We start from the raw sequence: 72,089 nt of genomic DNA on the forward strand, positions 1-72,089 counted from the left end.
CTCTTAATCATCCATTCTCACTACGGATTTCACTTTCGTGAACCAACACTCCTCCTGGATTTATATACCTTTCTCTTTCCTTACCCAAGGATATCTACTTGTCAACCTTGCTACTTCAGACAAGTGTCACGGTGCTCACACCCCACTCTACACTATCCCTAGTAGAGTAACCGCCGCTCCATGTATCGCACATGCTCTGAATCTGCTCGCAAGGACTCTCGGGTCCATGCACCACCTCTTCCCAGCAAATGGGGGTCTGACACCTCTTCCTATACAACAACTCAAAGGGTGGCATACCAATGTTCGAATGATGGCTGTTGTATAGGAAAACTCAGCCAAGAGTATACACGTGTCCCAATTCCCTCCGAAATCTAATACACATGCCCAAAGCATGTCTTCGAGCGTCTGAATCGTCCGCTCGCTCTGAAGTGTCCTCAGACATCACCATGATAAACTCTAGCTTATTTCTCATATCCCACTTCGATACTAAGCACCAGGTCAGCTTCTGAATCCACAGCTGAACCTTCAAAGATCACCAATAACATGATCCAAAATATCTCACTAGCTTCCTCCCCGTGACCACTATCCCGGCCCAATGACTCACAAGTCACGAAATTCTCTTTTACTCATATGAAAAATACAATCCAACCGAGGATCGTCTCAACTTTGACCTCCAGTTTGGCCCTTGGTTCAACCACTAGGCTCCAAAACTTTATTCTAAGGCTACTCAAGCCTAAAAACCCTTGTGCTTCATACCCTGATCGGTGAGCACTCCAACCTCACACTCTCTTGCCGTCTAGTGAGTATTACGGCTCCCCGCAATAACACAACAACCTTTGACTAGTGAGTACTACGGATCCCTATATCACCACAACACCAACTGACTAGTGAGTACTATAGCTCCCCATAGTACCACGGCTCCCTATCTCTGACTTGTGAGTACTACGACTCCCTGTAGCATCACAGAACCCTCTTACTAGTGAATATTATGGCTCCCTGTAGCTTCACCCCATACTCTCATTCTCATCCCAACAACACACTACGTCCACTAACTCATGATCCGTAGACTATAAAAGATAGCTACACACACTTGCCCCACATATGCATCATAGACTCGAGTGGCAACCATTATAACAAAAATACTTACCTCTGCGGAGATCCCCTTTCTTAAATAATCTCTCTTGATGTTATTACCCGAAGGGCTCCCACTAGAACCAAAAATACATAATTCACCACTGGTTGTCTCAAACTTAAGATTCTAAATAACTCCAAGATCAGGACATTATTCAAGGTCACCACGGAACACCATTACAGGACATCACGATGTCCTGCCTCAACCACTGATCTCCTACTCCCAGCACCATCCAGATACAACAATTCATTCCCTATGATCTCCATAAATAATTCTCGTTTTTACCCAATGCACAACTTCAGTGTATCCAAACACTCAATTGGAATACAAAGAAAGCCCTAACGCTTTAGAACACGCTAGTGATCCTCCGAGACCCTTTTCCCCAACTGCTCAATTCAAGCAAGAATACACATTCCCGACAAGGGATTCACTGCTTGATAATCTTCTATCCAGAAGTTCTCAACCGTCCATACCATCATTACGAGTCATCCCTTTGAAACAGCCCTGGCCACCACCAGATTACTGATCATTTACCAATTGCCGAGGAGACACCCATCCTTTCTCAGGCACATACCACATGCATTATCTCGCTCTGATCCTTTCCTTGATCATCAATGACCCTGGCCTCTTGAATTCGAGCCACAGATTTCTGTATCTAACCCCTAACCTCTCTTTCACAAATCTCTGGTTCCCTCAAAAACATACCCGATTCTCCCCCACTTAGGGTTCGAACAATCACCAATTGAAGCACACACCATCCCACAGCCTACTTCCACTAGCAATATCGCACCTGCCCTTGGAAGGTGCTATGCAACGCCCGATAATCTCCTTTAAAGAGATCAAGAAACCTCGAATACCCTGAATCTCAGAAGAAATCCTTAGGAACTTCTCATCACGACTGACTCTAGTCGTTCAAAGTCTCATACCATCCCAATACCGAACATCTCAACTGTCCAGTAATATCACCGAATCTTAGACTGAAACAATAATCATCATACTCCTTTACCTGGACTTCTCAACCCAAGTTCCAACACCTGAATCATCACAAGAACAGGGACTCCACTCCCATACTCAATATCCATCATAGATAGAAGAGTCGCCACCCTGATATACTCGTCTGGATTACCCACTGATACCGCTACCACACGCCCTACTATACTCAAATAGGGTGCAACATTGTGCTTGACCACCTCAGTCCCAACAGACTACCTGCTCATGATATATCTTTACCTCGCGGCAGACATGCTACCTGATACTCTGGTGGAAAATCGTCATAAATACCAATCCACAGGGTTTTACTCCTAAACCTCAAAACCAAAATCTCACGCTTCTCCTGTTTCCCACAGAAACATAAAATAGCACCCATCAGGTCATAGAGGGTGACATCTCCTCCATTGACTGATTCCTCACTCAGGCCGCAATCCTCCATAAAAGCCTTCTTTACAAATCCCTGAGTCTTGCAACTACATCTGACATCTTACCAATAACACTCTGAAATGCTCCCGACCTCCCTCTCAAAGGATGCCTCTTCGGACTCAATCATGGCCCTTAGGCCTAAAACCCCTTCGCATCCAAACTCCACCAATCAATCCTGATCGGACAACCGGAGAATCACAAGCATCAATTGCTAAGAACCATGGTACTCAGCCCCTGACATCTCTTCTTAATCTGCTACAATGTATGGTACTCGAACCATGACATCACTCCTCAATCTACTACAATGTATGGTACTCGAACCATGACATCACCCCTCAATCTGCAACGATGTATGGTACTCGAACCATGACATCACTCCTCAATCTGCTACGATCTATGGTACTCGAACCATGACATCACTCCTCAATCTACTACTTAGAACCTTCAGAATACTCCCTGTATCGAGTATGGTGTTGGGTTTTGAGCAATCTAACACTTCCTAAGTGTGCATGCAACCCTAATAAACCTTGGATCTATGTTTGTCTAAATACATGCAAAATAATAATTTTCCAAGGTTTATAACCTATCTAACATGGCATGGGGAACATTTCAACATAAAAGAGTTAGAAGAGATTACATACCTTTTGGTGAGTTTGGTTCTAAGGAGTTTGAGGGCTAAGCACCAATAGTGTGAATGCCTCAAATGGAATCACAAACACCACAAACTCTTGGAAAACTTTGAGAGAGTATACACACTCTTGTATTTTCGGCCACACACATGCACACACACACTAGATCACTAGTTTTCTCTTAGGCTTCATTTCATGCTCCATAAGCATGCTTATATAGTGTGCATGGTTAGGGTGAAACCCTAATAACCCATGTCTTTTCCTTTTCCAAGGATCCATGGGTTAAAAGCTCCATGGATCATCCATGGACTTCCACATAAGCCTAGCCCATTAACAAATGAGTATTAGCCCACACTATATAAAAAAAATAGCCCATAATTTAATTAGTATTCCTTTTAATCTCTAAATTAATTCATAATTAATTTAAGACTAAAACTAATTAAATAACGTAACTTCATATTAATATATTATAACTCATAATATATTAATAAACATATGTATATAACTCTCATAAAATTATCCATAATAGTTTGGATGAGATGCAACCCAAATGGACCATGCCGGTCGGGTCAAGTATATACCAAATAAGTTATGGACTTAGACACCTTATCCAATAGACTCCCACTTGGATAAGTCTAATAACTATATTTGCCTATAACTTCAGGAACCAACCAACAATCGTAGCTCTCGAAAACTCCCTCGAACAATGAAGACTCTGTCGAACTATGAAGCGCCATTTTAGATAAGTGATCACATAATCCTCTGTTCTCATGATATCAGCCGGACAAACACATGGAACTATGTCTTGCTTATTGTCTAGCAGTTGTTTCTCGATTTTCCGATTTGTTTGACGAAGAACTTCACTGAACACATCGGTTTAGTTCTGACCAGGCCTGGTACATGGGTCAACACAAAATCACCGAGGGGCCCAGATATTGCTTCTATTTCTAGAAGGAACAGATAAACTTCGACTGATATGCTTGTTCTACTACTTATTGAATTGTACACAAAGGCACGTTTTATAACATCAAGTTACTGATGCGTTTACGTGCAATCAATGCACAACCAACTCATAGGTAACAACTCATATCTCTAGGTTTAAAGATTTATATGATGTTATCGTCTCACGATCACTCGAGATAAATTCCATGAAGTGATACAAGTGAGCGTGGGTTTATACCAATACTCATAACTTATGAGTACTCATGAATGTTGCAGCAACCATTGCCATGTCTAAACACCTTTAAGGCATCTACAAACCCAATTCATGACAATCTTGATTCATACCTACTTCCGACGTATGATCGATTGTGGAGGTTTGAATAAATTAATTATTCTGGAAGTCAAAACATGCAAAACTGAAACAATAATAAATAATTGACAATGATAGTAACACTTTACTCATAAATAAATCACAAATTTTATTCATCATCAAACGTCGATTACATTTTACAAGTTTCAGGAAAGCTATCTAATCTGTAAAACTAATATCGTCCCTCAGCCCGATGCATCTCGCATGTTGAAAATGCTTAACCCTCGTCAGTCCCTTCGTAAGGGGATCTGCAGGATTCTCATCTGACGATATCCTCCTTGTCACAAGGAGTCCTTCTTCAATCTTGTGTCTTATGAAGTGATATTTTCTGTCAATGTGTCGGGATCTGCCATGATCTCTTGGTTCCTTGGCTAAGATAACCGCAGCATTGTTTTCACAGAAAATCTCTATAGGTTCCTTAATAGCTGGTACAACTCCAAGGTCTCCGATGAAGTTCTTTAGCCATATCGCCTCCTTCGCTGCTTCACTCGCTGCTATATACTCTGATTCACAAGTCGAATCAGCCACCGTCTCCTGCTTGGAACTCTTCCAAGAAATTGCCCCTCCATTTAAGGTAAAGATCCAGCCCGACTGAGAGCGGAAATTATCCCTATCAGTCTGAAAACCAGCATCACTATACCCTAATATTCTCAAGTCATCACTGCCACCAAGGGTAAGGATCCAATCCTTAGTCCTCCGCAGGTACTTGAGAATGTTCTTGACCGCGGTCCAATGAGCCTTGCCAGGGTTCCCCTGATACCTGCTGACCATGCTCAAAGCAAATGCCACATCAGGACGGGTACAAGTCATAGCATACATGATCGAGCCAACTGCGGAAGCATATGGTAATTGGCTCATCTCAGCTATCTCTGCCTCTGTACTCGGACTCTGAGTCTTACTCAGTTTGGTATTGCTTTGGATCGGTAAATCTCCTTTCTTGGAATTCTTCATGTTGAACCTTTTCAACACCTTATCCAAGTAGATACTCTGACTAAGTCCAATTAGTCTTCTACTCCTTTCTCTTAATATCCTTATCCCTAGGATATAGGTAGCCTCCCCTAGGTCCTTCATAGCAAAGCACTTCCCAAGCCAGGACTTAACCTCCTGCAAGGTTGGGATGTCATTTCCTATGAGTATTATGTCATCCACATACAGTACCAAGAAGCTAACTATACTCCCACTAGCTCTGACATACACGCAAGACTCATCTTCGCTTCTCAAGAAGCCAAACTCTTTTACCTTCTCATCAAAACAAAGATTCCAGCTACGAGATGCTTGTTTTAATCCATAAATGGATTTCTCAAGCTTGCATACTCTATTAGGGTACTCTGCATTGACAAAACCCTCTGGCTGATTCATGTACACATCCTCAACCAACTTTCCATTAAGGAAAGCGGTTTTGACATCCATTTGCCATATTTCATAATCATGAAATGCTGCAATGGCTAACATAACCCTAATAGACTTAATCTTGGCCACCGGCGAGAAGGTTTCATCATAATCAACACCTTGAGTTTGAGTAAAACCCTTCGCAACCAGTCGAGCCTTATAAGTATGCACTTTTCCTTCCATGTTTGTCTTCTTTTTGAAGATCCATTTGCACCCGACTGTTTTACGGCCTGGTACATTGTCAACCAAGTTCCAAACTTGATTGTCATACATGGATTGTATCTCGCTGTCCATAGCCTCCTTCCATTTAGCAGACTCCGGGCCTGCCATGGCTTCCTTAACACTGCTAGGTTCATCCAAATTTACTAGTGTACTATCACTAATAAACGTATCACCTTCCGTAGTAATATGAAAACCATAATAAAACGAAGGTGTGTTCCTAACCCGTGTGGAACGTCTCGGAGGTACAGACTCGTCAGCTGGATCAACATGAGTTTCTTCCTCAGGTTGATTGCTAGTGTCTGAGGATTTAAAGTCATTGTTCTACCCGTTCGGCTAACGACCCTCCACCGATCAAGCAAGCGGTGGGTGAGAGTATACACCCATTAAGTCGCCATTTTATAGGCAACAACCTTATACCCACCTTATAGACCGGCTTCGTGAATGAGGCCTACTAACGGTAAAACGACTTATTCTTATACATATATATAATAATTAACCATTAATGTTATAAATAGTATAAGGGTTGAATTTTAACTATTAAAACTCTAAGGTTTGGAATTAAAGTTTATTAAAGTGTGTGAAACTTTACAAATTCCAAAACTTGAGGGCAATTTTTGTAACTTTGCAAAACTCTTCATTTCATAACTTATGAATTAAAGGTTCATAAAAATGAAGACTCTTCATTTTCATGTAACTTATGTGTTTTAAGTGTGTGTTAAATGAAAGTGACCTTTGGTAATCCATAACTTGAGGACAAATTATGGACTCCATTAAAACACATAAATGATAAAGAATTAATTCTAAACAATTCAGCAAATAATTCCTATCATTTTCTAAATTCATAAGAACATGAACATGATCATCAAAAATTCAAGAATTATATGAACACATAAAATCATGGAATTTTGATATATGCTATCATAAATGGATTAGAACAACCATTACACCAACTAAAATAAGTTTTATAACACCAAAACAATTTAGGGTAATGTTTCTAGTCCATTTCCAGCAGCAAAAGTCGAGATTCTGCATTCTTTCGATCCTACTCGTCGAGTGCACGAACTGACTCGTCGAGTAGGTTGAAGTTTGCCTTGGACTCGGCGAGTCCCCCCAATGGACTCGGCGAGTCCACCATGCAGACAGCAACGATTTCGACTTTTTTCACTATTTTGCATCAAGTATCAAACAAGCAAGCCTAGGCTCTGATACCACTGTTGGGTTTTGAGCAATCTAACACTTCCTAAGTGTGCATGCAACCCTAATAAACCTTGGATCTATGTTTGTCTAAATACATGCAAAATAATAATTTTCCAAGGTTTATAACCTATCTAACATGGCATGGGGAACATTTCAACATAAAAGAGTTAGAAGAGATTACATACCTTTTGGTGAGTTTGGTTCTAAGGAGTTTGAGGGCCAAGCACCAATAGTGTGAATGCCTCAAATGGAATCACAAACACCACAAACTCTTGGAAAACTTTGAGAGAGTATACACACTCTTGTATTTTCGGCCACACACATGCACACACACACTAGATCACTAGTTTTCTCTTAGGCTTCATTTCATGCTCCATAAGCATGCTTATATAGTGTGCATGGTTAGGGTGAAACCCTAATAACCCATGTCTTTTCCTTTTCCAAGGATCCATGGGTTAAAAGCTCCATGGATCATCCATGGACTTCCACATAAGCCTAGCCCATTAACAAATGAGTATTAGCCCACACTATATAAAACAAATAGCCCATAATTTAATTAGTATTCCTTTTAATCCTAAATTAATTCATAATTAATTTAAGACTAAAACTAATTAAATAATGTAACTTCATATTAATATATTATAACTCATAATATATTAATAAACATATGTGTATAACTCTCATAAAATTATCCATAATAGTTTGGATGAGATGCAACCCAAATGGACCATGCCGGTCGGGTCAAGTATATACCAAATAAGTTATGGACTTAGACACCTTATCCAACATATGGGTCCTATGCTTTTGGTAGTATGGGCCCATACTACCTGCCACATCTACCCATACTTTCCACACAGACCATTCCAGAGCTCCTAAATAGCTGCTCAACCTTCTCGTTCACTAATTCCGCCACACATACTCTCTCCTCAGCGAAATGCTCTACTCCGCCAGCTAAGATCACCCTTTACTTCCTGAATATCGTCATATTCACTTGGTAGCTAACTCCTATCATCGAGAGTTCCACAAAGCATGAAGCAAGCAGCATTCGGGCATCGAAGAATACATAGGGCTCACTCTGGATGATAACTCCGCTTGCTCTGCTCATTCTCAAGGTACCACCGAACTCTGCAACTCTGCCCCTCGTGGGTTCTAACTATTCTTCGATAAACACCACAATACTCATCTAGGCGTCTCTCCTAGATTACTCCTCTACTCAAATCCGCTAAAAGGATTCCAATTGAATACTCTCACTCATACTCAAAAGCACATCACATATAACAACAACTCCTAGGCTATGGCATCACAAATCAGGCCACTCTAGTCCTAAGATATGAAATATCTAGCCTATCTCTAGCATGCATAATATCTTATAAAATGTATCATAAATATCTCATAACACAAAAGTAAGGATATTTTGGAAAATCATTGTTCGGGCTCTGGCTGATTGTACACACTACTCTTTCTCGCTTTCTCTTTGAATTCATATTCATCTTTTAGAAAATATTTTCTTGAAAACTTTTCTTACTTCCTTAGTTTGAGTCCATTTTTACTCAAAGGTGCATCCAAATCCCTCAAACAAAGGCTTTGATACCAACTTGTAACGCCGTAATTTTTCAAACAAATTTTTTGAAAATTAAAATAGTTTATCTCTTTAACACTTTTCATAAAAATCCCATTTGTTTAAGATGCAATACATAACACTTTTGTTCAATCAATTAATAAACCAGGATCCTCAAAACAAACGCTTCCCCTGGTGTGTACAATCGAGCTGGTGCCGTCCCGCGAATCTGAGAAACCTGAAACACATAACACAAAACACTGTAAGCACGAAGTTGAGTGAGTTCCACGAATACCACTCTAACACATATTAGCCACTCAAGGCTATAACTCTGTGGGCCCTTGGGCCCTAACTTTGTGTGTCTCAGTGGGACCCTCCAGTCCCAACTCTCTATGGACCCTCTGGTCCTAGCTCTGTGGACCTTCCGGTCCTAACTCTGATAACTCAGAATCATGCATATCACATATCACAATAAATCTCAGAAAAATAAATAGCATACATTTATACTAGCACATACCTATAAACCTAACTCTGTTGACCCTCTGGTCCTAGCTCTATGGACCTTCCGATCCTAACTCTGATATACACACAGCATAAATCACATAGAAATAATGCAGTGCAACACATCACATAACTAGCATACAATAACTTTGTCACATAACTCTAGTTAGCACTTAAGGTAAAGTATAGTGAGAAGACTCACCTGCTACTGCCGACTGAAGAACAAGATCACGCTGCTCCGACCACCGACACGAACTCCACCACTGAATCACCGAACCAATAAACACCAATAACAACCAAAATACCTCTGGAAGTCAACTGGTCAAAGCCAACCCTCCTGACTGACTCTACTCGCCGAGTCAACCCGCTGACTCGTCAAGTCCCCATGCTCTGAAACTCCCATAACACGACTCACCTCGCCGAGTCGTCCCAAGACTCGCCGAGTCCCACAACTCTGAGTCAAACCGTACTCAACTCACTGAGTCATCCCTTGACTCACCGATTCTCAGCTTAACCAGAAAAGGTTAGGACCTCAAGACTAGACTCACTGAGTCCAAGGCTATCTTCAACCAACTCACCAAGTTGCTCTTCCAACTCGCCAAGTTTCTGTCTATCTTCATGCAACTTGCCGAGTGCACCCATGTGACCCACCGAGTACCACTAGCTCTTAACCCATACAGAGGCTTTCCAAGCCATGCATGCTACTCTTATACAAGCCATCCATCACGTAAAGTGGCAAAATTTATGTGAATCCAAGGAGATCTAAGCATAATACACTCTTGGGCTAGGGTTTGGGGCTAAAAGACTTCATCAACAGCTCTTGAATAAGGACTTTATGCTCTTTTGGATCATCAATACTCTAGATCTGAGGTAGCAACCTCAGATCTAACCTCCAAACTCAAGATAGAACTAGATATACACCCAAAAATCCCACAAATGATAGATCTAGATGGATAACAGCTCAAGCAACGGATCATGTCACACCCCGAAAACCAGAGGCGGAAACGTCTCCGGGGTTGACTACCACGTTGTGTATCAAATCCAATGTACATAGTATTCACAATAAACAAACATTACATTACATATATATGAAAGTTTACATGTGTTTCAAAAGTAAAGTTATACAAATATACATATGCATCATATTAACAAAAGTTGAGACGAGTCTTCTACGCACTCCGTCTTCGCCAAAAGAGATCACCGGGTACCTGTCTAACTTGGACCTGAGAATACAAGCGGTTTGAAAATCAGCATAAAGCTGGTGAGTTCATAAGCGGTTTTGTTTTGTGAAAATGTATCGGTTTCCTTTGGTTTCCGAAAAGATTTGTTATCCAAGAAAATCCCATATTTTCTTATGTGAAGTTGGTTAAGTTATCGTTTGTTACCAATTCGGTTATGTATTGTATTTACCCCAGGAAAATCACATATTTTCCTAATTGTAAGATCAATGGTATATCACAAAGTATAGTTTAGCACACAAAACTATATAATGAAAATCTTGGGATCACTATCCTGAAAGACATATAAGTTAGTTTGAGATATTCGAAAGTACGGTTCAAGATCATGGGACTATCCTCCCGAACTAACACGAGATAAGTTAATGTATGTATGTAAATATAAATTTGAAACCATAGGATTACTATCCTGAATAAGATACAACTTTCAGAAACCATGGGATCACTATCCCGTATAAGACATAGATTTAGAAACTATGGGATCACTATCCCGTATAAGATATAGATTTAGAAAACCTTGGGATTTCTATCCCGAATAGTTCATAGATTTAGAAACCATGGGATCACTATCCCGTATATAGATTTAGAAAAAAAAAACCATGGGATCACTATCCCGTATAAGACATAGATAAAGATCATGGGGAAAGACATCCCGTACATATAGTAGACGTAAAACCATGGGATCACTATCCCGAACTAGATACCAAATAGTTTAGTTAATACCATGGGATCACTATCCCGAAAGAGATATAAGAATAAACCATGGGATCATTATCCCGTATAGGACATAGATATAGAGTAGTTTGATAATACCATGGGATCACTATCCCGAAAGAGACATAGAAACAATACCATGGGATCACAATCCCGAAAGAGACATAGAATATAGATACAAAACCATGGGATCACTATCCTGAACGAAATAAAGATCCTGAACCCGAACTGTGAATAAGCTGGTATTAATACATATTGTGAGTCGGGTAACCATACTGATACGACAACGTGACCTCCTTAACGTTTGTCAAACGTCGAACGATATCCTGAAATTTGTCACCCTAGGCGTGCCCGCCTAACTGTAGCTAGCAGTTAAGGTGTGGGATTGTCAGTCCCGAATAGATCTATTCACAAATTCCGCGCTCTCCCTCCAGGAGACTCTGGTTACACTTCCGGAGAGGATTTACTGATCATCCATAAAGGGTAGTGAGTATCTCACAAGCTAGTACTAAACTATTCACAGGGTTCTTGTAAGATATTGATATACGGAAAGTTATGAAACATAGTACAGTAAAGTATAGAAACATACATGAAATCATCGGATAACACATTCAAATGATACGGAGATAAACTGAACAGACATAGTTTATCTAATAATTTAGTATAGATATCAGTATACGATAGAAAGAACAGTAAAGACCCCCAAATTATTCCCATAATAATTTGATTAGTTTGATTGTTTCTTAACTAAAATCCATTTAGTTGAAATCGAGTAGTCATTCCTTATGCTCAGCATAATACATAAGGAGTAAAAGAGTTTATAGATTTGTCAAATATTGTTTGAAACACATCAATGTTGTGATTGGAAAACAGTTATAGTTTGCTTGTATTCCCCCCCTGAAAACATTGAAAACAGTGAAAAAGCCGTAGGGGTATGAACTCACCGAACGAGGTACGAGACGGTTTGGATGCTAAGAGTTGAGCCGGGACTTGTAAACGCACGAGGTTCCTAATTATGAAGTAAAGATACACATTTGTATCTAATTAGGACTTAGATTGATTGTCGGATAGGGACAATTGCTTCAGGTCGCGATAACACTCCGATACAAGTGTTTGGTGGGACCCGGGTGGCGTTTAGGGACATGAATGGCACAAGGGACTTAGGAAATGAGTTGGTACATCAAAGGAACACTCCCCTTAAGGGAGTTTACGTCCAAAACACCCTTCCCCATGAGTTTATGGCCGTAAACTCATGATGGGTGTTTTATGGTGCCTTTTGGACTTCCAATACTTAGAGGATGATTTCTAGACTTGGTTTAAGGACTTGGAATGATTCAAAACATCAATTTGACCCCCTTTATGGGAGTTTATGGCCTAGCATATCTCCATGGCCGTAAACCCTTGTTTGTCCAAGAAAATGATGTTTAATGATGCTAGAACAAATCACATGTGATTGGTAAAATTAATCCAAGGCTTAACATGAGTTTGCATGTGATTTTTGAGGTGTTTGTGGAGTTTACGGCCAATGAAACCCCCTTCATGGCCGTAAACTCTAGTGTGTGGTGTTCCAAGGTGTTTCAAGGTCTAGAACATGCATGAATGGACTTCTAAAATTCATCTAAGGGCCTTAGGGGTGTGTAGTTTGCATTTTAACACCAAAAATCTTGGAGTTTACGGCCCAAGAACATGTCTTGGCCGTAAACTCTTAGAAACCCCATAAATGTTGTGTTTTTGGCCCTCAAAGTATTTTTGGTTGGTCCCTTGATTTATTCTAAGGCTTTTGGTGGTGTTGGATGGCTTTCTAACACCTTAGAATGAGATTTATGCCAACTTTTGTGGAGTTTACAGCCCAAGAACTCTCCTTGGCCGTAAACTCATCTAAGTCCCCCATAAACTATGTTTCAAGTGTCCAAATGCAAGAATCAAAGTCCCATAATTCATATCTAAGCTATAGGGGTGATTTGGAAGGGTTTAAGGGCTTAAAAACCCTCATTATATGAGTTTACGGCCCAAGAATGATCCTTGGCCGTAAACTCTTCCAAACATCACAAATTTAAAGTTTTACATGTTTAGAATCCATATTTTAAAGTCCCATAGCCATATCCAAGGTCCAAACTAGTCAAGGAAGGGTTTAAAGGCTCAAAACCCATCATTTTGGGTGTTCACGGCCTAAGCTCCTTCTTAGGCCGTAAACTCATGCATGTTGTCCAATTTCATGATTAAGTGGCTAATTTGGAAGCTAAACATGCTATGGATTAAGGCTAGGGAGGTACCTTAAGGATTTAAAGCCTTATAATTGAGTTTTTGGACACTAAATCTTTGGATTTTGGAGAGAGGTTAGAGAGAGAGTAGTGAGAGAAGGAAAAAGCTTCAAATGAAAGCTGAAACATGTTTATATAGTCCCCAAAATTTGTACGCGGTGGAATTCTACCCGATACCGACGCTAATCGCGGCTTTTGGTCGCACCCGATTGAGTTTCCGTCACCCGACGGGAACATTTTAAAAACTCGTGAAATAATCGTTTTGGGCGAATAACATAAGTTCCTGAGTGTTTTAGACACTCATTAGGATAAAATAAACATATAATTTATACAAATAAATTCCAAAGAGAAATCGGAACGAATCCGATATCGACGACTTTTCCGGGTAGAACGGGTTTTGGCGACGAACAAATTTCGGGTTGTTACATTATCCCCCCGTTAGAGGGAATTTCGTCCCGAAATTCAAGGAACAGGATATAGATCATGAGTTTGAACTGAAACTCGAATAGATTCGATATTTTGAGATCATCACTTTCTTCAAGTGGAATCGGGTCTCTACGAAGATTTTGAAACATACGATATGGAATTTATCTTTAGACGTTCGAATGGAATCCCCGGAAACACTTCGGGACAGACATTTAGTAGAAAGAGCTACTAACTTCTCGTTTCTAAATGACCACAGAAACGAGGAATGCAGTAATTCGTACCAGGAAAACTCTGGAGTTGTAAAGCATGACACAATACGAACGCTTGATGCCGAAAATCATGAGAGTTAGGTCGAGGAAAAGATATCGACAGGCGACCCTCTCGAAACCAAGATAACAACATGAATGGGACTCCGTCATTCCATGTTAAACGTAGCATCAAGGTATTATCGCAAAAGGTTTCTCATTTAACCAAATGGAACAGAATAGTCCTCTGGACCGAGGATTCAATCTATAGGCGCGAAGTTAGTGTTCTCCATCTCATTGGTTAGTCGTCTCGATGATGCACATCTCGATCATACACGAGGAATCGAGCTTAGAAAACATTCGAATAGATGGATAACAGGTTTCCTTTTAATCACGGGAATCGAAAAGAGTTGCGGGTATAAGAGTTATCAAGGAGAAGTATACCTGCGGCGACAGAGGGACCAGTGGTGGTAGTTGTCTTGGGGCAATTCCTCTTGAAGTGCCCTGCTTCACCACAATTGTAGCAGGCTGGACTGATTCCTGCTCCCGCTGATTGGTTTGTTGACTTGACCGGTTTCCTGCAGGTTCGAGACAGATGGCCCTTCCTGCCACAGTTGTCGCAGCTCTTTTCGCGACACGGACCAGGGATGCGGTGATGGTAATTGCACTTACCACACCAAGGAAGATTGCCAGTGTATCCACTGGTGGGAGCTTGGGCTGTAGAACCGACAGCTGAGACAGCAATAGGAGTAGTAGTAGCATGGACTGCTACCGTTTGCTGTTTCTTCAAAGACCCTCTCGTACTCTGGGCCTTTCGTTTGTTCCGAGATTTCTTTCTAATTTCACCTCCACTTGTGTCTGACTCAGGAGTGGTAGTTTCTTCATCATAGTTGTCTTCGTGATCGATCAAGATTTTCGCAAGGCATTTAGCACTGTCGTACGTGTCTGGCTTCGCAGCCAAGACATTCCCCTTGGTTGGCTGGGTCAATCCCCAGATGAATCTTTCGATCTTTTTACTCTCCGGGGTAACCATTCCCGGACAGAGTAACGCCAGGTCATCGAATCTTGAAGTATAAGCAGCTATGTTGGAACCCTTCATCTTAAGGTTCCAGAGTTCGTGTTCTAGTTTCTGGATTTCGCCCCGAGGGCAATACTCTGCAAGAAGAAGCTCCTTCATAGCTTCCCAACCCATGGCATTCGCTACAGGTAGAGTTAAGGATTTGACTCGGCCGTTCCACCAAGTCAGGGCTTTGTCAAGGAAGGTACAGGCAGCAAACTTGACTTTATCAGACTCCGAACAGGCACATATTTCAAAGATTGACTCGATTTTCTCAAACCATCGAGTCAGGGAAATGACACCTCCAGTGCCATCAAAGGTTGTGGGTTTCGCATTCATGAAGTCTTTGTAGGAACCCCCTCTTCGGTGTTCCTGGCTGCCTTCTGGGTTTTGAGGTTGGGGACCACCTCCGGAGCCACCGGGATTCATTTGAGACATAGCCGCCACCATTGCAGCAGTCAGAACTGTTTGAAGTGATGCGAGATCAAACTGAGGAGAAGGTGTTGGCGGAGGAGGATTATCGTTGTTCTTCGAGCTGGGTCTCCTTCTCGGAGGCATCTTGATCTAAAAAGATCAGGAAAGAGAGGATTATAAGTCCTCTGAATTGAATCAAGAGATACTGAACAGGGGATATCTCATCAAGGCAGATATAGCATCATACTAAGCGATAAAGCAGGAAGGAGTTATCAAGGCAGAACATTTTATCGCCAATGGATTGATCAAGTAACATCGCATATACAAGGATTTTCTACGAAGGATTGGCTCGAGAAATACTCCCATAGTATTTCATGGTTGCGCTGCAGCGGCGATTCGTTGTTTGAGATATTAGGTAAGTTTTAGGCATGCTGCGTACCACAGTCACTCCCAAGCACATGTTGGCCGTGTCTCGAACGAATATAGTTGGCCAGGCTATATTGACCCTAGACAAAACTACATAACTGCCCAGGTTTAACCGTAGTGTACAACACCCATTTACTTATGTTTTGTTCTACTTGAAGTTACGGATTCCGACGGTTCGGTATACTTGTATACTTTTGAAAATACTTATAGTTTTGAAGATACTTTTAATTCAGAGCACTGAGGCCCTTTAGTGTTTATAGTTTTATACCATGTAAGGTTTGGTATACTCTGTTCACTATAAACAAGGGCTCTGATACCAATCTGTCACACCCCGAAAACCAGAGGCGGAAACGTCTCCGGGGTTAACTACCACGTTGTGTATCAAATCCAATGTACATAGTATTCACAGTAAACAAACATTACATTACATATATATGAAAGTTTACATGTGTTTCAAAAGTAAAGTTATACAAATATACATATGCATCATATTAACAAAAGTTGAGACGAGTCTTCTACGCACTCCGTCTTCGCCAAAAGAGATCACCGGGTACCTGTCTAACTTGGACCTGAGAATACAAGTGGTTTGAAAATCAGCATAAAGCTGGTGAGTTCATAAGCGGTTTTGTTTTGTGAAAATGTATCGGTTTCCTTTGGTTTCCGAAAAGATTTGTTATCCAAGAAAATCCCATATTTTCTTATGTGAAGTTGGTTAAGTTATCGTTTGTTACCAATTCGGTTATGTATTGTATTTACCCCAGAAAAATCTCATATTTTCCTAATTGTAAGATCAATGGTATATCACAAAGTATAGTTTAGCACACAAAACTATATAATGAAAATCTTGGGATCACTATCCCGAAAGACATATAATTTAGTTTGAGATATTCGAAAGTACGGTTCAAGATCATGGGACTATCATCCCGAACTAACACGAGATAAGTTAATGTATGTATGTAAATATAAATTTGAAACCATGGGATTACTATCCCGAATAAGATACAACTTTTAGAAACCATGGGATCACTATCCCGTATAAGACATAGATTTAGAAACCATGGGATCACTATCCCGTATAAGATATAGATTTAGAAAACCTTGGGATTTCTATCCCGAATAGTTCATAGATTTAGAAACCATGGGATCACTATCCCGTATATAGATTTAGAAAAAAAAAAAACCATGGGATCACTATCCCGTATAAGACATAGATAAAGATCATGGGGAAAGACATCCCGTACATATAGTAGACGTAAAACCATGGGATCACTATCCCGAACTAGATACCAAATAGTTTAGTTAATACCATGGGATCACTATCCCGAAAGAGATATAAGAATAAACCATGGGATCATTATCCCGTATAGGACATAGATATAGAGTAGTTTGATAATACCATGGGATCACTATCCCGAAAGAGACATAGAAACAATACCATGGGATCACAATCCCGAAAGTGACATAGAATATAGATACAAAACCATGGGATCACTATCCCGAACGAAATAAAGATCCTGAACCCGAACTGTGAATAAGCTGGTATTAATACATATTGTGAGTCGGGTAACCATACTGATACGACAACGTGACCTCCTTGACGTTTGTCAGACGTCGAACGATATCCTGAAATTTGTCACCCTAGGCGTGCCCGCCTAACTGTAGCTAGCAGTTAAGGTGTGGGATTGTCAGTCCCGAATATATCTATTCACAAATTTCGCGCTCTCCCTCCAAGAGACTCTGGTTACACTTCCGGAGAGGATTTACTGATCATCCATAAAGGGTAGTGACTATCTCACAAGCTAGTACTAAACTATTCACAGGGTTCTTGTAAGATATTGACATACGGAAAGTTATGAAACATAGTACAGTAAAGTATAGAAACATACATGAAATCATCGGATAACACATTCAAATGATACGGAGATAAACTGAACAGACATAGTTTATCTAATAATTTAGTAGAGATATCAGTATACGATAGAAAGAACAGTAAAGACCCCCAAATTATTCCCATAATAATTTGATTAGTTTGATTGTTTCTTAACTAAAATCCATTTAGTTGAAATCGAGTAGTCACTCCTTATGCTCAGCATAATACATAAGGAGTAAAAGAGTTTATAGATTTGTCAAATATTGTTTGAAACACATCAATGTTGTGATTGGAAAACAGTTATAGTTTGCTTGTATTCCCCCCTGAAAACATTGAAAACAATGAAAAAGCCGTAGGGGTATGAACTCACCGAACGAGGTACGAGACGGTTTGGACGCTAAGAGTTGAGCCGGGACTTGTAAACGCACGAGGTTCCTAATTATGAAGTAAAGATACACATTTGTATCTAATTAGGACTTAGATTGATTGTCGGATAGGGACAATTGCTTCAGGTCGCGATAACACTCCGATACAAGTGTTTGGTGGGACCCGGGTGGCGTTTAGGGACATGAATGGCACAAGGGACTTGGGAAATGAGTTGGGACATCAAAGGAACACTCCCCTTAAGGGAGTTTACGGCCAAAACACCCTTCCCCATGAGTTTACGGCCGTAAGCTCATGATGGGTGTTTTATGGTGCCTTTTGGACTTCCAATACTTAGGGGATGATTTCTAGACTTGGTTTAAGGACTTGGAATGATTCAAAACATCAATTTGACCCCCTTTAAGGGAGTTTACGGCCTAGCATAGCTCCATGGCCGTAAACCCTTGTTTGTCCAAGAAAATGATGTTTAATGATGCTAGAACAAATCACATGTGATTGGTAAAACTAATCCAAGGCTTAACATGAGTTTGCATGTGATTTTTGAGGTGTTTGTGGAGTTTACGGCCAATGAAACCCCCTTCATGGCCGTAAACTCTAGTGTGTGGTGTTCCAAGGTGTTTCAAGGTCTAGAACATGCATGAATGGACTTCTAAAATTCATCTAAGGGCCTTAGGGGTGTGTAGTTTGCATTTTAACACCAAAAATCTTGGAGTTTACGGCCCAAGAACATGTCTTGGCCGTAAACTCTTAGAAACCCCATAAATGTTGTGTTTTTGGCCCTCAAAGTATTTTTGGTTGGTCCCTTGATTTATTCCAAGGCTTTTGGTGGTGTTGGATGGCTTTCTAACACCTTAGAATGAGATTTATGCCAACTTTTGTGGAGTTTACGGCCCAAGAACTCTCCTTGGCCGTAAACTCATCTAAGTCCCCCATAAACTATGTTTCAAGTGTCCAAATGCAAGAATCAAAGTCTCATAATTCATATCTAAGCTATAGGGGTGATTTGGAAGGGTTTAAGGGCTTAAAAACCCTCATTATATGAGTTTACGGCCCAAGAATGATCCTTGGCCGTAAACTCTTCCAAACATCACAAAGTTAAAGTTTTACATGTTTAGAATCCATATTTTAAAGTCCCATAGCCATATCCAAGGTCCAAACTAGTCAAGGAAGGGTTTAAAGGCTCAAAACCCATCATTTTGGGTGTTCACGGCCTAAGCTCCTTCTTAGGCCGTAAACTCATGCATGTTGTCCAATTTCATGATTAAGTGGCTAATTTGGAAGCTAAACATGCTATGGATTAAGGCTAGGGAGATACCTTAAGGATTTAAAGCCTTAAAATTGAGTTTTTGGATACTAAATCTTTGGATTTTGGAGAGAGGTTAGAGAGAGAGTAGTGAGAGAAGGAAAAAGCTTCAAATGAAAGCTGAAACATGTTTATATAGTCCCCAAAATTTGTACGCGGTGGAATTCTACCCGATACCGACGCTAATCGCGGCTTTTGGTCGCACCCGATTGAGTTTCCGTCACCCGACGGGAACATTTTAAAAACTCGTGAAATAATCGTTTTGGGCGAATAACATAAGTTCCTGAGTGTTTAGACACTCATTAGGATAAAATAAACATATAATTTATACAAATAAATTCCAAAGAGAAATCGGAACGAATCCGATATCGACGACTTTTCCGGGTAGAACGGGTTTTGGCGACGAACAAATTTCGGGTTGTTACAGATCATTACCTCAAAGAAGGCTCCAATAGAAGAATAAGTCAAAACATTGAAAAGCCCCTTGCTCCAAGCCTCTTAATCTTCAAAGATCTCTTCAACAAACACCCCTTCAAGATCCAAATGTTCTCTAATTCTCTCACAATGAATATTAGGGTTTTTGGACTTCAAGGGAAAGCAAAGAGGTTGGGGAGAGGGTATTATGTTCTTTATATAGGACCAAATCCCTGGGATTACGGTTTTCTCCACACAGCACTAACTCGCCGAGTCCAGCCACCGACTCGCCGTGTTGGCCACTAGACACGTGATCAGAATCGCGACCCTACTCACCGAGTTTCCCCATGGACTCAACGAGTTAACCGTTCATATTTTCACTTTAAACCCTGAACCTTGCACCCCTGAACTCGGGATGTTACAAAGCACTTCCTCATAGCAGGTGGACAGAGCTGATGTCGCATCATTTGGCGCCATCCCGGATTCGAGCAAGTGGTCAGACTGAGTTGGTTTCATGCTCGTTTTCTCTCCTGAACATATCTGTTGTATTTCACATCGGACAAAAAAAAGAGAGAGAAGGCAGCTAGCTATAGCACTGCAATAGCAACTCTAAGAGGGTCCCACATGGTTTGAAATCATTCACATGGCAAAAAAGACAAAAGTGTCGGGTCCCACCTTGGTCCATTTTGGTATCTCGCCTTCATCCTTTCTGGAAAAACCAACCGGAAGTAGTCATAGAAACCACCTCGCTGGCATTTGAAATCTGATCATCTTTGACGGTCGTCTCTGGTAAACTGACACAAGAGCTCTGACGAAGCAGCTATCACCGAAGAAAACCATAAACCCCCATCTTCATTTCTCGTTCTTCGCAGACAAGTGGAACCAAACAATCGTTGGCCCTGCCTATTGCTTCAATTCACCTCCACAGACGAGAATCTTTTCCCTTTAACCTCTCGCTAACAGCAAACCTCAGACCGACATCCCAAGTGGTCAAAACACAAGCATCTCCAGTTTCTTCCGCTGACCGTTGCTCCACCGCTACAGGCATCGTCGACCCTCCCATTTTCTCAGCAGAGCGACCATTGCCATCCTCGGCCACCTTTAAGGGAACAACTTGTCGTCACTAGTCGACATGGTTCGCTAGTTGCCGATCAACTCTGACGAGTGCCGTAGGGCAGCTGCCACCACCGACCTGATCCAGAGCACCACCAAAAGCATCTCCGGTCGAAGAACATGGCAAACCAGTGTCGCGGGCAGATCTTGCTATTTCTATTTCCTTCACAAATGATCAATGTCGGCGAGTAGCCCCATCAATTTCCAGATCCCATTCGACACCTGCATTTTTTTTTCTTTGAGTGTTTCCTCTTCAGTGAAGACGAGGGTAACGATAGTGGGCAGAAACAAATAAAACAAATATGGTGGGCCCAATGCTCTACTTTGGACCTTGGTCCACAATCAGCCTACGAACAAAAGAAAAAAATTGACTTGGGCTAGCAAATTGTTAATGGGCTCACAACTCTTCAAGTGGATTAATTTATATGAATTGGGCTTCTCCAATCAGAATGCAGTAATTCATAATATTTTATTGGCTGGCTCAACACGAAAATAACCCAATTTTTCCAAAAACAAACTAGCAAATGAGTTGTTTAACACTAAAGTATCGCGATGTCTTTCAAACAAGATACGCCTTCAGAAAATGTGTTGCAGCCCGGATCGCTCGAAATTTAAAAGAAAAAACCAAAAGAGATAAGGTGCTGATTTTTCTCGAAAGGGCTCATAAATTCATATTGGGCTCATATACATTTATTTTGGGGCTCCTTATGATTTATTATGGGTTTCTCCCAAATGAGTTTCTTCATGTCATTGGGCTACATTATTTGCAAGGCCTAACAAAAGGAAAATGATTTTGGGTTGTAACACACTCGGGATCCTCCTACGACATAGGGGCCATGACACTCTAGATGGGCTCTTCCAATTTGTTGGGCCACATCAAAACATGGGACAACATTACTAGAGAAGAATTAGCAATTTAATACCCGCGCACAGCAAACTCCGATCAACAGAATGCGTTGCCGCTCGAACTCACGTGACATTTTTTTAAAAGGGGAAGGAGAAGAGTAGTACGCTACTACTGCTTGTGAAGCATTTTGAAATAACCCTTTTTGAGGGAGATGTTTCCCAGCTATTAGCAGATGTGTTGACCATCTCCATGTAGTCTCGCCGCTCAACTCTCAGCAACCGCGCTACCTGGATCTCATCGGACGTGCAAGTTGGCCCTCAGTAGCCATGTGCTTAGCTCATCAGACATAAAGCCCAAACATCAACAACTGTGTTGTCTATTTCCCAGCAGTCACACTGCCCAACTCTCGATAGCTGTGCTACCCAACTCTTGTCATCACTTTCATTTCCAAGCTCTTTCCAGTATCTGTGTCGCCGAATTACCAGAATCTATGCGTCCATCATTCCCATTTCTCACCTCCTCCAAAAAAGGAGGGGGGATGGGGAAGAAGAGTTGGTACGACCCTATGCAGAAGCGATTCTTTTGCACAAAGGGTAGAGATAAAATACATGAAAAGTTGATGTTATGCATGATAGTGCACTCCCGAGGTGATATTAATATTCCGGATCGAAAAAAGAGCCTCATGGTTCAACCCTCGGTAGTCTCGTTGTGCGGCCCTCAGTGTTCGTACTTCTCTTCCATCGCTAGCAGCTCATTGCCTGTCCTTCAGCAGCCCTATTGATCTACTCCCGACAATACTCCCAGTACACACCTCCTAAGAACAGCTTAATTGTCCGGCTCCCAGTAGCCTCGCTGCATGGCTCTCGACAAAGCCATTAGAAGATGAGGCGTCAATCGTCACTACAACTAATGATGCAGCGAAACATCAAGTGCCATTACACTTTAACCCGGACTGGTCACCCAGTCTAAACACAAAACATTGCATACTGTTGTGCCCAACCATGCGAGGTTCAGTAGCCTCTCCTTGAGTCTTCTGGCTTCTCGGTCCGACTCCATTATAGCAGCAAGCTCCTCATGCGAGGTTCAGTACCCTCTCCTTGAGTCGTCTGGCTTCTCAGCCCGACTCCATTATAGCGGTAAGCTCCGCATCCAAGGTTTAGTACCTTCGCCTTGAGTCGCCTACCTTCTCGTCTTGACTCTGTTATAGCGCCAATCTTAGCATGCGAGGTTCAACACCCTTGTGATGAGTCTCATGGCTTCTTAACCTGATTCCATTATAGCAGCAAGCTCTGCATGCGAGGTTCATCTCCCTTGCGAGGAGTCGCCGGGCATCTCAGCCCGACTCCAACAGCATGCTCTGCCAACAAGGCTCAAAGGCTCGCCACCTTTGCCTATATGATCCCATGCGATGCTCTCCCACATGATTTATCTATGATCGTTGGCAGCTAAGCCCGATCCATCCCACACGATGCTCTCCTGCGTGATGTATCTACAATCATTAGCAGCTAAGCCCGATCCATTCCACGCGATGCGCTCATGCATGAAGTATCTATGATCGTTGGCAGCAAAGCCCAATCCATCCCACACGATGCTCTCCAGCATTGTAACACCCATAAAATTCGAGCCAAATTAAAACATTTTAATATATTTAAAAACCATTAAGTTCATACACTTGTTTACAAAATATTTTAAACAACAGAGTATCTCCCAGAACCATATCATAAAATCATAAACTTGAGGAGCGGTACGATCACGCCTTCGCCTTGCCACAGTCTCCTAAAGTACCTGAAATAATACAATAAAACTGTAAGCCCGAAAGCTTAGTGAGTTACCCCCAACATACCAACCACAATACCATGCACATATCATATCATATCATAAAAAGAACAGCCAAGCATATCGAGTCTACAGTGTGATTGGTCCGCCTGCACCAGGCCTTCAGTCCACCCGGTCCACTCTGTCTCCGAGTCTACAATATGATTGGTCCGCCCGCATCAGGCCTTCTGTCCACCTGCTCCACTCTTCGTGCCTCGGCACGTCTGGCCTACCCTCTTGGGGCCTTCAGCCTATTCGGACTGCTTGTCGGGCCTTCGGTCTAACCGGTCCGCCTTAGGTATGTTGGCCTACAGCACAAACCGGGACCCGCCTCAACCCAACCCCAGTCCAACAACCATGTGCACATAAACTTATAATCATATAGCAATTCATGACAATCAACCGATCTAGCAGATCACATATCATAACAACATCCTAACCGGGATACCGACCTAGCTAGTCACTAACATATACCATCCTAACTACCAGGATGCAGACATAGCAAAGCAATAACATATTAAAAAACTACCTGGATTCCCATCCAATAAAGGGCCGACCTTGGTGCCTTAGACCCTATCGATATAGTGAGGATAACTCACCTGTAACTGCCGACTTGAAGAAATAAGACCACGCTGCTCCGACCACCAGCACGAACTCCACCACTGATCATTGCCAAATAACCAATACCAATAAACACCAATAATTACCAAAATACCCTTGGATGTCAAACTCATCAACTCTTGGTCAAAGTCAAAGTCAACCTTCCTGGTTAACCCTACTCTCCGAGTCAACCCGTTGACTCGTTGAGTTCCTATGCTCGGAGACTCCCATGCCACGACTCAACTCGCCGAGTCGCCCCAAAACTCCTCGAGTCCAACAAGTTCTGAGTCCCTTTCTACTCAGCTCCCCGAGTCATCCTTCGACTCAACGATTCATAACTCAACCAGAAAAGGTTAGGGTTCTATGACCAGACTCGCAGAGTCTAAGAACAGACTCGCCGAGTGCAAGGGAATCTTCAACAGACTCGCCGAGTTGTTTTTCCAACTCGTCGAGTTCCTACCTATCTCCATACAGTTTGCCGAGTCTATCCATGTGACTCGCCGAGTTACTGTGCGACTCAAGTCGGATATCTAGCCCGACTCGCCGAGTCATCTCCCAAACACGCCGAGTCCATACATAAGTTGCATCCGGCTCTGCCCTGACCTCCTCGGCAGTAAGCTGAAAAGCTCGACCCTGAGCCCTCGGAGGCTCCGCTCCACTCTAACCCCCGCCAGTAGTCCTCAAAGTGGTCGGTACTGGAGCCTGCACCGGCCTGGAAACTAGCTGTGGACAGTTGGCCCTCATGTGGCCAACCTGATGGCACTGATAACAAATCCTCATAGCCTGAACCGGGGCAGACTGACTACAATCCCTCGCATAATGCCCCTCTCTCCCGCACTTGTGGCACGCACCACTGGACCTACAAACTCCGGTATGACCCTTCTCGCACTTCTTGCAAGTGTGGCTGCCCTGACTTCCCAACCTGGAATCAACGTCTTTGACCGTTTCGACGCCGACTGTGACTACACCGGGCCTCTGCTTTCTCAACTGCAACTCAATCTCCAACTCACGCGGCTGAGCGGCCTCCTGCAACTCCAGTAAGGTCTCGCACCTCTGTGTGGACACACACTGTCTAATATCCCTCTTAAGCATACTTAGATATCGGGACATGTGAGCCTGCTCCGAAGCAAACTCAGAGCAAAACATCGCCATCTCAGTGAACATCTTGGTGATCTCCGTCACCGACTCCGAATCCCGCTTCAGTTTCAAGAACTCCTTAGCCAATCTCTCCTTCTCAACCCGTGGAACATAACGGGTACTAAACATCTCCCAGAACTGATCCCATGTAACAGTAGCCCACTGCGCATCCGAATAAGATCTCGTAGTCAACCTCCACCAATCCTTCACTCCGAGCATCAAAAGGTTCAGAGCACACCTCAGCCGCTGATCCGTAAGGCATGAACACGTGAAGAAACAACCCTCCACATTTGAAAACCACCTCATAGCAACGACCGGATCCTGAACTCCATCGAAAGTAGGGGGCTTCATATTATCGAAGTCCCGATACTAAAAACCTTGACCGGCTCCTCCACGTGCCGCGGCAGCTGCCTCCGTGAGAGCTGCATAGCACTCATCAAATTACTCAACCATGGCGGTCTTGATAGACCAAAACATCTCCGATAAATCAGCCTGAAACATAGCAGCAACCTCATCAAGAAGGATCTCGCGAATCCTGGCATCCAGCTCCTCCGTACTCATCTGAATAGTGACCTCAGGTGGTACCGATCCACCCTGATCACCCTCCCCTGATCCGATCCCGAACCGGATCCTGCCCTGAGACGTCTTTTAATCACCATATTGAAAATACGCCACAAGAATATTAGGCATTCCTCATAATAATCCTGAGAACTAGCTTCCAACAAAACCCTAGGGGTTGTGACTTCCTTGACACGCGTATGGGTCCTGTGCTTTCAGTAGTACGGGCCCATGCTACCTTCCACACCTACCCATATTTGTATCAAGTATCACCACAACACCCTAACAATAACATATACATAACGAACACTCAATCCCCACTCCTAGAGGAGCACCACTATCCCATAACCGACCTACCGGTCTTACGCAACCCACCCATCCATGAAACTTCCACCAACCCTGCAACACTAGTGTATGCTAGCCATACATAACGCTGGACCCAATAGACTTTCGAATATCCAATCCTACCCTAAGCTCCCAATCAAACAAGAATAGAACATAAGGCCAAATCAAACATTCTCAGGCTATAAGATCTTAATTATATATGATTGTGATGCATACACTAAATAACTACAGTAATGATGTCAATTTCATACAAGGAAACCCTAGGCTAGCAGGCATCATATAATCAGGCAATTTTATCATGAAAATTCCTAAAGATCCCTAGCCTAGTACAAGTATGTTGTTCTAACAAATCACATAATCAAATAACTTTTATGGTATTTTGGGGTCTACTTACTGGCTCTGGCTGATCGTACTTCCGCATCCTCCTATACTCATTTTTGAAAACCATTTTAATTTTACTTTGAAAACTCTCCTTGATTTGAGACTGGATTCACACGAATGTTCCTCTAATTCACTCAAACCAAGGCTCTGATCCCAACTTGTAACACCCATAAAATTCGAGCTAAATTAAAACATTTTAATACATTTAATAACCATTAAGTTCATACACTTGTTTTCAAAATAGTTTAAACATCAAAGTATCTCCCAAAACCATATCAAAAAATTATAAACTTGAGGAGCGGTACGATCACGCCTTCTCCTTGCCACGGTCTCCAGAAGTACCTGAAACAATACACTGAAACTGTAAGCCCAAAAGCTTAGTGAGTTACCCCCAAAATACCAACCACAATACCATGCACATATCATATCATATCATAAATATAACAACCATGCATATCGAGTCTACAGTGTGACTAGTCCGCTTACACCAGGCCTTCAGTCCACCTGGTCCACCTCCGAGTCTCGGAACATATGGTCCTCCCTCTTGGGGCCTTTAGCTTATCCAGACCGCTCACCGAGCCTTCGGTCTAACCGGTCCGCCCTGGGTATGTTGGCCTACAGAACAAAGCAGGACCCACCTCAACCCAACCCCAGTCCAATAACCATGTGCACATAAACATATAATCATATAGCAATTCATGTCAAATCAACCGATCTAGCAGATCACCTATCATAACAACATCCTAACCAAGATACCGACCTAACCAGTCACTAACATATACCATCCTAACTACCAGGATGCAGACATAGCAAAGCAATAACATAATAAACAACTACCCAGATTCCCATCCAATAATGGGCCGACCTTGGTGCCTTAGACCCAGCCGATATAGTGAGGATAACTCACCTGCAACTGCCGACTTGAAGAAATAAGACCACGCTACTCCGACCACCAGCACAAACTCCACCACTGATCATTGCCAAATAACCAAAACCAATAAACACCAATAATAACCAAGATACCCTTGGAAGTCAAACTGGTCAACTATTGGTCAAAGTCAAAGTTCTCAGTCAAAGTCAACCTTCCTGGATGACCCTACTCGCCGAGTCAACCCGTTGACTCATTGAGTTCCTATGCTTAGAGACTCCCATGCCACGACTCAACTCGCCGGGTCGCCCCAAGACTCGTCGAGTCCAACAAGTTCTAAGTCCCTTCCTACTCAACTCCAGGAGTCATCCTTCGACTCACAGATTCACAGCTCAACCAAAAAAGGTTAGGCTTCTATGACCAAACTCGCCGAGTCGAAAATTAGACTCACCGAGTCTAAGGAAATCTTCAACAGACTCGCCGAGTTGTTCTTCCAACTCGTCGAGTTCCTGCATATCGCCATACAACTCGCCGAGTCTACCCATGTGACTTGCCTAGTTACTATGCGACTCAAGTCTGATATCTAGCCCGACTCGCCGAGTCATCTCCCAGACTCGCCGAGTCCATACATAATATCTTCATTCAGACGATCACTGGCCATTCTATTGCTTCCAATACATAGATCTGGACTCCTAGGGCCAGATCCACACGTAAAGTTTCGAACTTTACATGCATGTAAGGCTCAACAAGCTCTAATCAAGCTAAAATGAAGGTTTAAGTCAAGGACACTCTCAATCAAGCCCAAAGACTGATGCTTTCTTCCCTTATGACTCCAATACAACCTAGATCTGAAGTTGCAACTTCAGATCTAACCTCTAAACTAGGAATGGATCCAAACCAAGGTAAAGAATCCCCAAAACAACCACCATGGATGACAATAAGGAAAAAGGCTTAAGGTAGTGGCTTCTTACCCCAAAGACGAGTCTAAACTAATGTAGACTTCAGATCCACAAGCCCTCTTGATGCTATCCTTAATTTCCTCCAACTTCTCTTCACAAATTTCTCCTTCCAAGCTTCAATCTTCTCAACAATGGAGCCTCTAACAATTTAGGGTTTCTCTGGAACACTTAGGGAAGATAGAGGCTGAAATAAAGGCATATCATTCTTTAAATAGGGTGTAAACCCTGAAATTTAGGGTTTCTTATTCTAGCACCGACTCGTCGAGTCTAGCTTCAAACTTGCCGAGTCGGGTCACTTATTCACGTGATCCACTCGCGACACGACTCGCCGAGTTACCTTTCCAACTTGCCGATTCCAATCCTCCATTTACACTTTACACCCCCAATCTCTCGCTTTGGAACTTGAGATGTTACACATGTGAGGTATCTACAATCGTTGGTAGCTAAGCCCGATCCATTCCATACGATGTTCTCCCGCGTGACGTATCTACGATCATTGGTAGCTAAGTCCGATCTATTCCCCACTTCGCTCTCCTGCGTGATAGCTCCATGGTCGCTAACCGCTAAGCCCAAGCTATTCTCCTAAGTCGCGCATCATCGTGCACCACAAATTTATTCTGCGCCTAACACCGCGCCCTTGGCTGATTGAAGCACTGCTGAATCCCAAATAGCTAGTCAACCTCTGATGCTTGTCGATCCTCCTGAGAATTTTCCAATTCTCCCCACTTACAGCACTCACTAACAACCACCGGTGACTCAACCGACGTAAATCAATCATCCCTACACAACACACTCCTCTTACCCATGAAATGATTTCCTCTAAACGAGCAACGTTCATGAAATCACGTCCCGACATCGCACATCTCGAACTCTAAGGGAGTTTGGCCCTCAGCTGAGCACTCCTCAAATTACAAATTCTATACACGACATTCAGACCAAAAACCCTAATTCCCCATCAACAATCCCCATGGATGATAACCAACTAAGACTCCCAATACCAAAATCCTTGATCATACGATAAACCCGGCGAAAGGAAGAGCGAATACAATACCATGAATCATGCGAATGAGACTAGTAGATATACAATACTCCATAATAACCACAAGATAACAAGATAACAAAAAGGAAACATACCCGCAGCTGCATCCGGCTCTGCCCTGACCTCCTCGGCAGTAAGCTGAAAAGCTTGACCCTGAGCCCTCGGAGGCTCCGCTCTGACCCCCGTCGGTAGTCCTCAAAGTGGACGGTGCTGGAGCCTGCATCGGCCTGGAAACTAGCTATGGACAGATGGCCCTCATGTGGCCAACCTGATGGCACTGATAACAAATCCTCATAGCCTGAACCGGGGCTGACTGACGGCAATCCCTCGCATAATGCCCCACTCTCCTGCACTTGTGGCACACAGTACTGGACCTACAAACTCCGGTATGACCCTTCCCGCACTTATCGCAAGTGTGGCTGCTCTGACTTCCCAACCTGAAATCAACGGTCTTGGACCGTTTTGGCACCGACTGTCACTGCACCGGGGCCTGCCTCTGCTCTCTCGACTGCAACTCAATCTCCAAATCACGTGACTAAGCGGCCTCCTGCAACGCCAGTAAGGTCTCGCACCTCTGCGTGGACACAAACTATCTGATATCCCTCTTGAGCATACTTAGATCGCGGGACATCTAAGCCTGTTGTCACGCTACGAAGCAAACTCAGATCAAAACATCGCCATCTCAGTGAACATCCTGGTGATCTCTGTCACCGACTCCGAATCCCGCTTTAGTTCCAAGAACTCCTGAGCCAATCTCTCCCTCTCAACCCGCGGAACATAACGGGTATTGAACATCTCCCGGAACTGATCCCATGTAACAGCAGCCCATTGCGCATCCGAATAAGATCCCGTAGTCAACCTCCACCAATCCTTCACTTCAAGCCACAAAAAGTTCAAACCACACCTCACCCGCTGATCCGTAGGGAAGGAACACGTGAAGAAAGAACCCTCCACGTTTAACAACCACCTCATAGCAACGATCGGATCCTGAACTCCATTGAAAGTAGGGGCTTCGTATTATCGAAGTCCCGATACTAAAAACCTCGACCGGCTCCTTCACCTGCCGCAACAACCGCCTCCGTGAGAGCTGTATAGCGCTCATCAAAGTACTCAACCATGGCGGTCATGATTGACCCAAACATCTCCGGTAACTCAGCCCAAAACATAGCAGCAACCTCATCAAATAGGATCTCACGAATCCTGGCATCCAGCTCATCCGTACTCATCTGAACAGTGACCTTAGGTGGTACCAATCCACCCTGATCACCCTCCCCTGATCGGATCCCGAACCGGATCGTGCCCGGAGACGTCTTGTAATCACCATATTGAAAATACGCCACGAGAATATTAGGCATTCCTCATAATAATCCCGAGAACTAGCTCCCAACAAAACCCTAGGGGTTGTGACTTCCTTGACACGCGTATAGGTCCTGTGCTTTCAATATTACGGACCATACTACCTTCCACACCTACCCATATTTGTATCAAGTATTACCACAACACTCTAACAATAACATACACATAAAGAACACTCAATTCCCACTCCTAGAGGAGCACCACTATCCCATAACCGACCTACCGGTCTTACGCAACCCACCCATCCATGAAACTTCCACCAACCCTGCAGCACTAGTGTATGCTAGCCGTACATAACATTAGACCCAATAGACTTTTGAATATCCAATCATACCCTAAGCTCCCAATCAAACAAGAATCGAACATATGGCCAAATCAAACATTCTCAGGCTATAAGATCTTAATTATATATGATCGTGATGCATACACTAAATAACTACAGTAATGATGTCAATTTCATACAAGGAAACCCTAGGCTAGCAGGCATCATATAATCAGGCAATTCTATCATGCAAATTCCTGAAGATCCCTAGCCTAGTACTAGCATGTTGTTCTAACATATCACATAATCAAATAACTTGTATGGTATTTTGGGGTCTACTTACTGGCTCTGGCTGATCGTACCTCCACATCCTCCTATACTCATTTTTGAAAACCATTTTAATTTTACGTTGAAAACTCTCCTTGATTTGAGACTGGATTCACACGAATGTTCCTCCAATTCATGCAAACCAAGGCTCTGATACCAACTTGTAACACCCATAAAATTCGAGCTAAATTAAAACATTTTAATACATTTAAAAACCATTAACTTCGTACACTTGTTTTCAAAATAGTTTAAACATCAAAGCATCTCCCAGAACCATATGATAAAATTATAAATTTGAGGAGCGGTACGATCACGCCTTCACTTTTCCACGGTCTCCTGAAGTACCTGTAACAATACACTGAAACTGTAAGCCCGAAAGCTTAGTGAGTTACCCCCAAAATACCAACCACAATACCATGCACATATCATATCATATCATAAATAGAACAACCATGCATATCGAGTCTACAGTGTGACTGGTCCGCCTGCACCAGGCCTTCAGTCCACCTGGTCCACTCTCTCTCCGAGTCTACAGTATCACTTGTCCGCCCGCACCAAACCTTCAGTCCACCTGGTCCACTCCCCGAGCCTCAGCACGTCTGGTACGCCCTCTTGGGGCCTTCAGCCTATCGGGACCACTCTCCAGGCCTTCGGTCTAACCAGTCCGCCCTGGGTATGCTGGCCTACAGCACAAAGCACGACCCACCTCAACCCAACCCCAGTCCAACAACCATGTGCACATAAACATATAATCATATCGCAATTCATGACAAATCAACTGATCTAGCATATCACATATCATAACAACATCCTAACCAAGATACCGACCTAACCGGCCACTAACATATACCATCATAACTACCAGGATGCAGACATAGCAAAGCAATAACATAGTAAACAACTACCCAGATTCCCATCCAATAACGGGCCGACCTTGGTCCCTTAGACCTTGTCGATATAGTGAGGATAACTCACCTGCAACTGCCGACTTGAAGAAATAAGACCACGCTACTCCGACCACCAGCACGAACTCCACCACTGATCATTGCCAAATAACCAAAACCAATAAACACCAATAATTACCAAAATACCCTTGGAAGTCAATCTGGTCAACTATTGGTCAAAGTCAAAGTCCTCAGTCAAAGTCAACCTTCCTGGATAACCCTACTCAGTGAGTCAACCCATTGACTCATCAAGTTCCTTTGCTTAGAGACTCCCATGCCACAATTCAACTCGCCGAGTCGCCCCAAGACTCGTCGAGTCCAACAAGTTCTGATTCCCTTCCTCCTCAACTCCCCGAGTCATCCTTCGACTCACCGATTCACAGCTCGACCAGAAAAGGTTAGGGTTCTACGACCAAACTCGCCGAGTCCAAAGCAATCTTCAACAAACTCACCGAGTTGTTCTTCCAACTCATCGAGTTCCTGCCTATCGCCATACAGCTCGCCAAGTCTACCGATGTGACTCGCCGAGTTACTATGCGAATCATATGTGATATCTAGCACGACTCGCCGAGTCATCTCCCAGACACGTCGAGTCCATACGTAATATCTTCATTCAGACGATCACAGGCCATTCCATTGCTTCCAATACATAGATCTAGACTCCTAGGGCCAGATCCACACGTAAAGTTTCCAATGTTACGTGCATGCAAGGCTCAACAAGCTCTAATCAAGCTAAAGTGAAGGTTTAATTCAAGGACATTCTCAATCAAGCCCAAAGATTGATGCTTTCTGCCCTTATGACTCCAATACAACCTAGATCTGAAGTTGCAACTTCAGATCTAACCTCTAAACCCGGAATGGATCCAAACCAAGCTAAAGAATCCCCAAAAGAACCACAATGAATGACAATAAGGAAAAATTCTTAAGGCAGTGGCTTCTTAACCCAAAGACGAGTCTATACTAATGTAGACTTCAGATCCACAAGCCCTCTTGATGTTATCCTTAATTTCCTCTAACTTCTCTTCACAAATTTCTCCTTCCAAGCTTCCATCTTCTCAACAATAGAGCCTCTCACAATTTAGGGTTTCTCTAGAACACTCAGAGAAGATAGAGGCTGAAATGAAGGCATATCATTCTTTAAATAGTGTGCAAACCCTGAAAATTAGGGTTTCTTATTCTAGCACCGACTCGCCGAGTCTAGCCTCAGACTCGCCGAGTTGGGTCATGTCACACCCCAAAACCGATAACGGCGGAATACGTTTTGGGGTGGAGGATGTAGTGTACAGTATCATCACAATTGCATAATAGTAAAAGCAAGAAACATACAACCATTTTATTTACGTAGTGAGTGTATTTACAAGTGTGTTTTGTAATGTTCAACAAACACCAAAAAGTAAACCAAAAATAAGAGATGGGTCTTGCATGCGCCATCTTCTCCAAAAATGTTGCATTCGTACTTGTCTATCTTTGACCTGAGGATACAAGTTATTTTGAAAAGAATATCAGCATAAAGCTGGTGAGTTCATAAGAGCTTAGTGTGAGTTCTTGTATAAAAAGCATTTGAACCGATAGTATGAAAAGTTGAAATTCACAGTCATAAGTAGTAGTAAAACCTAGAAAATCCTATATTTTCCATAAATGTATAGTAAGTGAAAACCTTTAAGAAATATGTCATTTTCATCTTTGAAAACCATTTATCGTGGAAGTATAATAGTGACTCACCAATAAGTAATGCAACATGGTAAGTTATACTTGAAGTAATTAATAGTGGTGCAACTTCCTTTAGTATTAGATACTTGTTTACTTCGGGATATTAAATTTACCTTTTTGTTTAGTATTTTAGTGTGGTTATAGTGTATTTCTTGTATGTTACCAATAGTGTGAGTAATAGCGGACCCCATGACCTTCCGGGTCATGCACAGTATAGTGGAGTAGAGGCATCCCTGGACCTGTGTGACTCAGACTGAAGTTAACAGTCGGGATGTAATAGTGTCTGCCCCGTATAGATCTATACATATAGCGTCGGCTTCCTATCGGAAAACTTCGGGCGTAGTGCATAGCGAATAGAGTATCTCATAGTGGGTTAATGTGTTATCTCATGATTAGTACTTTCTCTTGTATTATAGTGTAGTAGTCTTATGTATAGCTCGTATTGTATTCTCTTATTAGTGTATAGTTTCATAGTAGAGAGTATTATAGTGGTGTAGAGTAGTAGTTAAAACGAGTAATAGAGGCCTTAACTATACCTATTATAGTTAACTTATTGTGTATGATTCTGGTCAGGTTAGTGATTTAGGCATCTAATGAAATAAGAAATACTCGTAATCCATAATAATATACAAGATATATAACTAAGAAATCAACGACAGTCGGACGGATAACCACTACCCTCAGCCCACAATCAAACAAGAACAGGAAATAAGGCGAGCTATCGGTCCTAAGTACTTCAAGTCTTATTTATATAAATATATCAGTGTGGTTACATTTTATAAGAAGATTTGTTAAATAAAAGTGTTTTCCAAAAGAAACAATTAAAAACTTGTTTGTTTATCCAAAATAGTTTTGAAAACAAATAATTTATTTATAAGGCATAGTGATAAATCACATGTGATTTGAACTACGGGTAGTGAATCACATGTGATTAATTTCCGTAACATGAATAATTGTCTTGTATAACTTTCCATAACATGTATAATCAACTTGTACCCCCCCCCCCTAAAACATATAAAACATTTGAAAGGTTCATCAAAGGGGTATGAACTCACCTGAATTCACGTAAATCGGGTGAATCGGATAAATCGGGTAAAAGTGTCGGTTGAGCGTTTTGTTCCAAATAATGACTTGTGCACCTTTTAGGACCCTAATGTCATATGAAATATTTATTTTACAAGAAATTAATCATTTTATGCTTTCCATTTAAGTATTTAGGCATTCTAGCATAAATTCGGGATTTTAGGGCCTAGAAGGGGTTCCCGAGAGTGGTACAAGGCCAAGAGGGGTTTACGGGGAAGTCCATGAGTTCACTCCCTTGGAGTTTACGGCCCAAAGGCCACTCCTTCGGAGTTTATGGCCGTAAGCCCCCTAGGCTTGGCCGTAAACTCATGTTGTCCTCCAAAATTGCAAGTTAAGGCCTTTAATCACTTCCCTAATTTCCTAGCAAGTGTCTTGAACTAATTTTGAGGGTTTAAACCCTCATTTTGGGGCATTTTGGGGAGTTTACGGTCCAGGCTTGTGCTTGGGCCGTAAACTCCATTTTGTTCTTCATAATGGCATGTTAAATGGTCCAAAACACTCTCCTACACCTTAGATAAATTTATGAAGGCCTTAGGTGGGGTTTTAGGGACCTTTTGGCAACATTTTTGGGTGTTTACGGCCCAAGACTATTCTTGGCCATAAACTCCTCTTTTGTCCCTAAATTGTGCTGTTTAATGGCTTTAAACATTTCCAAGGTTCATAGCTAATTTACTCCATGCCCTAGATGAGTTTTTGGGACATTTATCAAGGGTTTTTGGGTGTTTACGGCCTAAGCATAATCTTGGGCCGTAAACTCCTTTTTAGGCTTCAATTTCTTATGATTTCATGTCTAAACTTTCCTAGGTATATCCCTTAATTAGTACACAAGCTTAAAGGAAGGAAAAAATGGGGCTTTTGGCAAGGTTTTAGGTGTTTACAGCCTAAGGGGCTTCCTAGGCCGTAAACTCCTTTTTATCCACTAAATTCTTTGATTTTTGGCCTCTAAATGCTATAAACTATGATTAGAACAAAGTATGGAAGAAACCCTTACGTTTGGAAGCCGGAATTCGTGGTTTTTGGAGTCAAGTTCGGGTCTAGAGAGAGAAAGTAATGAGAGAGAGTGAATAAGTGGTAAAAGGCATAAAAGTAGTGTTCATTTGCTTATATATGTCTCGGGTATTGCACCCGGTACACGGCTACCCGATGCTAAAGTTTAACAGGGTCAAAACTTTTTACCCGGGTGAAGTGGTTGAAAAGTAATATAACTCTATTTAGTTAAACGGGGTTATCACTTACAAGTTGTAATTACTTATGATAATATCGGGACATATAAATAACTAGATATTTGTTTATTGACGACCCCAAACATTACAGAAAAATAACATATAGTGACACATTCCGTTAGTGAAGATGGGATTTGTAACGGCAATATATTTGGGGTTGTCACATCATCCCCCCGTTAGGGGAATTTCGTCCCGAAATTTAGAATTTATACAGATAAGAGTTACAGTACTACTAAGCAAAGAGATTGGGATATTTGAGTTTCATTTGGTCTTCGCGCTCCCAAGTGAATTCCGGTCCTCGCTTGGCGTTCCACCGAACTTTCACAATTGGGATACGACTTTGTTTCGTTCGTTTTACTTCCTGATCCATAATCTCCACAGGCTCTTCCACGAAGTTGAGGCTCTCATTTACCTTGATCTCGTCGAGGGGGATCACTAGAGTCTCGTCAGACAGACATTTCTTCAAATTTGAGACGTGGAAGGTAGGGTGTATGTTGCTTAGCTCGCGAGGTAGGTTGAGTTTATAAGCTACGGGGCCGATTCTGGCGAGAATCTCAAAAGGCCCTATGTACCTTGGGTTCAGCTTTCCACGCTTTCCGAAGCGTATCGTGCCCTTCCAGGGTGAGACCTTCAAAAGGACTCGGTCTCCCACCTGGAATTCCAAGGGTTTTCTTCGTTTGTCGGCGTAGCTTTTTTTGTCGATCCCTAGCGGCTTTTAGTCGTTCACGTATCTGTACAATCTTCTCAATCGTCTCTCGAATGATCTCTGGATTAGTGTGGGCGCTGTCAGGAACTCGTCTGTTAACTAGCTGAGTGTCACCCACCTCAGCCCAGCACAGTGGGGATCTGCACTTCCGGCCGTAGAGGGCTTCGAACGGAGCTGCCTTGATACTCGTATGATAACTATTGTTGTTGAAAAACTCCACAAGAGGCAAGTGTGTATCCCACGACTTCCCGAAGTCGATCACGCAAGCTTGCAGCATATCTTCTAAGGTTTGGATCGTCCTCTCACTTTGTCCGTCGGTCTGTGGATGGTAGGCTGTACTCATGTCCAGCCTCCTCCCTAGTGCCTTTTGCAATGATTACCAACACCTCGAGGTGAATCTACTATCTCGGTCTGAGATAATAGATATAGGGACGCCATGCAGTCATACTATTTCTTTTAAGTATGTTCTAGTGAGCTTCTCTATCTTGTCCGTCTCCTTGATGGGTAGGAAGTGTGCGGACTTGGTCAATCTGTCAACGATGACCCAAACGGTATCTAATCCACTCGCAGTCTTGGGCAGTTTGGTTATAAAGTCCATTGTGATCCGCTCCCACTTCCATTCCGGTATCTCGGGTTGTTGGAGGAGTCCTGATGGCTTTTGATATTCGACCTTGACCTTCGCGCAAGTAAGGCACTTACTCACAAAGGCAGCGATCTCCGCTTTCATGTTCGGCCACCAGTATAGCTTTTTGAGATCCAAATACATCTTATCTGAACCCGGGTGGACGGAGTAGCGAGTGTTGTGTGCTTCCCTCATAACCAAGTCTCTAAAACCTCCATGACGTGGAGTCCAGATTCGGTCCATGAAGTAGTAGGCTCCGTCCCCCTTAACCTCCATATTTTTATCCATTCCGCGCAGGGATTCTCCCGTCATGTTCTCAGGCTTTAAGGCTTCCAGCTGAGCCTCTTTGATCTGTGTGGATAGATGCGAATGAATATTCATCATCAACGACTTGGTCTTTCAACCAGTATACTCCTTCCTACTCAGTGCGTCTGCTACTACGTTGGCTTTTCCCGGGTGATATCTAATTTCATAGTCGTAATCGTTAAGTAGCTCGACCCATCGACGCTGCCTCATGTTGAGTTCTTTTTGGTTCAGTATGTGTTGGAGGCTTTTATGGTCAATGTACACCACGCTCTTCGTCCCATACAAGTAGTGTCTCCAGATTTTTAGTGCGAATACTACCGCTCCTAACTCGAGGTCGTGAGTAGTGTAGTTTACTTCATGGGTCTTTAGCTGCCTCGAGGCATAGGCGATAACCTTACCTAGTTGCATCAAGACACAACCGAGCCCCTGATTGGATGCATCACAATATACAACAAAATCTTTTGTCCCTTCGGGAAGGGATAATATTGGTGCGGTGCATAGGGCTCGCTTCAGGTTCTGGAATGCCTTCTCATGTTTCTCTTCCCAGTCGAATGATACACCCTTCTGTGTCAACATAGTGAGAGGCTTCGCAACCCTTCTGTAGGCGTCTTCGGTGCAGACCAGTTCTCAATAGCTTTAATTTTGGAGGGATCCACGTGAATTCCTTCTTCACTACCCACGTGACCTAAGAATTTAACTCTTCGGATCCAAAACTCGCACTTAGAGAACTTCGCATATAACTTTTCGGATCGCAACGTTTCCAGGACTCGTCGTAAATGATCCCTGTGTTCTTCCTCGCTCCAAGAGTAGACGAGGATATCGTCAATGAAGACGATGACGAACTGATCCAGGTATGGACGACACCCCCTATTCATCAAGTCCATGAATACTGCGAGGGCGTTAGTCAGTCCAAAGGGCATCACTACAAACTCAAAATGCCCGTAGCGGGTTCGGAAGGCTGTCTTCGGAACATCTTCCTCAAGCACCCGTAACTGATGATACCCAGATCTAAGATCAATCTTGGAGAAGTAGCTTGCTCCTTGTAGTTGGTCGAATAGATCTTCGATACGAGGAAGAGGGTAGCGATTTTTGACCGTGAGTTTATTGAGTTCCCTATAATCGATGCACATCCAAAACGATCCATCCTTCTTCTTCACGAACAAGACCGAAGCTCCCCAAGGTGAGAAGCTCGGTCTTATAAAACCCTTGTTGAGCAATTCGTTGAGTTGAACAGATAGTTCTTGCATTTCGGCGGGCGCTAGGCGGTAGGGTGACCTAGCTACGGGGGTAGCTCCTGGGACTAGGTCAATTCTGAACTCAACCTGACGTTTGGGAGGTAGGTCGGGAAGATCCTCCGGGAAGACATCAGGGAAATCGCATACTACGGGAATGTCTTTTGGATCTTTCGATTTCTGGTTAGTGTCGACAACGTGAGCAAGAAAGGCGCGATATTCCTTGCGCAAGTATTTCTGAGCCTGAATACTGGAGATGATATGAAGACTCGTACTTGGCTTATCTCCATATATTAATAGGGTTTCGTGATTCGGAAGGTTTAGGCGAATGGCTTTGTCGGAACATAGGATATCGGCGTGATGAAGACTCAACCAATCCATACCAACAATGACATCAAAATTTTTGATTGAGACTGGTATAAGATCGATTGGTCTTCACGCTCCCAAGTGAATTCCGATCCTCGTTTGGCGTTCCACCGAACTTTTACAATTGGGATACGGCTTTGTTTCGTTCGTTTTACTTCCCGATCCATAATCTCCGCAGGCTCTTCCATGAAGTTGAGGCTCCCATTGACCTCAATCTCGTCAAGGGGAATTACGAGTGTCTCGTCTGACAGGCATTTCTTCAAGTTCGAGACGTGGAAGGTAGGGTGTATGTTCCTTAGTTCGTGAGGTAGGTTGAGTTTATAAGCTACGGGGCTGATTCTGGCGAGAATCTCAAAAGGCCCTATGTACCTTGGGTTCAACTTTCCTCTCTTTCCAAAGCGTATCGTGCCCTTCCAGGGTGAGACCTTCAACAGGACTCGATCTCCCACATGGAATTCCAAGGGTTTTCTTCGTTTGTCGGCGTAGCTTTTCTGTCGATCCCTAGCGGCTTTTAGTCGTTCACGTATCTGTACAATTTTCTCGGCCGTCTCTCGAATGATCTCCAGACCAGTGAGAGAGCTGTCAGGAACTCTTCCTTTAGCTAGCTGAGTGTCACCCACCTCAGCCCAGCACAGAGGGGATATGCACTTACGGCCATAAAGGGCTTCGAACGGAGCTGCCTTGATACTCGTATGATAACTATTATTGTAAGAAAACTCCACAAGAGGTAAGTGTGTGTCCCATGATTTGCTGAAGTCAATCACACAAGCTCGCAGCATATCTTCTAAGGTTTTGATCGTCCTCTCACTCTGTCCATCGGTCTGCGGATGGTAGGCTGTACTCATGTCCAGCCTCGCCCCTAGTGCCTTTTGCAACGATTACCAAAACCTAGAGGTGAATCTACTATCTCTATCTGAGATAATAGATATAGGGACGCCTTGCAGTCGTACTATTTCTTTAAGGTATATTCTAGTGAGTTTCTCCATCTTGTCTGTTTCTTTGATGGGTAGGAAGTGTGCGGACTTAGTCAACCTGTCAATGATAACCCAAATGGTATCTATTCCACCCACTGTCTTTGGTAGTTTGGTTATAAAGTCCATTGTGATCCGCTCCCACTTCCATTCTAGTATCTCAGGTTGTTGAAGGAGTCCCGATGGCTTTTGTTATTCGACCTTGACCTTCGCGCAAGTAAGGCACTTACTCACAAAGGTGGCGATCTCCGCTTTCATGTTCGGCCACCAGTATAGCTTTTTGAGATCCAGATACATCTTATCTGAACCCGGGTGGACAGAGTAACGAGTGTTGTGTGCTTCTCTCATAACCAAGTCTCTAAAGCCTCTATGGCGTGGAGTCCAGATTCGGTCCATCAAGTAGTAGGCTCCTTCACCTTTACCTCCAGATTTTTATCCATTCCTCGCAGGGATTCTCCCATCACGTTCTCAGGCTTTAAGGCTTCCAGCTGGGCCTCTTTGATCTGTGTGGATGGATGCGAATGGATAGTCATCGCCAATGACTTGGCCTTTCGACCAGTATACTCCTTCCTACTTAGTTCGTCTGCTACTACGTTGGCTTTTCCCGGGTGATATCTAATTTCACAGTCGTAATCGTTCAGTAGCTCGACCCATCGATGCTGCCTCATGTTAAGTTCTTTTTGGTTCAGTATGTGTTGAAGACTTTTATGATCAGTGTACACCACGCTCTTCGTCCCGTACAAGTAGTGCCTCCAGATTTTTAGTGCGAAGACAACCGTTCCTAACTCGAGGTCGTGAGTAGTGTAGTTCGCCTCATGGGTCTTTAGCTGCCTCGAGGCATAGGCGATAACCTTACCTCGTTGCATCAAGACACAACCGAGCCCCTGATTGGATGCATCACAGTATACAACAAAATATTTTGTCCCTTCGGGAAGGGATAATATTAGTGCGGTGCATAGGGCTCGTTTCAGGGTCTGGAATGCTTTCTCCTGTTTCTCTTCCCAGTCGAACAATACGCCTTTCTGTGTCAGCATAGTGAGAGGCTTCGTAATCCGAGAGAAGTTTTGAATGAATCTACGGTAGTAGCCAGCGAGGCCTAGAAATTGACGAATTTCCGTAGGCATCTTTGGTGCTGACCAGTTCTCAATAGCTTTAATTTTGGAGGGATCCACATGGACTCCTTCTTCACTAACCACATGACCTAAGAATTCAACTCTTCGGATCCAAAACTCGCACTTAGAGAACTTCACATATAACTTTTTGGATCGCAACGTTTCCAGGACTCGTCGTAAGTGATCCCTGTGTTCTTCCTCGTTCCGAGAGTTAACGAGGATATCGTCAATGAAGACGATGACGAACTGATCAAGATATGGACGACACACCCTATTCATCAAGTCCATGAATACTGCAGGGGCGTTAGTCAGTCCAAAGGGCATCACTATGAACTCAAAATGTCCGTAGCGGGTTCGATAAGCTGTCTTCGGAACATCTTCCTCAAGTACCCGTAACTGATGATACCCAGATCTAAGATCAATCTTCGAGAAGTAACTTGCTCCTTGTAATTGGTCGAATAGATCGTCGATACAAGGAAGAGGGCAGCGATTTTTAACCGTGAGTTTATTGACTTCTCTATAATCGATGCACATCCGAAACGATCCGTCCTTCTTCTTCACGAACAATACCGGAGCTCCCCAAGGTTAGAAGCTTGGTCTTATAAAGCCCTTGCTGAGCAGTTCGTTGAGTTGACCAGATAGTTCTTTCATTTCGGTGGGCGCTAGACGGTAGGGCGACTTACCTACAGGGGTAGCTCCTGGAATTAGGTCGCTTCTGAACTCAACCTGACGTTTGGAAAGGTAGGCCGGGAAGATCCTCCGGGAAGACATCAGGGAAATCGCATACTACGGGAATATCTTTTGGATCTTTCGATTTCTGGTTAGTGTCGACGACGTGAGCAAGAAAAGCGCGATATTCCTTGCGTAAGTATTTGATATGTGCATATTTAGTGTGTATTAAGTGTAGTATTTATTCATATATTAGCTAAATTGTTGCATATTATGGACAAAAGGTACTTAAAAGTGTTAAATTATGTTTTTCAGTCCAAAGATGAAGCTCGGAAGCGAAAGGAAGCAGGAGAAGCGGTTAGGAGCTCAAGAGTGGAAAGAAGAATGAAAACACCCATAAAAGGCTTCTACTCGTCGAGTTGACCCTTGACTCGACGAGTCCGGTCGCGGATTCAGTAAGATAATCATTCGGAAGTCAAGATAGTTATCGGATTACGAAGAATGTGAGAGGGACTCGACGAGTCACCCTATGACTCGACGAGTCGGAACGCATATATAAAGATAACTCTTCAATTCGAAAAGGGAGAATGCTGGGAAGTTTCAGAAGTGCTTAGCTGCGAATAAGAAGCCAGAAGAACCCTAGAAGTCGACCAAGGAAGCTAGAATCCAATCCCGGGAGTAATTAAGGCGTAATTTCATCATTCTTCTTAATTCTTTTGTTTTGTCAACATGATTAAGCAACTTGAACTTATTTGTTTGCTGTTATTTACCTTAGTTATGAACTAATTTCTTTAGACTTCTGTTTGGGAATACAAAGTTGACAATATGGTTTGATTGATTGGTAGGATTAATTCCAAGTTGGTGATTAATTGTTATTTTAGCTTGCTAAATAACCTTGTGTATGAATGATAATTAATTTTCTGTTAATAGGAAGATAATTGATTAGCATGAACATCTATTGATTATCAACCTCATATGATATGTGACCACTATACCATATGTCTAGAATTAATGAACATGAAACTAGGATTAATAAGAAAATTGAGTAAATTCATGTGCAAGCTTGTAAGATGACCATCAAACAAGAGGTTAATTAAGAATAACGAATTAATTAGCTATTGCAAGTCTAACTTAACCCGAATAATTAATCTAGTAAATATAATTAAATTAAGCAATTGGCCACTGTTTGAATTAGTTAATTTGCTAAGGATTAGGGTAGTGAACACAAACCTAATCACTTGAATCGGTAACCAACGAAAGAATTAATCCATTGCACTATTACCTTAAAATCAACGATAAAGTTAACCGAGTTGAACTAAACAGAAGTTTCTTTCCCATTATTGAATCTAGTTAATTTGTTCTTTTCTAGTCTTCCATTAGTTTTAGTTAGTAAGTTTCTAGTCTTGTAAAACTAGAGAAAAAACCCTTATTTGCTTAATTAACTTAGATACAATTAGTTTTTAATTTAATTTGCCGTTCCCTGTGTTCGATACCCTGCTTATTTAGCTATACCACAATTGATAGGTTCACTGCCTTTTGTGTGTTATTTGATAATTAAAGTAGGATTAAAACTAAGTGAGTTTTACACACATCAAGTTTTTGGCGCCGTTGCCGGGGAACGGTTCTAAAATTAGCATTAAAATTCTAATTCAATCGATCCTTTGTGTAAGATTTATCTTATACAAAGTTAATTTCTGTTTCATTTTTGTTTAAGTTTTTTTTAGTTAAAAAAAATAAATAAATAAAAAAAAAAATCGCTGATTTTAACTTGAACTCGCCGAGTGCATTCGCCCCGACTCGGCGAGTCTGACGCTGAATCAGATTTAATTTTTTGTTCTTTTTTACGCGTTTTGTTTTGTTTTTGTTTGCAGTTGGTTCATGACCCGAGGATCTGCTACGCCTCTAGTTCCCCCTCTTGAAGATCCGGAAACCGCATTAAGAAGAAACAAGGGCAAAACCGTTGGAGAAACCACTTCTTCAAAGAACTCACCACTCAAAAACCTCAAATCCGTTTTTAGCAAGAAGAGGAGCAGCAAAGCAGGAGCATCCAGTGCATCGTTGACAACCGAAGATCCGATCCCAAAAGACATCGATTACGAAACCGAAGAAGAAAGCGAGCACACATCCGAGTTTGAAGAAGACTTAGCCACCGCTATGGCTAATATTGACGAAATCGCCATGGGGGAGTGGAAGAAAAGGATGCGTGATGACACCGGCCCGGGACTTGTGCAACCCGCAATCCCCGCTACCGCTACGTTTGAACTAAAGGGCCATATTCTCGCTCAACTCAAGGAGATACCTTTTCACGGGAGAGATCATGAAGACGCCTATAAGCACTTAGACGAAGTAAATGATGTGGCGGATTACTTCAATGTACCTAATGTGCCCCGCGAGATCTAGCTACTACGCATGCTTCCTGTCACATTTAAAGGAGCTGAAAAGGATTGGTTGAAGTCACTCCCTCCCGGATCGGTTACCACATGGGCCAAAATGAAAGAAGAGTTCATAGATCACTTCTGCCCACCTTCCAAGATAGCCAAGATAAAGAAAGCCATTGCCAACTTCGAGCAACAACCCAGTGAATCCCTTTATGAAGCTTGGGAAAGATACAAGAGCCTACTTCGAAATTTCCTCCACCACGATCTCAATAGCCAACAAGAGGTCTCTATCTTTTATGATGGAGTAAATGTCACCACAAGGCAACTACTCGATTCACAAGGCCCACTCACCCGAAAGCCACCTCTGGAAATAAAGGAGTTAATTGAAGAATTCTCCAGGCAGTCTAGAGAATACCACAACCCGAGGAATGAAGTGAGTCGCGGAGCAGTAAACTCGGTAAACGATGGCATGGCGGCGGTGATAGCTAAACTCGATAGCCTAGACCGAAGAATGACGAAAATGGATCAAACGATCCATGCTATTAGAGTTGGATTCGAAAATTGTGGCGGTCCCCATCTTACCAAGGAATGTGATCGAGATGAGAATGGAAATAAGAAGGCTCAAGTATTCTATTCCAGTGGCGATCGATACGATGAAGACTGGAGGAAACCGAAGAAGGAATGGCTCCCATACGAAGAGTACAAAAAGGCTAAGGAGGAGAAATATAAACAGAGTGAGAGGGGATATTATCAAGGAAGAACCGGTGACGGACAAGAAGACGAATTTAGAAGAAATACTTACAAAATTCATAACCGCGTCCGAGAAAAGACATAATGATCATGATGTGGCAATGCAAGAAACCAGAAACATGTTGAGGAATCAGCAAGCTTCTATTCTCAACATTGAGAAACAGTTGGGCCAACTTGCACATCAAGTAAACGAAAGAAGACCGGGCCAACTTCCGAGCGACACCCAACCCAATCCAAGAAATGAGAACGTGAGCGTAATAACCTCCAGCGGTGAAGAAGAATTGACAGAAACACTAAGAGTCTCCAAAAAAAAGGCAGAAAAGGAAGAAAAACCAGAACCAGGAAAACTCGATCAGACTCACCGAGTCACCATAATGGACTCGATGAGTCCAGTCGGGAATGAAGATGCTGCCAGTTTTCTGAAGCCATACACTCCTCCTTTGCCATACCCAACCAGAGCCATGCCTTCAGAAACAGTTCAAGCCTATAGAACCTTCATGGAGCATGTTAAAGCTTTACAAGTCAATATGCCATTTGTGGACACAATGCTCCAAACTCCCAAATACTTTAACTTGCTTAAAGGCCTTTTTGCTGCTAGGAAAGATCTTGCAGAAGTCGCGGAGATATTGATGAGTGAGCTGCCTGAGAAGAAGGGTGATCCAGGTAACATAGTAATTCCGTGCCAATTTGGTAATGAAGTTTCTACACGAGCATTGGCTGATTCAGGGGCAAGCATTAATTTGATGCCCTATTCATTCTTTAAGAAGCTGAATTTACCAGAGCCAAAGCCGGTAAATTTGAGAATCCATTTGGCAAACAAAACAATAATTCATCCACAAGGCATAAGTGAAAATCTCCTTATCAAGGTGGACAAGTTTATTTTTCCAGTAGACTTCGTGGTAGTGGAGATGAAAGAAGACCCTGAAATACCAATTATTTTGGGAAGAACATTCTTAAACACCGCATGTGCCCTAATTGACATATGTGAGTCTACATTGACATTAAGAGTGGGTGATGAGTCGGTGATGTTTAAAGCTAATCCAGAGGTCAAGCAAGAAGAAGAAACGAGAGAAGAAATCTCAATTATCCAATTGGATGATGAGGTATTACAAAGAGAGCTTGAAATTTTACTAAAAGAAGACCCAAGTAAGTTCACGCTACACTCAGAAGAAGTTGAAGATGCTAACAAAGACTTGGAGGAGCTAGAAAAGCTACTGGAAGAAGCCAACTCAAACAACACTCCAGAATTGATGGAATTCGATCAGACTCGCCGAGTCACCATAATGGACTCGACGAGTCCAGTCGATTTGGATAAAAACTTGACCAAAGCTGATTTATTTGTTGATAGTTCTTCACATACCCTGGGTTCAGTTACTGTTATTGATTCTTTGGAAGAACAAGCGGCAGAAGAAGTAAAAGGAATGGAGGTCCAACACGCCAATGTGGCATGCCTTGATACGATGCCATTTGGAGAAGAGTTGAGCACAAAAGAGAATGAGAACATAAATGGAAGCAGAGCGGAAGATGATCACCAATTCACCACTAAACCTAGAGCACGGATCACTAATAAATATGAAGTTATTAAATTTAAAGAAAAGGAGGTTCAAGAGTTGGTGAAAAAGCATGGGTTGAAAAAGAAAAAGAGGAAAAGAGAAGCCCAAACAGCTGAGGATGATACAGAGAAAAGGAGAAGAGACGAATTGAAAAGGGCTTACAAGAAAAAGATTCACGCCTACAAGACTAAGTATAAACCACAAAAAGTGAGGCGTACATTCCCGATGTTTGAAGATGACAAAACGTAAATGGGAAGGAGTCTAGCTAATGACTCCTCAAAAAGAAGCGCTTGGCGGGAGGCAACCCGTCGTTAGAGTTTGCTTTCTTTTACTCTTTAGTTTTTTTATTGTTTTTGTTTTGTATTTCAATTTTAATATTCTAAATCATCGGACTTGTCTGCTTAAGGGAGGGCCTAGCTTAAGAGTGGGGTGAAAAGATTTTGAATAAATAACAAAATTTTAAAAATTAGTAATGTTTTACAAGAGACTCGCCGAGTCTGACCCTGACTCGACGAGTATATACTGATTTCAGAAAAAAAAAACTTTGACTGCGCGATTGGACTCGCCGAGTCTGACCCTGACTCGATGAGTCGATTTTATTTACAGAAAAAAAAATCATTTTGAAATTACTTTTACATCTATCAAATAGGGTTTTAACCCTAAAAATTCAGTTTCCACACCACACTCGCCGGGTGCCTCTTTCTCCAACTCTCTCTCAAGCATTCAAGTGTTCTTCAATTTTTCTTCCAAATTCTCAAGGTTTAAACCAAAAAGGTAACAACTTTCTTCTTGATTTCTAGATAGAATGTGATTATAAGGTCATCTATACTTGCAATTTCATGAAAAAAACCCGTTTTTGAAAAATAATTAAATTCTAGGTTTTCGATTTTTTCATGAATATTGTTGTTTTGAACGTTTATTGTGGCCTTATTACTTAGTAGGAAGTCCCTGAACAAAACCCTTGCAAGAATTTAAAGGTTTCATGGTTCAATTTTGTGAGACCCGTCGACCGACTCGTACATGTTGCGCGACTCGCCGAGTCGGGCATGGACTCGACGAGTCCAGTCGATTTACAGAAACAGTTCGATTTTTTTAATTATATTATGTGTTTTCTGGGTCTGGTTTATATGTTTTGCAGAAATCATGTTTAGAAGAGGACAATCTTCAAGTGGTAGCCAAGGGGAATTTCCATGGTTAAATTTCCCGCAAATCGAATCCGCTTCAACAATGCGGAGAATTTCCATGGTTAAATTTCCCGCAAATCGAATCCGCTTCAACAATGCGGAAGTGGAAGAAGAAGCTTTCCGATATCAAAAAGAAGGAGGTATATGTACCGAACAGAATTGATTGGGAGTGGCTGCAAAATGTGCGATATGAAGAAGAATTAGCTCCGTACCTTTTAAAGGAGTTCCAACATGACGGTGAGACGATGATATGTGATGGGTGGAGCTGGGTCTTCCGCATACAAGAGCCGGTATATTTAGAGCTTTGCTTGGAGTTTTTCTCCACGGTATCTTTTACCGGTGGAGTGGATTTATATCATCCGGCGAGCTTTACTTTTTCTCTTCGGGGCGAGTATCATCAATGCTCAGTGGTGGATCTTGCTTGCCGGCTAGGGATTTATGATCAACCTTTGGTTTCAACGAACCTCTTTCGGGCCTTTTTGGCAAACACTCACATGGTGTTCCCTGATGGAGTTACTAGCACGGGTTGATGGAATACTATAGGAAATAAAGTTTACATCCCGAAGTCTGCACAAGAAGGGAGCATCCGATCCCCAACCCACCGCCTCATTCACCGCCTTATTTCCTCCACCATTAACCAAAGGAAGGACGATGACAAGGTTTCCAACCTTGATGTTTTCTACCTATGGAGCATAATCACGCCCGGCGTCTTTTGCAACATCCCGTGGTGCATTGCTTCATACCTCTCAGCGGGTGCGGTCAAAGATCGCAAAACATCTCGTATTAATGGAGGAATGTTTGTCACTCGTTTGGCTAATTCATTCGGGTTGATGAACCGTGGTGCCTGGAACTTCCTGACATTGATCCCGACACCCCCATTTAATCCCATTCTTTTCCGCAAAGCACGAATCATTGAAGACTATGGTGGTGGCCATTATGCCATCCCAAATGATGACCCAGTTGTAGGTCCCGAAGCACAGGGAAGGAGGGTGAGATCGAGAAGGGAAAGGGATGTGGAGGATGAGCCGCCAGTGATTCCAGTCGAGATTGAAGATGTACCAATGGATTGGTACAATGTAGAGATGAGGAGGATGCAAGATCAAATGGCGAGGGGACTAAACTTTAGCAACCAATCCCACATACGACTTTTTGACCACTTCAATATTCCACATATTGATGGTGGGAATTACCCATACATTCCATCTTGGGATGAGAGGATTGGTGCACGCCGAAGCGGAGCTGGGGGAAGTGGAGCCAACGATGATGAGGAGGAAGATGAAGATTGATCTTTGTGTTTTTGTGTTTTTAATCAAACAATTTCAATTTTTTTTTTTTTTTTTGGTGTGTATGCTTTGAGATATTATTATGTTTAATAGTTGTTTCCTTTAGTTATTTTCAGGATTGCATTATGATTGCTTGCTTAGGATGGTATAGAGATGTAAAGCATGGATGTTTTTGCGTGTGAGAGCGAGTCAAGGAAGCGAGTTTTTAACGTCAAAGTGTCAAGTCCGGTCTTAGGGATATGAGCAATTGAGTCCGCGTGTGAGGAAGGGTTAACGAACTTGTTAGAGGATAAAACAGTTGCCACATACCAAGATTTTTCATTCAGTGGCCAACTCGTCGAGTGCACTAAGCTGACTCGACGAGTCGCTTTGTATTTCCAGAAATTCTGAGAAGGCCCGCTGCTACTCGGCGAGTCCATCATCCGACTCGACGAGTCGTTCATTTTTTGTGCTGGACGACTGCTGATTTGATGCTAATACTTATACCACTTGCATCCTTCTAATTCCATATCCATTCTTGAAGATCTGACGCCGATTTTCGCATATTTAGAGCGACCCACACGAGACATGGATGGGATGTTCCCATGTATAAAGTTTATTGAAGATGGAGCTTAAATGAGAGTGATCGACCTATCCACTGCTATCCCAGGGGAGTTTGTTCCAATTCCTTCTTTATTTTTCTGTTTAATATGCAATGAGGGCATTGCATCACATAAGTGTGGGGTAGGGGGTTGGTTACATAATAGTCAATTTTAAAAAAAATTTGCATACCAAAATGATTAATTAGGATACTAATTTAGGAAATTTTGGTAAAAAATTAGGATTCCATGTTAGAATTGTGTTGATGATTGCATGAAAACCCAAATGTTTAGTTGAGCCTATATACGTTCTAGTGCATTTGTGGCTTCCTTATTTCAGTGAAATCATGAGACAAAAACACGACCTTGCTCAGCCTGAGGGATGCAATATGTTTAGCAGCCTAAACCTGAAATGTATCCAGGAAGATTTTTATCATTAGCCAATAAAGGTTGAGATTGAGCGCCCCTGCTTAAGCATGTAGGGATTTGAGTGAAAAAAAAGTGAGGTATACATGTAAATAAAAAAAAGAGAGAGAATTACAAGAAAAATTGTAATAATTTTGGAGCAAATGAAGTGAAGATCTGAAGATCAAAATTCCAAGAAATCCAAAAAGTTGAAGATACCAAAAATCAAACAACAAAGGTGGTGAATTCAAAGATATCAAAGATCAAATTATCAAACAAGTGAAGAATTCCAAAGAGCTCCATAGTGGTATCGAAAAGTTGTAATTCTAGATTATGTATGCTTGGGTTGCTCAATTAAAAATACCTTGAGGGTAAAGAGGTTTTCTGAGGATGGATTCGGAGGGTTGCATAAAATGAGCATAGTTCGGGGTGAGTGGGCGAATGTTTATGAGGATTGTGAGTATTTGAAGTATGGGGGGTTTTTAAGAATTTTAGACACAAATGCATGCGTTGCGGTCTTGGCATAATGGCTGGGTTGGATTGGAGTTATTAATGTGATTCTAATGTGTTAAAATTCAGTTTTGCTTGAGGGCAAGCAAAAGACAAGTGTGGGGTATTTTGATATGTGCATATTTAGTGTGTATTAAGTGTAGTATTTATTCATATATTAGCTAAATTGTTGCATATTATGGACAAAAGGTACTTAAAAGTGTTAAATTATGTTTTTCAGTCCAAAGATGAAGCTCGGAAGCGAAAGGAAGCAGGAGAAGCGGTTAGGAGCTCAAGAGTGGAAAGAAGAAAGAAAACACCCATAAAAGGCTTCTACTCGTCGAGTTGACCCTTGACTCGATGAGTCCGGTCGCGGATTCAGAAAGATAATCATTCGGAAGTCAAGATAGTTATCAGATTACGAAGAATGTGAGAGGGACTCGACGAGTCACCCTATGACTCGACGAGTCGGAACGCATATATAAAGATAACTCTTCAATTCGAAAAGGGAGAATGCTGGGAAGTTTCAGAAGTGCTTAGCTGCGAATAAGAAGCCAGAAGAACCCTAGAAGTCGACCAAGGAAGCTAGAATCCAATCCCGGGAGTAATTAAGGCGTAATTTCATCATTCTTCTTAATTCTTTTGTTTTGTCAACATGATTAAGCAACTTGAACTTATTTGTTTGCTGTTATTTACCTTAGTTATGAACTAATTTCTTTAGACTTCTATTTGGGAATACAAAGTTGACAATATGGTTTGATTGATTGGTAGGATTAATTCCAAGTTGGTGATTAATTGTTATTTTAGCTTGCTAAAGAACCTTGTGTATGAATGATAATTAATTTTCTGTTAATAGGAAGATAATTGATTAGAATGAACATCTATTGATTATCAACCTCATATGATATGTGACCACTATACCATATGTCTAGAATTAATGAACATGAAACTAGGATTAATAAGAAAATTGTGTAAATTCATGTGCAAGCTTGTAAGATGACCATCAAAGAAGAGGTTAATTAAGAATAACGAATTAATTAGCTATTGCAAGTCTAACTTAACCCGAATAATTAATCTAGTAAATATAATTAAATTAAGCAATTGGCCACTGTTTGAATTAGTTAATTTGCTAAGGATTAGGGTAGTGAACACAAACCTAATCACTTGAATCGGTAACCAACAAAAGAATTAATCCATTGCACTATTACCTTAAAATCAACCATAAAGTTAACCGAGTTGAACTAAACAGAAGTTTCTTTCCCATTATTGAATCTAGTTAATTTGTTCTTTTCTAGTCTTGCATTAGTTTTAGTTAGTAAGTTTCTAGTCTTGTAAAACTAGAGAAAAAACCCTTATTTGCTTAATTAACTTAGATACAATTAGTTTTTAATTTAATTTGCCGTTCCCTGTGTTCGATACCCTGCTTATTTAGCTATACCACAATTGATAGGTTCACTGCCTTTTGTGTGTTATTTGATAATTAAAGTGGGATTAAAACTAAGTGAGTTTTACACACATCAGTATTTCTGAGCCTGAATACTGGAGATGATACGAAGACTCGTACTCGACTTATCTCCATATATCAATAGGGTTTCGTGATTCGGAAGGTTCAGGCGAATGGCTTTGTTGGAACATAGGATATCTACGCGATGGAGACTCAACCAATCCATACCAACAATGACATCGAAATTTTTGATTGAGACTAGTATAAGATCGATTGGAAATGAGTGATCATCTAACATGAGAGTGCAACCTATGTAGATTTCGCTAGAGCTTTCTATTTTCCCATTAGCCATTTCTACGACGAATGTTTCTTTTAGTGGTTGAGGGGTTTGTTTGAGTAAGTGTTTAAAGTTATGATTTACGAAGCTTCTTTCTGCACCACTATCAAATAAGACACAAGCATAGGAGTTGTTGAGAAGAAACGTACCCGTGACTATCGTGGGATCAGCTACCGCCTCATTGTGACCGATAGCGATTAACCTTCCAGTTCCCCCAGCACTTGTAGCCTTCGGATAGTTCTTCTTGAAATGACCAGCTTCGCCGCAGCCATAACACGTCGGGGTCACTCCCGAACCCGGAACTTGGGAAATAGGTTTGGGAGGGGCCTTGCAGAATCGGACAGTATGGCCCTTTCGGCCGCAGTTGGAACACTGCAATTCACGGCAGGGGTCGTTGTGGTGGAAAGGGCACTTGGGACACTTGGGCAGATTCCCGCTATAAGCTTTTGGCAGGGTTGGTGCGGCTGGAGTGGCTGGGATGGTGGCAGCATGGATCGCCACGATTTGCTGTTCCTTTGAGGAGGTTTGAGTTTTCTTTACCTTCTTCTTATCCCATCACTTCCTCTTCCTATCAGATGAAGCGGGTGGTGCAGTAGTTGTTGTGGTTGCTGTTGCTGGAGTGGAGGAGATTTCGTGGTTGATCAGACTCTGGGCCAATTCCTTGGCACTGTCAAAAGTGGTGGGGCGTGAGGCTAGAACATTTCCCCGATACGGGGGCACTAAACCCCAGATGTACCGTTCAATCTTCTTGCTTTCGGACGGGATCATGTTGGGACACATAGCCGCCAAGTCGCAAAACCTGGCCGTGTAAGCTGTTATGTTAGTTCCTTTCATCTTGAGGTTCCAGAGTTCTTCCTCAAGTTTCTGAACCTCGCCCCTAGGGCAGTACTGCCCTCTCATGAGGTCTTTTAGAGTGTCCCAGCCCATGGCATTGGCTGTGACCAAGGAGAGTGAACTGATATGGCCGTTCCACCATATCAAGGCCCTGTTAGTGAGGGTAGCAGTAGCGAATTTGATTTTGCTCTCCTCGGGGCAAGAGCACATTTCAAATACAGCTTCAGTTCTTTCGAACCATTAGGATAATGCAAGAATTCCTCCAGTACCGTCGAAGAAGGTTGGTTTACAGTTCATGAAATCCTTATAAGTGCATCCCTGCACCCTTTGATGGACTTCACCGAACCTGGAGTTACCACCGCTCGTGTCCCCAGAGTTCATTTGGGCCATGGCTGCTATCACAGCCGTGGTCACCGCTGTTTGGAACAACACCGGGTCGATCTGCGGAGGAGGAGGTGGTGGAGGAGGCGTTTGAGTTGCTGGTCTTCCTCTGCTTGGACGCTTTCGTGGAGGCATCCTTTACTGGAAGGTCATAGAAATTATAGCAATGGTAAGAGCCTATTGCGATTATGAATAAAGCGTCTCATGGATTGAATCACATAATTCAAGATCAGAATGAGAGTCATAGCAATAGAGTAGTTAACTGCCAATATACTGGTATTAATGATGTGATACAGGTTCATGAAAATTGACCTAACAGTAGGTCTTACATCAAACTATAGAGAAAATGTTGGCAGATTAGAGGTTTAACTAGAGTACTTTTAAGTTAGGAATGTTTACAGCCAAGAGATCTACGGAACATAGAGAGAAAAAGGCTAGTCCTTTAAACAAAAGGGTGAGATAACTAGACGACTTCTACTGGCGATGGTTACTTGCTGGGCAAATCCTCAGATCCGCTAGTTGACGCATAACTTCTTGAAGGTGTCGATCATGAATCCTTTGGTGTGCTCGGAGTTCTCTAACTTTGGCTCGGGATGCAGCCAACTGATGCTGCAGAGCCTCGTTGGTCCTCCTTGTCCTGTCCATGGCTTCATCGAGTTGACGGATGCGAACTATGTTGAGATTCAAGTTGGCATCCACTTCTACAACTCGACCTATAGCAGCTTGACCCTGCTCGACATTCCTGGCAATCCTTCGGATCATGATGGGCAGAACCCGATCTGCTGATCCTCCTTCGCGTATGTTGTAGAAGCTTCGGTCTCCATTGTAAGGCAAGGGCTGACCTTGTTCCTCGCCCCATCGGTGCAAGGATATGGCCCACATAGGAGTGGGACCCTGAAACGTCGGATGGGGGTTGGGGTTCGGAGTTCCGGGAAGTAGGTTATTAACTTCTGGCTCGGAGTCGGAGTTATCCGAAAAGCCTTCTGCTCGGTGGTCATCCAGTGGGATTGCGTGATCATCGTCCGACTCTTCGATGAGCCATCCTCCATTGCCCTGGTTTGGGTAGTACGGGTCGCCAGGAGGGTGGAAGCCAGCCATGATATCTATGCGAGAAAAGGGAAAAGAAGATTAATAGGCGCACTAACCTAAATTACTTATAAGATGATCGTCACAAGTTAGACCAATAATTACATGTGATCGGGGTAGGATAGTCCATCGAATAAGTGACCCTAACTCTAAATCCACAACCAAACAAGGAACAGGAAGTAAAGCAAAGATCACAGATTCTAAGTCTATAACGCCCTAGTCACATGTAACCGGAAAGTATCCATTTAGCAACTATTGCTCCATCAGTAAAGACCCTTTTTAGTTCTCACACATGTATGTTTTAGAGATACAGAATACTCCTATAGTGTTCTTATGCTAACGTTATTGTGGTAGTGTTGGTAAGTTTTAGACTTGTTGTAACACTACAACCAAGCTTAGGCACATGCTAGTCACTCCCAGGAAAACGTAGTTGATCAGGCTACATCCCCTAAATGTGACTATATGTCTCTAAGCCCAATTGTGCTATCCAACAATCTTAATACTTTTGTTTTGCTGTAGGACGATACTGACTTCTGTGTTTTATAGTGATGTGTGTATATATAAATATACTTAGTTAAATCCTTTAGATACTTAACAGTATATATTCTTGGTCAGAGTGTTTTAGTCCCGAAGTGTTTATAGTTCGTATATCTTTTATAGGTTGATATACTTGATTCACTATAAACAAGGCTCTGATACCAATCTGTCACACCCCAAAACCGATAACGGCGGAATACGTTTCGGGGTGGAGGACGTAGTGTACAGTATCATCACAATTGCATAATAGTAAAAGCAAGAAACATACAACCATTTCATTTACAAAGTGAGTGTATTTACAAGTGTGTTTGTAATGTTCAACAAACACCAAAAAGTAAACCAAAAATAAGAGATGGGTCTTGCATGCGCCATCTTCTCCAAAAATGTTGCATTCGTACCTGTCTATCTTTGACCTGAGGATACAAGTTATTTTGAAAAGAATATCAGCATAAAGCTGGTGAGTTCATAAGAGCTTAGTGTGAGTTCTTGTATAAAAAGCATTTGAACCGATAGTATGAAAAGTTGAAATTCACAGTCATAAGTAGTAGTAAAACCTAGAAAATCCTATATTTTCCAGAAATGTATAGTAAGTGAAAACCTTTAAGAAATTTTTCATTTTCATCTTTGAAAACCATTTATCGTGGAAGTATAATAGTGACTCACCAATAAGTAATGCAACATGGTAAGTTATACTTGAAGTAATTAATAGTGGTGCAACTTCCTTTAGTATTAGATACTTGTTTACTTCGGGATATTAAATTTACCTTTTTGTTTAGTATTATAATGTGGTTATAGTGTATTTCTTGTATGTTACCAATAGTGTGAGTAATAGCGGACCCCATGACCTTCCCGGTCATGCACAGTATAGTGGAGTAGAGGCGTCCCTGGACCTGTGCGGCTCGGACTGAAGTTAACAGTCAGGATGTAATAGCGTCTGCCCCGTATAGATCTATACATATAGCATCGTCTTCCTATCGGAAAACTTCGGGCGTAGTGCGTAGCGAATAGAGTATCTCATAGTGGGTTAATGTGTTATCTCATGATTAGTACTTTCTCTTGTATTATATTGTAGTAGTCTTTTGTATAGCCCGTATTGTATTCTCTTATTAGTGCATAGTTTCATAGCTGCATAGGCGAGCTATCGGTCCTAAGTACTTCAAGTCTTATTTATATAAATATATCAGTGTGGTTACATTTTATAAGAAGATTTGTTAAATAAAAGTGTTTTCCAAAAGAAACAATTAAAAACTTGTTTGTTTATCCAAAATAGTTTTGAAAACAAATAATTTATTTATAAGGCATAGTGATAAATCACATGTGATTTGAACTACGGGTAGTGAATCACATGTGATTAATTTCCGTAACATGAATAACTGTCTTGTATAACTTTCCATAACATGTATAATCAACTTGTATCCCCCCTAAAACATATAAAACATTTGAAAGGTTCATCAAAGGGGTATGAACTCACCTGAATTCGCGTAAATCAGGTGAATCGGGTAAATCGGGTAAAAGTGTCGGTTGAGCATTTTGTTCCAAATAATGACTTGTGCACCTTTTAGGACCCTAATGTCGTATGAAATATGTATTTTACAAGAAATTAATCATTTTATGCTTTCCATTTAAGTATTTAGGCATTCTAGCATCAATTCGGGGTTTTAGGGCCTAGAAGGGGTTCCCGGGAGTGGTACAAGGCCAAGAGGGGTTTACGGGGAAGTCCATGAGTTCACTCCCTTTGAGTTTACGGCCCAAAGGCCACTCCTTGGGAGTTTACGGCCGTAATCCCCCTAGGCTTGGCCGTAAACTCATGTGGTCCTCCAAAATTGCAATTTAAGGCCTTTAATCACTTCCCTAATTTCCTAGCAAGTGTCTTGAACTAATTTGGAGGGTTTAAACCCTCATTTTGGGGCATTTTGGGGAGTTTACGGTCCAAGCTTGTGCTTGGGCCGTAAACTCCATTTTGTTCTTCAAAATGGCATGTTAAATGGTCCAAAACACTCTCCTACACCTTAGATAAATTTATGAAGGCCTTAGGTGGGGTTTTAGGGACTTTTTGGCAACATTTTTGGGTGTTTACGGCCCAAGACTATTCTTGGCCGTAAACTCCTCTTTTGTCCTTAAATTGTGCTGTTTAATGGCTTTAAACATTTCCAAGGTTCATAACTAATTTACTCCATGCCGTAGATGATTTTTTGGGACATTTATCAAGGGTTTTTGGGTGTTTACGGCCTAAGCATAAGCTTGGGCCGTAAACTCCTTTTTAGGCTTCAATTTCTTATGATTTCATGTCTAAACTTTCCTAGGTATATCCGTTAATTAGTAAACAAGCTTAAAGGAAGGAAAAAATGGGGCTTTTGGCAAGGTTTTAGGTGTTTACGGCCTAAGGGGCTTCCTAGGCCGTAAACAACTTTTTATCCACTAAATTCTTTTATTTTTGGCCTCTAAATGCTATAGACTATGATTAGAACAAAGTAGGGAAGAAACCCTTACGTTTGGAAGCCGGAATTCGCGGTTTTTGGAGTCGAGTTCGGGTCTAGAGAGAGAAAGTAGTGAGAGAGAGTGAATGAGTGGTAAAAGGCTTAAAAGTAGTGTTCATTTGCTTATATATGTCTCGGGTATTGCACCCGGTACACGGCTACCCGATGCTAAAGTTTAACAGGGTCAAAACTTTTTACCCGGGTGAAGTGGTTAAAAAGTAATATAACTCTATTTAGTTAAACGGGGTTATCACTTACAAGTTGTAATTACTTATGATAATATCGGGACATATAAATAACTAGATATTTGTTTATTGACAACCCCAAACATTACAGAAAAATAACATATAGTGACACATTCCGTTAGTGAAGATGGGATTTGTAACGGCAATATATTTGGGGTTGTCACAGGTCACTTATTCACGCAATCCACTCGCGACTCGACTCGCCGAGTTACCTTTCCAACTCGCAGATTCCAATCCTCGATTTACACTTTACACCTCCGATCTCTCGCTTTGGAACATGGGATGTTACACATGTGAGGTATCTGCAATCGTTAGTAGCTAAGCCCGATCCATTCCATACGATGCTCTCCCGCGTGACGTATCTATGATCATTGATCTATTCCACACGACGCTCTCCTGCGTGATAGCTCCATGGTCGCTAAATGCTAAGCCCAAGCTATTCTCCTAAGTCGCGCATCATTGTGCACCACAAATTTTTTCTGCGCCTAACACCGCGCCCTTTGTGTTTCCTCTCTCACAGTCATCATGGTTCTATTGTGCTCAGAAGATCGATGAAGTGTTATCCACATTACAACCTGCTATAGTGAAGTTACTCTCCAGCAAGAAGGTCATCCCGACAGCGGCTTTGCTACCTAATACCTTTCAGCATCTCTGTTTCCTAGATCTTGGAAACGGTCTTGCTATGTAACCTGACCTATAGCCTTGCCGCGTATCGCACAACATCTCTGTTTCCTGGCTCTCGGAAACGGTCTTGCAATGCAACCTTACCTGTAGCCTCGTCGTGTATCCCACAACATCTCTGTTTATTGGCTCTCGGAAACGGTCTTGCTGTGCAACCTTACCTGTAGCCTAGCCGCGTGTCCCACAACATCACTGTTTCATGGCTCTCGGAAATGGTCTTGCTATGTAACCTTACCTCTAGCCTTGCTGGGTATCCCTCAGCATCACTGTTGTCTGGCCCTCGGAAACGGTCTTGCTATGCAACCCATACCTCAGACCTCACTGCTTATCCCTTAGCACCTCTGCTGCCTAGCTCTCGACAACATTCTCACTGCATATTTCCTACATATAGCCTCACTACTTGTTTGTCAAGAATTCTATTGTCTGGCTATCGAAAATAGTCTAACTATGTGACCCTCGCTAGCAACCTAATCGCCCAACTATCGGAATCTTTGCCACTTATATTATGGTCAGCAACCTTGCAGTTTATTGGTTCGACAACATAGTCTGATGCGGCTACCTATGCTACCCACATCAGACTGGGAGGGATCCAGCTTGGTGTAGCCCAAGCAAGAAATACCTCCAAGACGGTTATTAATGCAGACTATATAGATGGTTATCGGTGATATTCAATTTGCGCATAACTACAACAACATCAGTGTCGAATAACAGTCTTAAAGACTGCATGGTGAGGTTACGCTTCTTAGCTACCTCGGTCTGACATTTTATCGACATCCATGTCACGCAACGCTCTTTAGCAACCTCGCACTCCTCTCAATGAAGGAGTATCAAGTTAGCTCAAGCTGCATAAGCAATGCTTGGCTCATCACGCAACCACACAGCTCTTGTGGATAAGGTTCGGTCGTTCTCTCTATTATTTAATGAATTGGTGATTTATCTAATCCGATCTGATTGTCATCAACCCAATCACATCAGATTAGGAGGACTTGATGACACATAGTTTATATGACTAAGTCCAGTCCAATGTCATTGGCTGCCTTCCAATAACATTAGACTGGGGGAACTTGATGATGTATGTTCCATTAGCATGACCCGATGCTCCCTTACCAACCTTGCCTGGGACTCCCTTGCCAGCCTCAATGGGGACTCTCCTATTGGTTTATAGGACTTAACCCAGTCCAATGTCATTAGCCACGTACCAATAACATCGGATTAGGGGACCTGTTGACATATGGTCCATTAGCATGGCCTAGATAGCTCTAGCGCGCCAACCTCACCTGGCGCCCCCTTACCAACGTTGTCGGGGACTCCCTTGCCAGCCTCGCTGGGGACTCTCCTGTTCGTTTATATGACTTAGTCCAGTCCAATGTCATTGTCTACGTACCAATAACATTGGACTGGGGGGGGGGGGGGACTTACTGATATATGGTCCATTAGCATTGCCTAGATAGCTCTGGCGCGCCAGCCTCGCCTGGCGCTCCCTTGCCAACCTTGTTGGGGACTCCTTTTCCAACCTTGTTGGGGACTCTCCCACCGACCCGGCCTGGCTCTCCCTTTCCAGCCCTACTGGGGGCTCTCCTTCCGTCCTAGCCTGGCGCTCCTTGGCTTAGTGCTCCCTTGCTAGCCTTTCGTGGTGCACGCCCGCCAGCCTCGCTCGGCGCCTCCGGGTGGCCTCTCCCAGCTTCTTGCTAGCTGGGACTGAATTGGGCTGGCCCAAGGCCTGACCTAATTCCCTTTGACCGAATTGTCCCCTATATAATGAATGGTATCTCCTCCATGGAGAGGGATCTTCCCCTTGGCTCAGTCGCCACACTATACTCCAGTCGGGTGGCTTAGCCGCCACCCACCACCATCAACCACCATCATGTTGGATTAGTATCTAAGCCCGTAATCATATGTGGTAAGTACTTGACTGGAGAAATAAATAGAGGAAGAGGTTATTATGATTTATTAAAATTTTATAAGAATAATATGTTAAAGGAGAAAACATATTTTTTTTAATTAATATTGGTCAATAATTAATTATGAATTAATTTTGTGATCAAGTGTAATTAACTAAACTAGAGGGGCTGAATTGTAATTATGTGATAGTTGCAAAGTAGGGCAATGATTATCCTCATTAAAGGATGAACGAATTCAAGGATAAGGATATCCTTGAAATTGTCTAAGGTCCAAGAGATAAGGTTTTTTCAAGGATTATCTTATGATTGCTTGGTGGGCAAGCAACTAGATAAGGATAAGGACTGAAACCCTAATCTCAACCCTATATAAAGACCCTAAGGCATAACAAATCATCCACTTGATCCCTAGGGTATCTAGATCGGACTTCCACCTCTCCCCTTCTCTATCTATAGCCTCTCCAATTGCTTGTGGTGTTTGTGAGCCATTAGAGGCACTACACTTGTGGTGCTTGCTTTCAAGACTAAGGGTTTGAAGATTTAAGTTGTTATTGCTGTATAATAACAAGAGGTATGTGATCTAACCTTATATATGAATTTTGAATATAGCAACCTAGATTAGGGTTTTATTCATATGTTCATAGTGTTGTGTATCTAATAGTGAGAACATAGATCAAAATTAGGGTTGCATGCACACATAGGATTGTTTGTATAAAACCCGTCAGTAGTATCAGAGCCTTTGGTTAACTTGTTTTCAATTAGTATTACACAATTGTATAAACTTGACAATTAGGGTTTAAAGCATAGGAAGCATGAAATTTTGAGATTAGGGTTTCCTAACCCTAATTTGCGAAAACTGTGAAAAGGTTTTTTGAATCCTTTCCATTTATCCAAGATTTTGAAATCTAGGGTTTGCAAACCCTTAGATTTCGAGATTAGCCTCCTTCCCCAAGATAAGATCCTAAATTTTAGGGATTTGGATAATCCCATATCTTGTAATTATCTTTTAATGGTTAAATATGGTAATTAAAGATTGTGAATCATCCCATCCCCTTATTTTCGAAATTTAGAGGGATTAAAGGGATTAGGATAAGTTAATTGTTTAAATGAGAATTATCCTTATGATTTAGATAATCCCTTATGATTTGATAATTTGAATTAATAGTTTAATTTAAGATAATTATTAAAACTATAGTTTTAATATTTAAAATTTTAATTTAAATGGTATTAAATTCGAAAATTTTAAATTGAAGATTAAAACCCTAGTATTTTGAAATGTTTAAAGTACACCCTATACTATTATATTATTACAAGATTAATAAATATATATGTAAAATTAAAATGCTAGTCTTACCATTAGTAGGCCTCATTCACGAAGCCGGTCTATAAGGTTGGTGCCTATAAAATGACACTTAATGGGTGTACAGTCACACCCATCGCTTGCTTGACTGGTGGAGGGTCGTTAGCCGAACGGGTAGGATAGGGCAATCCTCTCCACATTAATAAGTATAATGAATCTATATAAAGTAACTAAACATTTTTACAAATTCCCAATCCTAGTTACTTTAGGCAAAAGTGAAATTGATGCAATTCCATGAAATTACACTTTGCACCCATGCTAAGAAGTTAGTGGAGCGTGTGTGGTTTACCGGCACACTAATTGGTTCTAAGCAAAGGTGGTAAAGGGTGATTCATTGTTTGTCGTAGTTCGATGGAGAGTGTGTGGTTTACCGGCACATTGAATAGGTGATTGTAACAATGAAGGAACCATGTAGATTTGCATGGTTATTCACACCCACTTTGTGATCCTCTGCATCCCAGTCACAAACGAGAGGGGCATATCGAGATTTAAACATGTCATTGAAAAGTTCAATGTATCTCCAAGAAAATCTAGGAATTCTTAATACATTTAAAACTTAAGCTTATGTTTTTCATGGTGAAGAATTAGTGAATCGTCATTCACTTACCTCCAAATTATTTGCATGTTGGATTATAGAATCCCTTTTCTAATATGTAAATAATGTTGTTGGGTCCTAGCCCTAAATTTTCATTTTGGGTGTTAATTAGGGACTTAAATCTAATCAAACTTTGTTCCTTTCTATTTGTAGATGTCTAACGCAAACAATGCTGCTGCTAGCTCATTCACGCTAATGAGCCTTTGTCAGAAAATGACTTTGGATGGATCGAACTTTAGCAAATGGATAACATACATTCGCACTATCGCGCGTTACAAGGACAAAGAGTATGTTCTCGATGAAAAGCTCGAGAAGATCAATCCAAAAACTGCTACTCCCGGAGAAATGTATGTCTTTGAGACCCATGAGCATGATGCAACGAAAGTTCATTGCATCATGATAGCCACAATGAGCTCTGAATTCCAAAAGTCCTATGAGGACATGTATCCCTATGAGATGCATATAGACTTGATAGAGAGATATCACCAAAGCACGAGGAAAGAGCGCTATGAGATCATTATGAATATGATCACTGCTAAAATGGGAAGTGGAGAGTCTCTAACCATGCACTTGCAAAAGATGCAAAGGTATGTTGATCGTCTTTGCAAGTTGAATGTCAACTTTGGGGAAGATTTGGCTATCGACATTGTTCTTCACTCCTTGCCCTAATGCTACAACCAATTTAGGATGACCTACCACATGAAAAAGCAAGAGGTCACCCTAAGCAAACTCCAAGGGCTCCTAAGGACTGCTGAGAGAAACCTAAAGGACAACTCTGTTGCACCAACTCCTAATCCATCCGATGTTCCTGTTTTGGCTATAGGGCGGGGAAGGGGCAAGAAGAGGAAGGCTCCGTCAAAGAGCCACCGCTAGGGAAAGTCCTAAGATGGTTCCTCTTCTAGTGGGACCAAGGTTGATCCTGCTAAACCCAACCCTAACCCAAAGGAGGTAGAGTGCCATCATTGCCATAAAATAGGGCATTGGAAGATAAGCTACCCGGAATATCTGCAAGCCATCAAGGATGGAAAGATCAAGCCATCTTATGTAGGTATATACACAATTAAATCTAATGATTCATCTCATGCTATTTCTAGGGTTCTTGATACAGGATGTGGTTACCACATTTGTTCTGATATGCAGGGACTAGGAAGAAATAGGGATGTGGAGCCTGGAAGAATAAATTTAATCATGGGGAACAGAAGAACGTCGGCTGTTACCAAGATTGGAGTGTATTCTTTAGTGCTTAGTAATGGATTGAATTTAGATTTAAATAATTGTTGCTACTCGCCAGATATGGCAAGAAACATCATTTCTTTTCATGGTTTGTTTAGACAAGGATTTAGATATTCATTTAATAATGAGAATGGTTCAATTTATGCTTATCTAAATGGTGTTTTATACTTTGAAGCAATGCCTTGTAATCGAATTTATGAAACTGTTATGGTTGTAGATAACCTAGGAAATGATGTGTTGTGTATGGATTCTTCCAATATTGTGGATAAAACATCTTTGTGGCATTGTCGTCTTGGACATGTCAACAAGAAGTGCATAGACCAACTCCAAAAGGATGGAGTGTTGGAGTCATTCGACCTTAGAGAAGATGACACGTGTGAATCTTGTTTACTTGGAAAGATGACCAAGTCACCCTTCACTGGCACTTGTGAGAGGGGTGAGGGTTTATTGGATCTCATACATACCGATGTATGTGGGCTCTTTAGATCGTTTCTACGTGACTTTCACCGATGATTATAGTAGATATGGGTATATTTACTTAATCAAGCACAAGTCAGAAACGTTCGAAAAGTTCAAAGAATTCAAGCATGAAGTGGAGAATCAATTGGGCAGGAAAATCAAGATGCTTCGATCCGACCGAGGAAGAGAGTACCTAAGTCTTGAATTCCATGACTATCTCAAGGAATGCATAATAGTTTCGCAATTGACGCCACCTAGGACACTGCAATTGAATGGTGTGGCAGAAAGGCGTAATCGAACCCTGTTAGACATGGTCCATTCTATGATGAGTCGTGCTTCACTAACTATCTCATTCTCGGGGTATGCCTTAGAGACTGTCGCCCATATCCTTAACCGATTCCCTACAAAGAAGGTTGCCAAAACACCTCACGAAATGTGGACAGGGAAGGCTCCCTCGTTGGCATATATCAAGGTTTGGGGCTGTGAGGTTTTCGTAAGACGAGAGACTCACGACAAACTCGAACCTCGTAGTGAGCGATGTATTTTCATCGGCTACCCACAAAGATCCTTTGGATATCTCTTCTATAGACCGAGTGACAATGTAGTCTTCTTTGCGAGGAGAGGGTTTTTCCGAGAGTAAGAACTCATAAGCCAAGGAGACAGTGGGAGGCAAATCGATCTTGAAGAGATTCAAGAATCCAGCAATGAAGGAACCTCTACCGCTAGCACTCAACCCAAGGAGGAAACTCCAGTTGAACCAATTGACGAGTCCTTACATATTAGACGTTCCGAAAGAGTTAGAGTTCAACCCCAGTTTTATGGTTTTCATATTACTACCAAATGGGACATGTATATTAGTGATGGTACACTAATAAATCTAGATCAACCTAATAGCTATAAGGAAGCCATGGCAGGCCCAGAGTCTACAAAATGGAAAGAGGCGATGGACAGTGAGATTCAGTCCATGTATGACAACCAAGTTTGGAATTTGGTTGACAATGTGCTCGTACGTAAAACGGTTGGGTTCAAATGGATCTTCAAGAAGAAGACCGACGTGGATAGGAATGTGCACACTTATAAAGCATGACTGGTGGCGAAGGGATTTACTCAAACTCCTGGAGTTGACTATGATAAGACCTTCTCACCAGTTGCTAAGATAAAATCTATTAGGGTGATGCTAGACATTGCTGCATTTCATGATTATCAGATATGGCAGATGGATGTCAAGACCGCTTTCCTTAATGGGAAGTTGGATGAGGATGTTTACATGGCTCAGCCAGAGGATTTTGTCGATCCGAAGCACCCCAATAGAGTGTGTAAGCTTGAGAAGTCCATTTATGGACTTAAGCAAGCATCTCGTTGATGGAATCTTTGCTTTGATGAGAAATTCAAAGAGTTTGGATTTGTACAAAGGGAAGATGAATCATGTGTATATGTCAAAGCCAGTGGGAGTATAGTTAGCTTCCTCGTTTTGTATGTCGATGACATACTGCTCATAGGAAACGACATCCCGACTCTGCAGGAGGTTAAGTCCTGGCTTGGGAAGTGCTTCGCTATGAAGGACCTCGGTGAGGCTTCCTATATTTTGGGAATAAGGATAGTGAGAGAACGAAGTAAGAGACTAATAGGACTTATATATAATACTTACTTGGATAAGGTACTAAAACGTTTTAGTATGGAAAACTCAAAGAAGGGAGAACTACCGATACTGAGTAATGCCAAGTTGAGTAAGACTCAAAGTCCGAGTACCGAAGCCGAGATAGCAGAGATGAGCCGAGTATCTTACGCTTCTGCAGTTGGCTCGATCCTGTATGTTATGACTTGTACTCGTCTTGATGTGGCCTTTGCTTTGAGCATGTTCAGTAGATATCAAGGGAACTCGGGCAAAGCTCATTGGATTGCGGTCAAGAATATACTTAAGTACCTTCGGAGGACCAAGGAATGGTTCTTAGTCCTTGCAGGGAGTGCTGACTTAAATGTGCGAGGGTATAGCGATGCCAGCTTCAAGACCGACAGAGACAATTACCGTTCACAGTCAGGCTGGGTCTTTACCCTTAATGGAGGAGCAGTGACTTGGAAAAGTTCCAAACAAGAAACCATAGCTGATTCAACGTGCGAATTAGAGTACATTGTGTCGAGCGAAGCATCAAAGGTGGCGATGTGATTGAAGAACTTCATTGGTGATCTTGGAGTTGTGCCTACCAGAAAGGAGCGTATAAAAATTTTCTATGATAATGAAGGAGTGGTTGCCTTGACCAAGGAACCGAGGGATCATGGTAGTGTTGGGTTTTGAGCATTCTAATACTCCTAAGTGTACATGCAACCCTAAATACCTTGGATCTATGTTTTCTCTATTATACATGCAAATATGAACATCCAAGGCATTATCCTAATCTAGCATACCAAACAATGACTATAGCAAGATAGATTACATACCTCATTGATGTAGAAAGTCTTCATGAAGCTTGAGTGCCTAGTGCCCCAAGTGTGACACCTCAAATGGTTCACACAACACCAAATACACTTGGAATAACTTGAGAAAATTCTACACTCATGAAAATCGGCTAACCCTTTCTTACTCTCTCTAGTGGCCGATTTTGGTCAAGAATAAGATGCTTATATAGTTAGGGTTACACCATGTAAACCCTAATTGACATGGCCTTTCATTTCCATGATCCATGGGTACAAAAACACCATGGATCATCCATGGAGCATCATATGGGTTTTAGCCCAACTAGATAATCCATGGAGCATTAGCCCACTATATAAGTATGGATGATTTGTACAATCAACCCATATATTTAATTAGTCTTCTTTTGATCACTTAATTAATCCTAGATTAATTCTTGATCAATACTAATTAAATAATCTTATTATTCTTATTATTAATATACTAGAACTTATAATATATTAATAACCATAAGTGTCTTATTTCTCTCATTATAGTCTATCCAAGTGCATGATGCCATGCAACCCAAATGGACCATGCTGGGTCGGGTCAAGTCTTACCAATTATAGTTATGGACGTAGACATTAATCCAACAATCTCCCACTTGGATAAGTCTAAAACTATTATTGCGTATGACTTCAAGAACCGACCGGCAATCGTAGCTCTGAAAAGCTTCTGTCGAACTTTGACCTTGTAGATGAACTCTGACCTTTGTCAATGACTTGTCCATTAGATAAGAGATCATACATTCCTACATTCTAGATATCATATGGACTGAGACATGGATTATAATCATTCTCTCTGTCCATTTGTTGTTTCCCGATTTCCGATTTATGATAACTGACTAATTCAACAAATCAAATCAGTCCACGCCCGGCCGAGCACTTCCATTTGTCATCATCAAATCATCGAGGGGCCCACAGATATCGCTTTTATCCCGAAGGTAAAAGGAATGGATAAACTTCGACTCATATGGCTTGTTCTACTACTTGTTGAATCATACACAAATGCACGTTTTATAACACCGAGTTACCAAATGCGTTTTCGTGCAATCAATGTACAACCAGCTCATAGTAACAACTCATATCTCTAGGTTTGAAGAATATAAGATATTATCGTCTCATGATCACTCGTGATAAAATCCATGAAGTGATTCCAATGAGCGTAGGTTGAATCCAATACTCAGAACTTATGAGCACTTATGAGTGTTGTAACCCTTTGTCCAACACCTTAGACCTCTACATGCCAACCCATGACGGTCTTAATTCATATCTACTTCCAACATATAACCGACTGTGGATGGTTTGAATAACTTAGTCATTCCGGAAGAATAACCTAGTTTATTCGGGAAGTCAAAACATGCAAAGTGAAACACAATAATAATTGAATCCAATATGGTATCAAAACCTATGAACATAAATAAAACACCTTTTATTTATCACCATATGATTACACATTATTCATTGTATACTGTTTCAGCTATCAACTTTATTCTTGAATTTAAAACAATAGTTGTCCCATGCTCCAAGCATGTACACTATGTTTTCTAAACACTAGTCATGCCATACACCAAGTATGCATACTATGTTTGTCTATGATCTATACTTTGTGAACTAGATCAATTGAACATAACTTCAATGATTCGCTTTTCACACTCCCAAATCCTTACTGCAAATGCAAGAATTCCAAATTCATGCCATTTACTAAAATCTGTTAGATTCTAAACTTATATGCATTGATCCTCTTGTAACGATTATGCACAAATTCACAAAGACCTGGCAACAATCATTATAGAGTATTCCAAAGGAGATCAACTCCTTGGAAACATCCTTCTTTCATTAAGTTTCCTTAATCTTACACAGATTGAAATTGCTGACTTTGAAACATTTCCAGATTCATTTTGACTATCACTTCTGAACAAGTGTTGCCTCCTTACAGATTATGTCAATATGGTCCTTCCAGAATTATCACTATACTTCCAACTGTCCTTGATCAACCAATCTTTGGTAAGCCTTATATTTTCCTCGACAATTGTTTAATCCTTTTAGTCATATCCAGTTCTAAACCTTTTCCCTTCTTAATGCCCCAGGCATTTGGAAAATTTTTAGAAATGATGAATATAGCACATGTAATCGATCCTATATCTGAAGCATATGGGACACGATTCATGATGTCTCACATAAAGACTAAACCAGTCTTTTGCTATAACATTTCCATTTCTATTTGTCAAGTTCTCATAATTCAAATTATGAAAAGGGATGCCGTAATCATAATCGAATTTTAGAACGCAAATAATGGACCCATATACAGAATTTCCTTATGTTGAGCCATTCCAAAATGAAATTCATATATATTTCCTTGACTAAATGATTAAAGCCTCACGATCTAAGCTTATAGATTTAAGATGAAGTATAATTTCCTCTCCCTTAATTATAGCAAAACAACTTTTTACCAATTGAAACCTTTTGTTTTTTATAATTAACATTGCTAACTTGCAACCTTTATCATAATTATCATGCTCCCACTAACATGATGATTATTAGCATAACACTTATGCTCCCACTAGCTCTGACATGTTCTCAGAAATCAGCTGACTTTCTTACCAAAGTTCAGATTACTGATACCAGATTGTTTTGATAAAACTTTAACAAAATCATACACCTTCCCTTAGACAGCACACTTGTGTGTCTACGCAATTATGAAGAGGGATGGCGTAATCATAATGGTTAGACCTTTTTGCCACTTCTCACAAGTCCAGGTTAGTGTGTCGGTAAACCACACACGCTCCACTAACAACTTTGAGAATGCAAATATCACAATTGCTATCTAGCTAAAATCTACTTAGTGAAAGTGTTTCCTCACCATCATTTTCATGAATCGGAGAGAAACCTTATGACACTTAGATTTAATGGTGTATGTGTTCTTATCCATGTGAATTATCAAAACCATAGTCACAAGACAAGGATAATGACAAATCCAAACTCATATGGACTGAACTCAATCTTAATTTCTTGCCACCTGGCAGCTCAAGGGCCTGCCATTGCTTCCAAGTTGTTGTGCAACCAATTGAGAACTCTAAGAACTCATATGCAAAGCCAACTTTAATTGGAACGGGCACAGAATATGTCAACACGATAGGTTATAAACCTTAAGTTGTGTGCTAGTGAAGAACTTTAGGTTTTATTCTTAATTAGTTCTTGAGACTTTCAAGACCTTTAAGACTCCCACTGTCCTCTTGACCTATAAGACTCCCTTGTCAAAAATCCAAGAGATAGTGCGGATTCTAATCAAGACAAACACTTCACACAGTTGGCCTTAGTTGGTCTTTGTTTTATCCAAAACATTACAACTTACCAATTTCAAATGTACAAGACTAGAAAACTTTTACTCTTACATTTGACAAGCGTTTTAAACCTTCTTTAAGACATGTCACTCAAGTTACAATTTTAGAGTATAACTCCAAGACTTGTAATGGAACGAAGTATGACTCATCTTCTTGATTTAACCACTTCAACAATTCATCACTCCTCTTCTTAACTATCATAATGCACTTAGAGGATGAATTGTGATAAGGTCTCTAAATCATTAAGATGATCATAAAACTGATACTAAAGTACTCTCCCATCTTTTCAGATTTGAGAAACTTTTATCTTTTGGCCTAAGTTGATTCTTCTTATTCGCTCTGTCATACGTTGGAACCTCTTTCCAATGTCTCAGAATTACACTTAAGCTTGTAAGTATAACCATATTTACTGAGCTATAGTAAATTATGACGAATAGTCTTATCGATCTTTTGTGGTAGACTTGACCAGTGCACAAGATTGTGTACTTGATCCCTTAGTCCTTCACTTGACTCACACATCCATGTGAACAAGTAATTAGTCTTAATTTTTCCAATACTTGAAAGTTCTCATTCATCATGATATACAACTTGCATGATTCCAAGTCCCGGTCCAATTGAAACTTGGGTGATGAGAATCTTTCCTTATTTGGTAAATTTATACATTACCACAAATGAAAGAATCAATTTCATATTTCCACTCTTGCTATTAATGGAATCATATAAGCAACAATTTTTCCTCACATGTCATTGTAAGGATATTTTAAAATAAATAAAATCATCATTTTTCCTTTTATTTTAAAAACTTAGCGGAAAAACTTATCCTTACAATCCATATGAAAAACTTGTTGTTATCTATTCCTAAGCAACATCTCATAACTCCTAAGAAGTAGCTCAAGAATCCGATCTTCAAACTACGCGATAGAAATCCATCTACGCGATCAGATTCAGCATATTCTTTCTTTAAGTTTCTTCACTTTTCTTTGATTCTTAAAACATCACCATGTGACCCAGTCACATCATGTATCAAGAATCTCAGAATAGAAACTTAGCAGAGTTAGATAGTGGACTTTACCTGAAGTAGAGTCAAACTTATTGACTTTAACATCCTTAGGTAAATTTGGCAGCTTCGCAACTAATGACCTTTCCTTTGGCAATATAAACATATGGACCCTTTGATAATGGTACATAGGACTATCACAGAATTAGCTTTTCTCCTTACCATTTGGTCAACCGAGTTGACTATGGCCGATCCATTTCCACTGGGAAGAGAGAGCTTTACTAGATATCCAATGTCATCATTGTCAATGTCCATAAAGTTTTAAGAAGTTGATCTTAGCAAATAGATAAGATCATTAAGGGTCTTGTCATAGTCTGTTTCATAAGTGTTCCAAAAGAACTCACTATGTGACTTAGAAAGTAGTTGAACCACCAACTTTCTCAAGACATTGACTGTT

The sequence above is a fragment of the Lactuca saligna genome, chromosome 9 (genome assembly GCF_052625555.1).
Source record: "Lactuca saligna cultivar CGN05327 chromosome 9, ASM5262555v1, whole genome shotgun sequence".
NCBI classification, from domain to species: Eukaryota; Viridiplantae; Streptophyta; class Magnoliopsida; order Asterales; family Asteraceae; genus Lactuca; species Lactuca saligna.